Below are 60,948 nucleotides of genomic sequence, written 5' to 3'. Positions count from 1 at the left end.
AACAACACGGAAACCATTTGGAAAAGGAACAAGAGCTGAATTTCCTTTGCAATTAATCCATACTGACATCTGTGGTCCAATGAATGTAAAAGCAAGGCATGGGTCTGTTTATTTCATCACATTCATTGATGATTATACTCGATTCGGACATGTCGATTTGATTTCTCATAAGTCCGAAGCTTTAAATTGCTTTAAAAGATTTATGACCTCAGTGGAAAATCAATTAGACAAGAAAATAAAAGCATTAAGATCCGATCGAGGTCGAGAATATCTGTCTGATCAGTTCAGAAATTTATGTGATGAAAAGGGAATAGAAAGACAATTGACTATTCCATATACTCCTCAACAAAATGGTGTTGCGGAAAGGAGAAACAGAACCTTAATGGAAATGGTTAGATCAATGATGGCACAAGCTAACTTGCCCATCACCTTTTGGGGTGATGCTTTGTTGACTGCTGCCTACATACTTAACCGTGTGCCTCGATTTATGGACAGAGGCAAAGCTGATTTAAGCTTTCTAAAACCTTGGGGTTGTCTTGCCTATACTCGTGAGTCTTCTCACAAGTATGGAAAATTAGGCCCAAGAGGCAAAAAGAGTATTTTTATAAGATACTCAGAGCACTCAAAAGGATATGTATTCATAGGTGAGCAAGAAAGCGGAAGTATAATTGAATTTGAATCACGGGATGTCACATTCTTAGAGAATGAATTTCCTAAAAAGGGCGAAGTAGGTAGTGATTACTCACTATACGAATCTGTGGATCGTGATAGTGAAGTTAGTGGGAGCATTGTGACAAATGGAGAGTTGAATGCAACCCAGTCTCAATTGCAATCACTTAAAGAGACGATACTACCATTATCTCATTCGAGTGGAAGCGCAATGGAACGTGGTGAATCATCAGGCGTACAGCATTCCATACGACAGTCAAGTCGTAATAGGATTCCCCGTCGACGTTTTGATATTGAAGGAGAAGCTTTCATGATCGCCCCACAAGATGAAGATGAGCCGAAGAATGTGAACGATGCTCTAAAGTGCCCTGATAAGGAAGAATGGATACATGCAATGGAAGAGGAAATGGAGTCATTAAGATCAAATCAAGTTTGAGAATTGGTTGACCTTCCAAAAGGACGCAAAGCCATTGGGAACAAGTGGGTTCTCAAAATAAAGCGAAAGGCTGATGGCTCAATAGAGAGGTATAAGGCTCGCCTTGTGGCGAAAGGATATAATCAACAGGAAGGAGTTGACTTTGAAGAAACTTTTTCTCCTGTGGTTAGATTTACCTCTATTCGCCTTATTCTGGCAATAGTAGCTAGTATGGATCTGGAATTACATCAAATGGATGTAAAGACTGCATTCTTCAATGGAGAATTAGAGGAAGAAATTTATATGGAACAACCTGTTGGTTTCATTACAAAAGGCCAGGAGCACAAAGTGTGTCGACTATTGAGATCGATATATGGCCTTAAGCAGTCTTCGAGACAATGGTATATACGTTTTCACAATGCCATAATGGCATATGATTTTGTAATGATTAGTGAAGACAATTGTGTATATATCAAAAGATCCAAAGATCAATTTGTGATCTTGTCATTATATGTTGATATACTAATTGCCTAAGTAGTATGGAGTTAGTTAATACAAATCAAGAATTGGTTATCTTCCAATTTTGAGATGAAAGATATGGGTGAAGCTGCATGCATTCTTGGAGTTAAGATTTCAAGAGATCGCTCAAAGAAATCCCTATCCCTTTCACAAGAGACGTATGTGAATAAAATCCTTGAGCGATTTCGTATGCAAGACTGTAAACCAATAGATACTCCTATTGCAAAGGGCGAAGCATTAAGCGACAGAATGTGTCCTAAGACTTCACAAGAAAAAGAGCAAATGGAACAAGTTCCATATGCTAGTGCTATCGGAAGCTTGATGTACGCTATGATGTGTACAAGACCTGATATTTGTTATGCAGTTGGAATGGTAAGTAGATACCAATCTAATCCAGGTCAAGTACATTGGATTGCCGTCAAAAGAATCATGAGATATCTAAAGGGAAGTGCCGACTATGCGCTGACTTATCAAGGAAGTGATCTACACCTTGAAAGCTATACTGATGCTGACTGGGGAGGAGATTTAAAAGAAAGAAAATCTACTTCTGGATACGTGTTGTTACTGAATAATGGCGCCATATCTTGGAGCAGTAAGAAGCAACAGTGTGTAGCCTTATCTACAATGGAAGCAAAGTTCGTGGCTCTATCAGCAGCGGCACAAGAAGCTGTTTGGCTTAGAAGATTTTTGGATCACTTAGGTGTTACTAAGAATGCTGCAAACCCAGTATTGGTCTATTGTGATAGCCAAGCAGCAATAGTGTACACTAAGGATCCCAAGTACCATGGAAAGACCAAACATAGAGATATCAAGTATAACTATGTCAATGACATGGTTGCACGAAAGGAAGTGAACGTGAAGTACATATCTACACAAAGGATGATAGCAGATCCTATGACGAAGCCGATTCCTAGAGAAGTTTTTCATGGTCATGTGAGATATCTAGGACTGTGTAGAATATGATGTACTGAATATTGTAATTTTCCCAGAATGTTCACTATTAATGAAGTTTGTTATTATCAAAGCCTATAAGTTTGTATGACATTTGTGAATGTCGATGCTGAGTGAATTATATTGAAAAGGTATGTCGGACAGATGAGAGATTAGCCCACTCACACGGGTAATCGCCTCTACTCACTGTGTGATGAATAGAGATGAGACAGTTTTAAGCTTGTTATCTAGGTGATAATTGACTCCTGCAACTTGAAAAAGTCAAGATTGCTATCCTTCAATGCGAGCGAGAGAGTTTGCTCATGAGTTCTTTTCTGTTCTTTCCCTTGTATGTTAGAGAATGAATGTAGAATGAATGTCGTGCCAGTAAATTATAAGTCGATGTGATCGCTGTGTGATTGAGGGATCAATCTTCTACGAGTTTGATGCCGTCAATGTAGGTTGTTGTGTACATTTCATGCGGTATAAGTAGTCGTATTCTGTACTGAATTTGGTATATACACGAAGTTAGCCAGTTAAGAGCTGACTATTCTCTCGTACTTCTAACTTTTGCATTCATGGAATTGTACTCAAATCTCCCTTTTGCCTTTGTACTCGAGGGCCGATTTCCATCCGGTCCCGAGAAAATCTTTGCACGTTTCCGTCACATTTTGAGGGGCCTCCACTACATAGAAACTCTCTACCCAAGACGGTCCTTTGGCCGGGCAGTTTCATAGGCATGGATAGTCATTCGACATGCTCTCCACACAAAAAACACCTCTTTCACCGCGGTGTTATCACATGTTTTTCTTTCTTAATCGAAGAAACCATGTACAAAAATAAACTTTCTTTTATTAAAAAGCAAGTTACAAAAAGTAAAATAATATGAGTGCAGCCGTTTAAACTAGAGTTTATGGTAGTTATATTATATTAAAATTATATTAGAGTAACATACTTATTTTAAATTTATTATTCATTGTATTGTTCTTGTACTTATTTTTATTGGTGGAATTCATTTGTCTTTGCAATTCATTTCAAATAAAAGATAACAAGAAATGGACTTGAACTTTATCTTAGCCATTCAAGTAATCAAATGAAAATTCCATTAGATTTTATTTGAACTCGCACACCACCTTTGTAGGTCCATCATTACAAAAAATTACTTACTGTTATATTTTTTCACTAAACTAACAACAATCTCAAAAAACTGATAAAATTACAAATAAATGCTCGAATAGATAGAATTATGACCTATGCCTGTATAAAATGCGACCCACTTAACTAGTTAAAAGTAATTTTGAAGGTCACGTCCAGTCGTCCACCATCTTATTGATGGAGTCTTACCTGATGCATTTGGACTTTTCATACAATTTGTCATAATTTGCCAAGCGAAACTTAGAGCATTCCATATTATCCCTAAAAAAGAACAAAAGAAAAAGATGCTATGTTTAAGGAAACTTTGGCTACATGACAATGCCGCTATGATATGAATCGAGAGAGCATAAGAAAAGTCTTTTTTGCCATCTATGATCAACAAGCCCTTTATCCCATGCAAATGCACGGGTTGCTTGATATTTCTTGTCAACTAGAATCGAAATATTGGCCTTTTCATGAAAAGTAAATTAGACCGTACGTAATGCTAAAAAAAGGCATCGCCTTTTTAAAAGTCTTTCTATAGCATGTAATTCTGTTAAAAATAGCTTCAAATTTTCAAATTCCGAAAATGACCTTATCAAGGGGTTAGGAAAAAGGTAAAAGAATTGAATGTCACTCAAGCTAAATCGAAATGGAAAAAAAATGGAAAGATACAAACAAGCAGGTGCTTCATAGCTAACTACTCATTCATGCTCCCTTCACGTGTAAGCTAAGCAAAGATAATTAATTATTGATTTTTTAACCAACATAATATAATATGAAGCCTCGATAATTAAAAAAAAAAAGATATTGATACAAACAGTCTCTGAACTTTGTCTCGATTTGCAATGTAATATTTGAACTTGTAATTTATTCAATATAATCCTTGAACTTTAGCCTAATATTCAATACGGTCCTTGAACTTTTAATTTATTTAATATGGTTCTTAAATTTTTTTAATACATGTTTAATATAGTCCCTGAACTATATGAAAATGTTCAATATAATCCTTCCATTGGTTCAAGTTCAGGAACTATATCGAACATCTTCGTATAGTTCTGGACTAAATTGAATATGTACAAGAAATTCAAGGACGACATTGAACAAATTAAAAGTTTAGAGATTGCATTGCATATTGGGTTAAAGTTCATGGACGATATCGAACAAATTAAAAGTTTATGAGTATGCCAAAGTTCAGGGATTGTAGTTGTAATTTTCCCTTTAAAGAATTAAAAAAAAGAAGAAGGGGCAAATAGGAACGAGAAAATAGAGAAAAGAAGTAAAAAAGCAAAAGGAGAAAAGCAAAAGCGTGCTTTTACCAAAAGCCCCACGGAAAGGGGCGTTAATTACCATAACCCTTTGACCTTTGCTTCGTCTTCCCCCTCGTGGTTTTTACTTTGGCTGGCTGACCTGCTAAAAATTTTCCATCTCCTCCTCTTCCTCTTCCTTTCTCCCTCGCGCTCACGACGCATTGCTTTCGCAAATTCGCTCGCGCTCTTCGATCTCTCTCCCTCCCCGCAGCATTCTTCCCCGACTGGATTCGTCGATCGCGATCTCGTCCACCGGAGGGAGGCCTCGAATCGGATCGGCAGGGCCGCGCCGCGCCGCGCCAAATCTCTCGTTCGACTGAGGTAACATCGCTCGGCATTTTCGTATGTTTTCCGTCCAAGTGCCATGATTGTCGATCGCGTTCGCACGATCTTTTTCGGCGGGCGGTGTTGCTTGATCCGCGGGAATCTGCGGAGCTCGGAATCGGGCGTGCCGGGATCATTTCCTCGCTCGTCGAATCTCTCGATGCCCCGATGCTCTTAAAGTAGGCGTCTTGCTTGCGTGTTTTGCAATCGTTTGATTTCACATTTTTGTCGGTCGGCTGCGGCTGGTGCGCTGCCTGCCCCTCCAGTGAGGAACGAAGGCCTGCGTGTAATGGGGATCTGTCAAAATCCCTTTTTTTTTTTAAGCTCCTCGTTGTGGTTGGCCGCTTCTCTGTTCTCTCTCTCTCTCTCTCTCTCTCTCGCTGTGATGGCGTCGGAGAGTGTCGCGTACTGGCCCGTCTAGTTTGGCTGAGTTCTCCTTGTTTGGTTAGTGGTGGCGAGGAGAGTGAGCTTTGGAGTTTGGAGTTTTGGTTTCGGGAGCTGTTTTTACGGCAGAGGGAACTTCGATTCGAGAGTGCGCTGTGTCTTAAGTTCGCGAGTTGAATTAATCTAGGAGACACACAGTGCTTTACTTTCATAAACTGCTTACTGGGAGAGGGTTTACGAAGCCTTTATTTTCTCAGTTTTGCTTTAGTTGTGGGCGAAACGGCCATAGCAAAGGGATTTTCAGGTCTCTTCTCTTTGGTGGTTCTGCCAATTTTGTCTCCTAAGAAGACATGATAAGGAAGAAATTGAATGCTTAGGTCCTGTTTGGTATGTGGGAACGAGGATGAAAGAGGAACTGTTCCTTTTCCCTTGGACTTTCCTTATGTTTGGTATGGTTTATTAGATAAGATTCCTTCAGTAGAGAGTGCACATTTCATTTCCTATATGAAAGTTTTGAAAATAATATATCCAACGGGTACCCTTTCTTTTTTTTCTCACTTGTGCACATCCTTTCTATGTCACAACCTAAAATAGAAATTGAAGTCACCATTACTCTTTCTATTCCATCGTTTTGTTGTTCCACTTTCACCCTACGCCTTAGATAAGAGCTGATATAGAATGGATCATAATGTCATATAAGGATTTTTATAGCTGACCCAACATAGTGGGATAAGGCGTAGTTAATGTAGCTGCTGCTGCTGTTCTAGCTATCATAAGAGCACATTTTTGCTAAGAGGTGGACTATTATTCCATTGATTTTGATTTCGAGATTTCATGCTAGATGAGTTAGGTTTGAGGACTCACTTCGCTTGGATTCTCCTTTATCCTATTTGTTAGAGCATGTAACCATAAACCACTCCTTCGCCTTCCTTTAGCAACTTAAACATTGAAATCAGTCAACATTGGTTTAATGTATACATGATTGAAGCAGGATAATCCTTTGTCCACGCTTTAGTCTTTGGTAAATCCAAGTCTACATGTAAGGGCGAGTGTTAGAGCGTGCAAATATCGATCCATGTCTTTGTTTAAGCCTTTAGATTATGAACAGTGATATCTATTTCTACACAATTTGATGAATTGGCTTGGGTACACTAAGCTATTTGCTTATTTCATCTGTGCCAATTTTCTTAGAGATTCTTTATGAGAACTTAAACACCTAGGGAGTTTTGAAAACTGAGAAAATCTTTCAAAACTAGGAATTCTTTTTCCCGCCTTTGTTTATGTGGAATGTGGACTGATCTAGACAACCATATTTTGTTCATTGTGTTTTTTTTTTTTTGGGGGGGGGGGGGGTTTGAGAGATAGAATCTATTTGTATATGTTTATGTGGAGCATAATGAGGATGGAAATCATTAATTATATTTCTTTAAAACTACATTATCCCCAAGGGAGCCAAAAGTGATTAAGAGAAAGTACGGGAAAAGAACACTGATGGTGCCATAACTTTCATACAGCTCACTTTGGTGCTGTAACTTTCGTAAGATGCTCTACCTTTTAAGCAATCGTTCAAGTGTTGCAACTTTTAAGAATTGATCACTTACGTTACATTGGCGATTTTCTTGTCGGAAAATCCTACTTGAAGATGCTATGTGGGCTGGAAATTAATGTCAAGTAGGATTTTCCGGCAAGAAAATTGCCAAGGTGACATAAGTGATTTGTTTTTAAAAGTTATTGACACTTAAATGATCGCTTGCAAAACTATGGCACCAAAGTGAGCTCTGTACGAATGTTATGACACTTTTAGTGTCCTTATCCTGAGAAAGTATTGTGTCTTTGCATGTTTGGGCTGTGTTGTCAATGGGAAATCGTATAGCAAATATCTATTAAACTATACTGTCGTGACCATTTGATGTCATTCAACTATGAAGATTGCTTGCGTCTCCACTTCAAATCTGTTTCCGTTTCCAAGTCTGTTGAAAAAGAGAGTTAGTATGCAATACCGTTGCACAGTCATAGAGGCACAACATTCTGATTCATTGTTTTGTTAGTTCCTCTGCCCTTCACTCATTTTTTTTTTTTTGTGTCTTATTCTAAGTGGCATGATCGTCAGATGGAGTGAAAGTTGACTCAGTCTATGGACAACACAATGGAAGAAGAAGAATATACTAAAGAGCTAAATGAACCTTCCAAAGATTTGGGTGATATTGGACAGATAGAGGATATTGCAGGACCATTACACCAAGCTCATGATATAAAGAATGATGGTGCAACAGAGGTAGAAAATAACGTCATCGGGGAAGGAATTGATTCTATAGCTGCAATCACGGATGAAGACCATTTTGAGCAGGTTTCTTTGAAAGATCAAGAAAACTCTTTTGGCGAAAACCATGAAAGTTTAATAGATTCAAACAGGTCATCAACTTCAGACAATGTTAGACACACGTCTGTGTCATACTCAGCAGAGTTTGACTCTTCACCTGTTGCTGAAATACACCATCGCCAGTCCACATCAAGTCCTGAGCCTGAGAGGCAGATGGTCGATGCCATAAAGCAGTCATCCTCTGCAACCAGTCTTGATTCAGCTTTTCATGGAGATGTTGGATTCTCTGCTGTTGATTCCCCACAAAAGAATAAATTAAGAGCTGTTATGCCAAATGTATCTCCAGAGTTGTTGCATTTGGTGGATTCTGCAATCATGGGGAAGCCTGAGAGCTTAGAAAAGCTGAAGAATATCGTTAGTGGCGATGAGAATTTTGGATCTGGAGATGAAATGGATAGTATCGCCTTCTTGGTAGTTGATTCTCTTATTGCCACGATGGGTGGTGTAGAGAGTTTTGAAGAAGATGAAGACAACAATCCCCCAAGTGTGATGTTAAACTCGCGGGCGGCCATTGTGGCAGGTGAGCTTATTCCTTGGCTTCCTTGGGTGGGAGATAGTGATAAATTTATGTCCCCTAGGACAAGGATGGTCAGAGGACTACTTGCTATATTACGGGCATGTACTAGAAACAGAGCAATGTGCTCCATTGCTGGTTTGTTGGGTGTTCTGTTGATATCTGCCGAGAGGATTTTTCTCCGGGAAGATAATTCAACTGAGGCAACGACATGGGATGGAACTCCTTTATGCTACTGCATTCAATACTTGGCTGGGCATTCACTTAGTGTTGTCGATTTGCATAGATGGTTTCAAGTCATTAATAGGACGCTGAACACTGAATGGTCAAAAAGATTAATGCTTGGATTGGAGAAGGCTATGGGTGGGAAGGAGTCAAGGGGGCCTGCATGTACATTCGAGTTTGATGGCGAAAGCTCTGGCCTGCTTGGTCCTGGAGAGAGCCGTTGGCCATTTATGAATGGATACGGTTTTGCAACGTGGATATATATTGAATCTTTTGCAGATACATTAAATGCTGCAACTGCTGCAGCAGCAATTGCTGCTGCAGCTGCAGCTAAGTCTGGCAAATCATCAGCCATGTCTGCAGCTGCTGCTGCCAGTGCACTGGCTGGTGAAGGCACTGCACACATGCCAAGGTTGTTCAGTTTCCTGTCGGCTGATAATCAGGGGGTGGAGGCCTACTTTCATGCCCAGTTTCTAGTTGTTGAATGTGGTAGTGGAAAGGGCAAGAAGGCCTCTTTGCATTTTACTCATGCATTTAAGCCGCAATGCTGGTATTTCATTGGTCTCGAACATACAAGCAAGCAGGGGATTCTTGGGAAAGCAGACAGTGAGCTCAGGTTGTATATTGATGGATCTTTGTATGAAAGTCGCCCTTTTGAATTCCCTCGAATTTCTAAGCCCCTTTCTTTTTGCTGTATTGGAACAAATCCACCCCCTACTATGGCTGGTTTACAAAGACGTCGCCGCCAATGCCCTTTGTTTGCTGAGATGGGGCCTGTTTATATTTTCAAGGAACCAATTGGCCCTGAGAGGATGGCGCGCTTAGCTTCTAGAGGGGGGGATGTGCTGCCTGCATTTGGCTCAGGAGCTGGGTTGCCTTGGCTGGCGACAAATGACCATGTGCGAAATATGGCTGAAGCAAGTGCTGTTCTTGATACTGAAATTGGAGGATGCATCCACCTTCTCTATCATCCCAGTCTACTCACCGGCCGATTTTGTCCAGATGCTTCTCCCAGTGGCGCTGCTGGTATGTCATTCATTTCTCTGTTAACTATCAAGAGTAGGTGCTCTACTTGGTATCGTGCTTCAATGTTATTGCAGTGATACTTTTATAGAGTGTTTGTGCCTTGCTATCTGAATTTGTGAAATCCTGATGACTGAGGTATAGGCTTGTCGGAGTTACCTTTCGCAATACTTTAATACAAATGGAAGAATTGCTTGTGTAAGAAAATATGGCCTCTCACCATTACCTTGTTTTGAATATGCTCCTATAAATTCTGTATTGTGTTTGGTTTTATCATTACCACTAATCAAGCAAGCCTTGTCTCTTTTGGTTTTTCTCCATGGTTATGCCCTTGCAAGCTGGTATCCATATAATGAGGACAGCTAGAAATTCTTGAAGTATTTCTTGCGGAGATATCAGCATTATATACAGGCCATGCCTCTTTAGGAAGCAGATGAGTTAGCAAAATCCTGTTAGTTTGAAAATTGAATGAAGAGTGATGATATTTAGGAGTGGATGGAGAAAATTTTATGTGTGGTTCTTAAGGGGCAAGGGACATAGAAAAGGTAGGAGGAGAGAGAAGCTGTAGCATATTCAATTTGAATAACCATAAATGTTGACTAATTTGGCTAACATTGAACTTGGTAAAATGAAATGGTTGAATAATTGAAAAATGAGATTCAAAGTCTGCTAAGGCATGTCTGTCTTGATCTCATGATTATCACTAGGTTGTGTGTTTAATGTAGGGTACCTTTTGGGATCTATCCTAACTCATGAATAATTTTTTCTTAAGCTTGGCTTAGTTTGTTGCAACAATTCTTCGATTATGGAAAGCTTTGCGTTGCATCCTGTCATCCATCTTGATGGAGCGTGATTCATGAAGTTTCTTTTGGGTGCTTCAGGTACACTCAGACGACCAGTGGAGGTTCTTGGGCAAGTTCATGTTGCGACTAGAATGCGGCCAGTGGACGCGTTGTGGGCCTTGGCTTATGGTGGTCCCATGTCTTTACTTCCTTTTGTGGTTCCAAGTGTTGATAAAGACAGCCTTGAACCGCAACTAGGGGATCTTCCGCTTTCTTTGGCCACAACTAATCTGGCCGCTCCAATATTCCGTATCATATCCAGAGCTATCCAACATCCTGGGAACAACGAAGAGTTGTGTCGTGTTAGGGGACCTGAAGTTCTCTCCAGACTTCTAGACCACCTTTTGCAAACCTTGTCAGCAATCAATGTTGGCCATAGTGATGGTGTAGCAGACGAGGAACTTGTTGCAGCGATTGTCTCCTTATGTCAGTCTCAAAAGATTAACCATACTCTCAAAGTACAGCTTTTTAGTAGGCTGCTGTTGGATCTAAAAATTTGGAGCTTGTGCAACTATGGTTTGCAGAAGAAGCTTCTTTCTTCACTAGCAGACATGGTTTTTACAGAGTCATCGGTGATGCGAGATGCCAATGCTATTCAAGTGCTTCTTGATGGCTGCAGAAAATGCTATTGGACAATCTGCGAAAAGGACTCTGTCAATAACTTTTCTATAAATGATACAACCCGGCCAGTAGGTGAAGTCAATGCTTTAGTAGATGAACTCTTGGTGATCATTGAGCTTTTAATTGGTTCAGCACCTCCATCAATAGCTGCAGATGACATTCGGTGCCTGCTTGGTTTCTTGGTTGATTGTCCCCAGCCCAATCAGGTAAAGTGTTGTCCTGGAAGATTGAGTTTGTATGAAAAAAGAGCAAATAATTGAGTGAACATGTAGTCTCTTTGTTGAGTACTGATTTGTACGTTAATTTATTGAGTATACCAAATTAAGTTTTGAGTCGACTGGGTAAAAACTGTCAACGAGCAACAGTTTCTGCCTATTGATAGTCCTCAATTCAAGTTAACATTGTGGTCAAGTTCTTCTTTTCTATGCTACCTTCACTGTTAAGCCCTCTCTTTTTGTTTGCTTAGATAAATAGTCAGATAAAGTTTCTGGACATGCCATTCTTTTTATTGGTTGACACTGTAACATGGAGATAATTGCTCGTAATGAGTACTCTAGTGTTAGAGCAGGAAAAATGGTGATTTGATGTTCATCTGTAGTTGGGTTTGAAATCTGATTATCTCCAATCTTTCTGGTCTTTGTCGAATAAAGTAGCATGTTATCCCTGCTAGCATGAAATAATCTGTATTTTGACACTTTTGTGGTAAGTCTTGCTTGATAGTGGCAGTGTTAGTTTGGGCGTTACTCATCCACTGGATTATGTCCTGCGTAGTTGACTTTACGATTCACTACAAAGGCAATCCTTCTCATTTGTAATATGTCCTAGAAATAAATGTTTCATTTGTACAATGACTTGTTGTAATACCTGTTCAGGTTGCCAGGGTGTTGCATCTGGTCTACAGATTGGTGATACAGCCTAATACATCTAGAGCTCACATGTTTGCTGAGGCATTCATAGCATGTGGTGGCATAGAAACCCTTCTTGTTTTGTTGCAACGGGAAACAAAAGCTGGCGATGAGAGTATTCCAGAGTTGTCGTCTGAAAATAATGGAAGTCTTTCACCTCCTGGACTGCAACTGGCGAGCAGTAGTGGGTTTTCTGAAGTTAGTCAAGACAATGAAGTAGGTGCTCTGGAAGTGAATGAAGCAATTTCAAACGAGAAGCATCATAATCATTCCCCCACTGGTAGTGGTGGCACTCCGGTTTCTTCAGGCTTGAAGATTGAAAGGATGATATCCGTGTCTGAAAATCCTTTCTTGAAGAATTTGGGGGGTATAACCTTATCAATTAGCGCTGATAATGCGAGGAATAATGTCTACAATGTTGATAAGAGGGATGGAATAGTTGTTGCAATTATTGGGTTATTAGGTGCTTTGGTATCTCTGGGACTACTGAGTTTTGGTTCTCCTGCTCCCTCGGATATGACGACTAATCTTATGGGTAGTGGATTACATGAAGGAGGCAGTACCATGTTTGATGATAGAGTTTCTCTTTTGCTTTTTGCGCTACAAAAAGCAATTCAGGCAGCACCCAACAGGCTACTGACTAACAATGTGTACACGGCTCTGCTGGCAGCCTCGGTATTGCATAGAAAACCTCTTTTATATTATTCTTATTAATGAAAATGGTGGTCCATCAATAATGAGTACTCCAAAAACTCGCCAGAAAGCACCCAGATATGCGAATACAAAAGTTATCTAGCCAAAAAAATATCTTTAAATCCTTGTAAAGTAGGCAATATACCCTTGGCTTGACAACCAGGAAACAAAAGGCTTTTGCTCCTGATTAGCATGAGCAATCATAATTGACAGGCTGTCCTTTTTGTGTGATATGGTGCAACTGGAGTAGTGTGCAATTGAAAATTTATTTTGTTTGTTGCATCTGGTAGTCAAATATCTGTTTTCCTTTTTGCTTTGAGTGGATTCTTACCTTTCTCTTCTCAAGTCTTCATATGCTTGTCCTTGTGTTCCCTTTGCTTTATTATCATGGTGTCACCCCATGTTCAGTACTTAAGAAATTGTCATCCTTGTGATTATGATGGAAGCCATCTGTTATATTCTAGGTCGGAGAGAATAAGATCTGTATTATCTATTCTGACATATCAAGTACAACCGTCCTGGTTTCTATCATTTCCGGATGTCCCCAATTAGAGATATAAACCAGATGAAAGTTGCACTGAAAACATTGTCGAGTCCAAGTAAAAGCCTTGCTGCTAGTGTAGATTTCGTGCAGATGTGTAATTGGTCTACAAGCTCAAGAGCACTTTCTGTATCATAAGCATCGATTGTTGGTATGATACTGAAGAGAGCTCTGCCTGAAATACTACTTGATGAGTTCGGGTTGTGAAATGAACTTTCAGCTGCACAATTTTTTTTTCCTGCCACCATGTCCACATTTTGAGTCAAAATATATGTTACACCCTGTACAGGCAGGGTCGGATTATCTTAACTGTGTATATCAGGTTATTTAACATAAGCAATAGGTATGGCATATGAATTTGAGTTGCTTACTTGAACATCTTTTTTCATTTCAGATAAATGCTTCTTCAACAGATGATGGGCTTAATTTTTATGACTCTGGTCATCGCTTTGAGCACTCCCAGCTGCTATTGGTCCTTTTACGGTCACTTCCCTACACTTCCAGGTCCTTGCAGAGCAGGGCCATGCAGGTAACGTTCGTGTATACTTTATTCACCTCAATGGCCTAGTCATTTTGGCTTCTTTTCCCTTTGATGGTATTTAAGCTTGTGTGAGTTGTCCGTGCAACCGTAAGTTTTTTACTTGAACCTACATCATGGAAGTTTTAATATTCAGAATTCCAGTGAGCTTGTTGAGGAACATACATAATTGTTTTGTGTGCTTCCTGACGATAATCGTTGGACTAGTTCTTCTGAGGAGGAATTTTTATTAAAGGTTGGGCAAGTGGGTAGTATTTTATCATTCTTTACTCTTTAGGAAGCCAACACTCACTTTCTAGTGTCATACTCCCTATATTGGTGCAAATTATGGTAAGATAAAATGATCTATTTGCTGAATGAGGTGGGATTAAAGATTCATCTCTTATTTTTGTTGCTTAATTAGGTAGAAAACTTTTTTTTATATCAAAAACTAGGATAATACTTGCTGGATATGAGCTAGAAGCTTGGGTTTTGCAAATGATAAATGCAATTTTATCGAGATTATGCAAGTCTAATGTTAGTCTATGATTCCTTGAGCTGTTCAACAGCGGTGGGTCTTCTTCTGTTTGATTTACACTATGCAAAGGCTTGTTCAAAGTTTGATAGTTCTTCTCACTGGATATATCGCTGGATACAAGAAGCGTACGACTAGATTTTAGGTTTTCTTCCTTTACATCTTGAACCTGTGCCCATTTTTGGTTGTTAACAGCTCAAGATGTTCCAGCAAGTTGCTTCTATCCCTTACTTGCTGGCTAGATGCAACATATTGGGTGTTCTCACAGTGTTTCTTAAATCTTTTTCCCCCATTGTTTTCCTAGAAGAGTCGATGATATCCTCTAGAAAAAGTAGTGTTTCTGATTCTCTTGCCTGAGCAATTTTCTTTTTCTATACGATTTCAGGATCTTCTGTTTTTGGCTTGCAGTCATCCAGAAAATAGAAATAGTCTGATTACAATGGAGGAATGGCCCGAGTGGATCCTTGAAATCCTTATCTCCAATTATGAGGTACTATTGGCTATTTCAGTCAAGTTGCTTGCTAGACAAGCAGTCTTAACTTATCATGCTTGCACCAGATAACTAGCATGCTGACAAGAAATTCTGTTATATTTTCTATTTTATTTTTGAAGAAGCAAGATGTAGGTATTTGCAGAATGTAAGAATTTTCAGTATTCAGAAAGACATATTTTCAACTTCTAGTTCACTATTTCTTGTTTCAAGAGATGCCTTCTCTTTGGGAGGTGATGCCTATCATAATTACTTGATTTTTCAGATGGGTGCCGTTAACCACTCTACTTCACCAAGCTTAGGAGATATAGAGGATCTTATACACAACTTCTTGATAATCATCTTAGAGTATTCAATGCGCCAGAAGGATGGTTGGAAGGTTTGTCTTATTATATAACCGGATGATACCTCTTTTTTCCAACTTAATATAAGGTTCTTGATGTTGATGTTGTATGGCATTTCATATTTTTCAGTGTTGGGGCCAGTGGTCCTTGATAGTTGCATCCTTGCTGTTGTTTCTTGGCATACTTTGGCACATTGTGCTTACAGAATACTGGATCTTTATTGTTCCAGGTGGCGGTTCTTTACTTAATTTGACCCAGCCAAAGACTGGCATTTCATTATAGCTTCAATATATGAAATTTGCTTCCATTTTCGGAACCCTTTTCTAAGATTGACTTGAATGTATGCCAAAGTAATTGACTAGAATGATCACCACAGCTAGGCCTTTTATGCTGTAGAGTATGTACAGATTCTTTGGTTAAACTGTAATTCTGATAATTCTTTAATTTACTTGACTCCCTCCAAGATGTTTAATTCAATAAATGTCGTGTACTGTATTTAAAATGTAGCAAGGGGCTACCATCAAGGTAGTCAAACTTGCTTTGTTAACAAGGATGGTGAGGTCCTATCTAAAATTTCACCATACTGAATGTATGAGAAAACTCCAAACTGAAAATTGATCAAGAGACAAATTTAATTTCACAATTCTCATAGAATCAGTTCCCCTAACCATGCCATAACACATGCAAAAAAGAACCATAACATCATATACCCTTATTCCTTCAGGTTCAAATCAGACAAATAGCATCATGTAGCTAAAAAAGTTAAATTCCATTCAAATCATAAGTGTAAATTAAGATGTCAAGCATTATTTTATTTAGGGTGTGATTTACTTTCGAATTTTCATTTACTGCAGAAACAACGTTTACCCTTTCAAAGTGAAAAAGAAACAATAAGCAAGGAACCAAGGCGGTACTACAACTGTAACAAAAACTAAGAAGAAACTTCAAAGTCTAACCTATTATCCAAATTGGAAAGTGGTTTTATGGGAACTCAATAACTCAAAACATGTTGCCATCTATTCTGTACATCAAAGAAATTTGATTCTAAACTCTCAAAACCTCTCACATTTCTCTCCCTCCAAGTAAGGCAGAGCATTACTGGAGGGATTGCAGAAAATATTGTTCTTCGCTCTTTGTTATTTACATAACAAACCCATTCCAAGCCCAAAGTTCTTCCCTAACCATAGAATCCTCAACCCAATAAATTGCTGATAGTCCACATGGTTTACCCTAGTTTTCTCACTCTGGGGCAGTGAATTAGGATGTGGACATCTGACCTAGATGCACGCTTACATGAGTTTATTATAAAAGTAATCTTTTCCTAAGAATATTTGATTGTTCTGGGATTGTGACTTATTTTATTGTAAAGCTTCATCAATGATATTTTCATACTTGTGTTGCAAGGCAACCTATTTTATGACTTGCTTGGTTGGTTGTGCTTTAGAAATGGCCTGCCATGAACTATAGTAACGTAGATGGCATGCCGAGGTGATTTGTTTGTGTTGCTACCAAGAGACGAGTGTTTCTCTTTGTTGACTGGTGGATTTGTGTATTTTACATGTTTATGACTTAAAGCAGTTTCAGTTGTGCAGTTTGCTTAGTAGTTCTTTCTCTTGCAGGATATTGAAGCTACAATTCACTGTGCTGAATGGCTCTCTATAGTTGGTGGTTCTAGTACAGGAGATCAACGAATTAGGTATCAGTATTTTTCTGGTTGTTGCTTTCGTACTTATTTTGTTTTTTAAGTATCTAAAATGGAGGATTTACGGTTGATTATCCTTGAAATGACAAATTAGTGTCGTTGCTAATGGCAGCAATAACTTTACTTTCACACCTTATGCATAAAGTCACAATGCTCTGTTTATGCAGCTGCGTTTTCACCTTTTGGTTTGACTTCATTGGTAGGGAGTGGTCTTGACACATTTTAATCGATCAATTAACTATTCAGTAATTTTCTGCTTCTCAAACGTTTATCTAGTTATTGGTGATTCTAGACTCGTTTGCAATTCAAGATTTATGAAATGTGTATTATTCTTTAAAAAACAAATTGTTTCTCAGTCTTGTGATGTAGCTTACAAGAGTAGGAAAATCATCAATGAGTTAGTGTAAAGTGCACTAAATATTCATTTTTAATTGTACAGGACCGAGATTATATGTTTTCATTATCTGACAGAAATTAGTCACTGTAGATCAAAGAAAAATCTTACTGGTTTAACTTAAGCTATGATTGAACACATCTCATGCTAATATAGGGTAATCTAATTTGCTTGTATGATTTAACTTAAATGGAAAATGGCCTGAATATGTTTAATAACAAAACACTTAGTTATCTTTTTTGTCAAATCATACTTATTGGTTCCCTTGCATGCAATGTGTAACTTTCATGGTTCTCTGAAGACGTGAGGAATCCTTGCCTATTTTCAAGAGAAGGCTTCTGGGTGGTTTGCTGGACTTTGCTGCTAGAGAATTACAAGTTCAGGTAAAGCCTAGAAGTTTGTTTCATCATTGCATTTAAGTTTTCTTGATAAGCTGAAGTCAGTCATTATCTGTTGACTAGAAAGACCTCCTTAATTAACGTGACGTGATATGCCATATCCTCAGTCTCTTGTCTCAAGCATTCTGTTTTGGTTTTTCATGCCACTTGTGGAATTCACTGATAATGTTTTTGTGCTGCTGTTCCTTTAGCATAGTTATATATGCTTTAGACCTTTTGATGAAAAATAGGGTGAAAAGTTTAACATCTTTCCTAAATGTGTCACTTGTGCAACAGACTCAAGTTATTGCCGCAGCAGCTGCTGGTGTTGCAGCCGAGGGGTTATCCCCAAAAGAGGCAAAAGTGGAAGCAGAGAATGCTGCACAGCTCTCTGTGGCTCTTGTAGAGAATGCAATAGTGATGTTGATGCTCGTTGAAGATCATTTACGATTGCAAAGCAAATTATCTAATGCATCAAGGGCCACTGATATTTCCCCTTCTCCCCTTTCGCTTGTATCTCCATTGGGTAATCGCTCAAATTCATCAACAAATATTGGAGAGTCATCAGAACCTATGGATGACCGTCGATCATTGTTCAGTGATTCTGCTGGACTCCCTCTTGATGTATGTATTATGTCAAGATTTGCTAGAACAAACGGTCTATTTTCACTTGTATATGTTTTCTGTTTATGTACTTATTTTCTTTTGCGCCGTTCTCTTTCATTTATTTGTGAAATTGAATAGTTTTTATTAAAAGCTGCGTATCCAATCGTTTTCCATAAATCAAGTGAATTGTTGGAAAGTCTGGGAAAACGAGCTATTCTTCTAACCATTTGCCTGTTAGTTTTATGTTTTACTAAAATGTAAGAAGTCATGCTGCAAGAATCCTTCCTAATTCTTTTCTTCAAATGTAGGAGGAACCTTTACTGAGTGTATCAGCTTTCCTGTTACTTTTGTGAATAGTAGTTCTCTACCTCGGTGTACGCTGAAAAGGAGTACTGTCGTTAATTAGTTTTCTGTATCTTTCCTGTTATTTTGTGGACACATTCCTTTATCTTATTGTGGAATCGGCAATTATCTTCTTTCAGGTGCTTGCTTCTATGGCTGATGCAAATGGTCAAATATCTACTGCAGTTATGGAGCGTCTGACTGCTGCAGCTGCAGCTGAGCCTTATGAATCTGTTTCCTGTGCTTTTGTGTCTTATGGCAGCTGTGCAGTTGATTTAGCGGAGGGTTGGAAATTTAGGAGCCGGCTATGGTATGGTGTCGGCCTTCCGTCAAAAGCCTCTGTCCTTGGCGGTGGAGGTAGTGGCTGGGAATGCTGGAAGTCTGCTTTGGAAAAAGATGCAAATGGAAACTGGATTGAACTTCCATTGGTAAAGAAGTCAGTTGCCATGCTTCAAGCTCTATTACTGGATGAGTCTGGACTTGGGGGTGGTCTTGGTATTGGCGGAGGATCAGGCACTGGTATGGGAGGAATGGCAGCGCTCTACCACTTACTAGACAGTGATCAGCCATTCTTATGCATGCTCAGAATGGTCCTTCTTTCAATGAGGGAAGAGGATGATGGTGAAGATAGTATGCTACTGAGGAATATTAGCATAGAAGATGGTGTATCAGATGCATCAAATCGCATGGTGGGCAACCTCATGACTCTAGATAGCAATTCTCGAATGTCAACACGGAAACCACGCTCAGCTTTGCTCTGGAGGTACACAGAAAATACAATTTTTCATGTTTCCTAAGCACTGCAGGATTGTTCCTGACTTTTACTTGTGTTCTCTTAAGAAAAAGAAGGAAAGAAAAGGGTTCTCCTAAGTCCTAATGCTCTTGCCTTCACATGTTACTTCATAAAAATTGAAGCATTGTTCTTGAACTCTATGGAAATTTATAATGATGATGTGGCAACACCAATTATCTGAAAGCTTCATTGTGTTAACTGTGTGTCCTAAACATTAGATGGTGCAAATCTTGGGTTTGGGTTGCAGGTTTTGTTACAATATGGGAATTTCATCAGCTTGAATATTATCTAGTAGTTCTGTACCTATACCATTTCAAATATTATCAACCATAATTTATATAATACTTGTCCAATAGATTAAGAAAATGACAACACCTATATTGGCAAGACTCGAAACCCTTCTCTTTCTCTGTGGAGCTTGTGACGTCCCATGTAGAAGTTGCGAGCCCGGATGAGCGAGGACAATAGATGGTCGGGTGAGGCTGTTGACCTACGGAATGGTGAGGGGCAGGGTGGTGGTGAGTGATGCAGGGGGTAGGACTGGGCAAATCAATGTGGGTGGCTCAGCGATGCTTAGCGGCATGGTGGGGTTGTCTAGATGGTGGCCTAGGGTTGTCTCCGCAGTTGCTGGCTGCAACTAGTGACGGGAGTGGTGCTGGGCTGAGAGAGGGAGGGAGGTTAGGTTTATTTTTCATAAAATATAAGGACAATTTCGGTAAAGCTTGGGTGCTTTGGATGGTGTGGGTTGTTCTAGTCTTGGGGTTAGGTTTATTTTTCATAAAATATAAGGACAATTTCGGTAAAGCTTGGGTGCTTTGGATGGTGTGGGTTGTTCTAGTCTTTCAACTTTGAAAGGTTGAATTTAAAATGTAAACATAGATTTATATATGTGATGAGTTTCAAAATTAGAACTACTTGTTAAATATGTTTAATATTTAAAATTTCAAAATTCAAAATACCCGTTGCTTGATTAAATTTGACATTTTTTTGACAAACCTTAGTGAATTGGAATGCATGTTTGTAGATTCACAATATTTTTTTGCTTGTGTTTACTTGATGTGGAGCTTATTTGGTGCCACATCAACACCATAGGTCCATGTTGTGCCACGTCAGTGTGACGCCATGTTAGCAATTTTGATGGTGTTACTAACGATCATTGACGGAAGGACTTGATTGCACAAATTGAGATAGCTAGAGATTCGATTGCACAATAATAAACTTAGGACCAAAATGTACGAAATAATAAACTTGAAAGATTAGAATTGTACTTAAACCTAAATTTTATAACGATCAATAATATACTAGGAAATTTGAAAATAGTAAAATCATTGTGTGGTAAATACCATACATTGCCGGTAACTTATAGTTGTAAAAGTGGCCTAAAGTTCGTAAGTTTGCCAGGATGTTTGAATGCATGTTAGTAATTGACTACGAATTGGTAAATTCTTTTCTAACTTACTAATTGGTCTTGTAAGGTTTTGTTTCAAATGTTTAAAATAAAAAAAGTTGGTAATTTCTACTAAATTAAATTAGTTACATGATTAAGTTGCCAGTAACTTATGGCTGGAAAAGCAGCCTAAAATTGGTTAATTGGCCCACCTTAAGAAATTCGAATATTGCTTGGTAATTAATACGAATTGCTAAATTCCTTTGAAACTTACTAATTACATGGTTAAGATTGTGTTTCTGATGGTACATCAAAAAATAAGTTGATAACTTACTACTGAATTTAAGTGGTCACCTTAATGAATTGTTCGCAAGTTACAACCATAAAAGCGTCCACAAGTTGGTAAATTCAAATGCATGTTGGTAAATTGGAAGCGAATCAAATAAATCTAAGTTGGAAGAGTTACAAATTACTAATTTGGCTGGTAAGATTTTGTTTTCGATGGCAAATTTGAAAACAAGTCAATAACTTACAACTGAATTAGTGTTGGTAAATCTGACCCAAAAAAAAAAGTTAGTGTTGGTAAATACTTTAACATCATTGGTAACTTATCAAGGAGTTGCCAGGTAAACAAGTTGCGGGTTACATTATTTTTACCAACCACATTTGCTAGTTACCAATATTTATATAAATTTACCAACCACGGATAATTTGCCCTTTTTATCCAAATGGAACACGATAAGGTTTGCTGTTTTGGATGTATGTTTTATGATTTCTAAGGAAGTTCATGGGCTTTTGTGTACAGTGTTCTTTCACCAGTTCTGAACATGCCAATTTCGGAATCCAAAAGGCAACGGGTGCTGGTTGCTTCTTGTGTTCTATACTCTGAGGTCAGTTTCTAGTTCGGCCTGCTTTGATGGGTAACTTTCCCTCAAATTTTTAATGTGGTACCCTTTCGGCGTTGTCATTGACTCTTTTTTTTGGCATTGAACCTTGTAGGTATGGCATGCAGTGGGCAGGGAGAGACAACCTCTTCGAAAACAGTATCTTGAGGCTATTGTACCTCCATTTGTTGCAGTATTGCGGAGGTGGCGACCACTCTTGGCTGGAATACATGAGCTTGCAACTGCTGATGGTCTGAACCCTCTAATTGTTGATGATCGTGCCTTGGCAGCCGATGCACTTCCTGTAGAGGTAATCGTGAACCATTCACCAGTGAGGTGGCAGCCCTTTTCTTCCCTATTTTCTGGGGACCATAATGATGATTATATGGGGCCATAGTACAGTCGCCTAACTATTGATTGCAACTTGCATAGCATCTTTGCCTGAGCAAAGATACTTGCAAGGACTATTCGGGATAATTCAGGAATTAGAATGTCCCATAAAACTAAGAGCTTGTTTGATAGCTTCATTATCTGCTTAAAATTAGAAACACAGCAGTTAGCGTATTCAATTTGTATGATGACTTTGAATAATGTACTACTTAAATGCAAATTTTTTTAAAAGAAATACTTATTAGGAAAATTTTATAAAAGAAATACTTAATAGCTAAGCAGGAGCATGCCTACTTAATAATTTATTCTGAACACACTAAGTTGGCTTGAGTCAATACTAGTTATCACATTAACCATTTATCCCTATATTTTTGAAGCAATGCCAAAACTGTAAAATGTGTATGCCCTCGATGCATTTTCGGACACCACTTCTTTTGCCAAACGGTCAACGCTTTCAATGACGGTTATGGTTCAAATGTGATCGGGTGGACAATTAGATGAATAAGACAAGGGTTAATGTTGTTAGTGGGATGAGAAGTGGTGGATGATGCATGACAGCGGCAACTGCAATGGCTGACATGGTAGTGTGAATCTGTAAAATTTTCTTTATTTCTTCATTTGTGTGCTGACAATGTTATTATTGAAGCTCATGACTGAAAAAACGGAGGCCATGGAGATGGTGGCTCTTGCATTTATATAAAAAGAAACTCCGTGCTCTTCTTATACTAGTTGTCATTTGTACATGCTTTATAGATCAAACTTTACTGAAGTTCTTTTAGGAGGTGTAATCAGTTGTTTAAACGAACAATCAGCTTACAATAAAATATTTGGATTTTTCAAATTGTTAATAATCAGTTGCTAAATTTACACAACATCAAACTGATTCAACTTTTGCATTTCAGCACTCCACACTTAAAATTCAGTGCTCAAAGTTTGATCGCATATTTACTTGAACCGTAAACAATGTATGTGCTTGATTAGCATAATTTCTGCTTCATCTGAGTGGAAGCAAATATAAAGTATGGTGCAGGAGATTGTTGAAATCATCCATAGTATCAATCACTCGTGCAAGTGCATGTTCCTTTTTCTCTTTGGCTGTGTGAGGTGAAGGCATGCATTTGCATGCAAGTTAAGTTTCCCCTAAAACTGAAGCCAGTGCAAAATTTCCACATGCTAGACTGTCCTTTGGCAGCTTAGCTGCTGCACCATCTTCATGCTTTAATATTGCATTAGCAAACACGATGAGAAAGGTTTTCCCTAGGTAATGAAATAAATGCCATTACTCTATGCGACATCCAGGAGCCTCTGAGAAACGATGTTGATGGGAAAATGAAGAGATATGATGATGGGCCAATGGGGATATTGGGCGTTGATGCTACACTTTTTCTGAAGTCTCTTTCTTATTGTTTCCTATCGTTATTTTTGCATTTCTGCAAACAATCATAATTACGGCAGACAATTGCTGAAGTTTCCCTTACTCCAATTGGGATTTCCAAAAAGTTTGCCATTGATTTTTGTTGATTATGCTGAGGAGTATGTGCTATTGCTACTTTTGTTTGTTCATAATTAGTTTTCATATGATTCTTCAACTTGATGGCTTTTGCTTTGTCGAAGGGCGCAAGAAGAAAATGCCTTCCTCTTCATTTAGTTGTATCAGCTTTATCTTATCCCTTTGCTTTCTATAGCACGATTTATTGAGTATTTGCCTAAATTTACATGCACCAAGCCAGCTATTAATGTCTGTTTGTAATTTTTTAGGCTGCTCTTTCCATGATTTCTCCTTCTTGGGCAGCTGCTTTTGCTTCACCCCCTGCTGCAATGGCATTGGCAATGATTGCTGCAGGAGCAGCTGGAGGTGATGCTCCGGCTCCGATAACAAGTACTCAGCTCAAGCGTGACTCGTCATTGCTTGAGCGCAAAACAGCTAGGCTCCAAACATTTTCCAGCTTCCAACATACTGGGGAGGTACCTAGCAAATCACCAGCTGTTCTGAAGGACAGGGCTACTGCAAAAGCCGCCGCCTTGGCAGCAGCACGTGATCTTGAGCGTAATGCAAAAATCGGTTCAGGGAGGGGTCTCAGTGCTGTAGCAATGGCCACATCTGCTCAGCGTAGGAATGTGAGTGATATGGAGCGGGTCAGGAGATGGAATCTTTCTGAAGCAATGGGAATTGCCTGGATGGAATGTCTTCAATCAGTTGACAGAAAATCAGTCTATGGGAAGGACTTTAATGCTCTAACCTACAAATTCGTTGCTGTTCTTGTTGCAAGTTTTGCTCTAGCAAGAAATATACAACGGTCAGAGGTATGATCACCGCTTGTTCTGCTGATTTTCCCACGTCTTGTGGCAGTGCATGCCAGTCTTACCTTGGCTATCTTTGCTGTTCTAGGTTGACCGACGTGCACAAGTTGATCAATTCGCTAGGCATCACCTGTATGCTGGAATTCATGGATGGCGCAAACTCATCCATTGTTTGATAGAGATGAACAGTCTTTTTGCACCATTTGGAGACCGCTTGTGCAACTCTGCTAGGGTATAAACAGTATCAGGCTCATTATCTATTGTTGACAACTATTATAGCTTCTGCCTTCTTTTAGAATCTCATTTGTTGATGGTCTCTCTATTTTTTTTTATGTCAAATTCATTGTTGAAGTCCAGGATTGACCTGATATAAATTTGGGTAGGTTTTTTGGAAGTTGGATTCCATGGAAACCTCCTCCAGGATGAGACAGTGTTTGAGAAGGAACTACAAAGGATGTGACCATTATGGTGCTGCTGCTGATCATGATGAAGTTGTAAAGAAACTAGATCAAAAGAATGTTATGGATCCATCTGGTGCTCCAGCTCTCACAGCTGATGCAATTTCAATGGAGCTTGAGAATGAGGATGACGAACAGGCAGAAATAGACAATATCGAGGGTAAAACCAGTAATGTGGATCCAAGTGACGAAAACCAATCGAGTTTGTCTGGAAAAGCACAGCAAAACCTGCAGGTGGTGGCAGAATCCAGTGATATTCAATTTGGTAGTGAGCAAGACTTGGTTCAAAGTTCGTCTGCTGTTGCTCCTGGCTACGTGCCTAGTCAAGTGGATGAAAGAATTGTGCTTGAGCTTCCTTCATCCATGGTCCGACTTCTGAGGGTTGTACGAGGAACCTTCCAAGTGCGTTCTAGATCTTACTCGAAGCATTCTGTCTGCATATCAGGATATCGTGTGTTTTCTGTTTAATTATATGGGAATGAGTGTGGTGTGTATGTGTGTCTGCATGGAAAAATGATTTGAGTCAGAAAAGTTAAATTATACTTTGTGTTGATTTGATTATTGCAAGCATTGGTATTCTCTTTGCTTTGACTTCGAGTCGCAGAGGCAAAGAACCAAAGTAACCAGAATTATCGGTTTTTGGGGGAACTCCAAAGGTAGGCAATGGTCTAGAGAGGATTCGTGGTTTGGTTATTTTTCTTTTGTTACATGAAGTGGGGAGGGGACAGTGAGACTCAAACTTGAGTCTATTGCCTAAGAAGGGGTGACCTCTACCAATTTGGCTGGGTGTTGAACTCATTTTGCTTTTGCATTTGGGGTGGTGTACCTTCTATGAGCAAATGGCCTTCTGTGCTACATAATGCTTGAGCCCGAAAATCTATCCTAGCAAAAGTAGCAGTTCTTGCTGCTTTGTTACAGTCGTAGATGTTCAGTGTTTCATATGGAAATCTTGTTATTATTTGTGGCGCATTTAGGATGAAATTTAATCTAATGATGTGTAGTTTTTCCTTCTTGTTTTTCATTGGTATTTAATGAAGAAATTTATGCATTTCAGATAACAACCAGGAGAATAAACTTCATTGTCGAGCATGTTGTGGACAATAATTACACAGATGATATGGAAGACAAATCTGAATCAACGGAGGACGAAAAGGATTACAGCTGGCCGATATCTACACTTCATCAGATCTACAGCCGAAGGTCAAATAACATCTACATTGTTAATGCCTTATTGGCTCTCTTTTAGCAAACATTGTGCAGCTCTTTCATTTTTGTCATGAAACGTGTGTGCTAAGCAAATTAGGCTGAATTGCATATCATTTTGAGTTGGCTCAAGCCAGATTAAAATGCATCCCTTCATGTGGTGCTGTGCATTTGTTTGACATTTAGGTTAGATTACATTGATCGACTATTCAAATCATAGATTGCTCTTCAAACTAGCCTGTTGAAGCTGTTCAGCTGGTTGAACTGTGAAGCGGAGTCCTAAACCGTTATGGTTCTAAACACTGGTCTAGTCTAGAAGAATCTCATCACTTTGACTTAGGGTCTATTTTGCATCCATCTTCTCATGCTAACATTCCGCTATCTTCGCTCAAGAGAAAAAAGGGTTAAAATTGATATATTACGGTAATTATCTTTACTAAATGCAGCGATTATGTCCAGTACACATGTCACCCATCCAATGGTGAATGTGTACAGAGTTCTTTACACTGACAGTGAGCCTAATAAAATTCCTATTTTAATGCAAATTAAAATGGGGGGCCTCAAGTTCTTGTTCCTTTCGGTCTTGGGACTTTGGCTTCTCAGCTGATTTTATGCTTATTGATATGTTTCTGTTACAGATACTTGTTAAGACGAAGTGCTCTGGAGTTATTTATGGTTGATCGTTCGAATTTCTTCTTTGATTTCGGGGTATCTCTCATCTCTTTCCTTTAATTTATGTTGTGAAAAATACAATGTTATTCCAAAATTTTAGGGCTAGCTTGTGATGTTTGTGCTTATTGTGAATTTGTGTTTCCCGTTTCCACAGAGTATAGAAGGTAGAAGAAATGCTTACCGAGCCATAGTTCAAGCACATCCTCCTCATTTGAGCAACATTTATCTTGCAACCCAGGTTTGCACTTTATATGGTGTTGTTTCCTTTCTCTTCCTTTTCTCTCTTTCTATTTTACCCCTCTTCTGATTGGGGCGACATGGTAGGTACTCTAGGTGTGACGAATTTCACTTGAACATTCATTTTTGTGGAGTGAAATAAGGGTGGGGTTTCTCGATATGCTAGGGGCCTGTCTGGCAATGTGCCAAATAGTAAAAATTTCTGTTTTTTTGTTCCCAGAATCAGTTTGGGAACAGAAATCCGTTTGTTAAATTTTTTGTGCTCAAGCACAATTTTGCAAAAAAATTGTTCCCAAAATCAGTTTTGGAACATAATCAAGAAGCAAAAAAAAGTAGCTTCTTGATTCTGGAACAATTTTTTCATTTCTGATTCTTCTTGATTTTCTTCTTTTTTTTGGTTTGTTGTTGTTCTTCGGCTTGCCGCCCGCCACCCGCCGGCCACTGCCGCCGTCGACCGGCCACAGGCCAGGGCCGGCGACGCCCTCGCCGGCCCTCGCCAAGGGTGTCGCGGCCCTCACCTGTGGCTGGCGAGGGTCGCCCTCGCCGGTGGCCGGCGAGGGTTCCCCTCACCCAGCCAAGGTGAGGCTGACCTCGCCGCCGCCACCCAAGTCCGTCACCTGGGTGATGGTGGCGAGGCCGGCCTCGCCACGGCTGGGTGAGGTTTGACCTCGCTCAGATCTAGTGAGGCCAACCTCGCCGTCGCTTGGGTCCTCGCCATCGCCTTGGCTGGGCGAGGCTGACCTCGTTGTCGCCTTGGTTGGCGATGGCGAGGTCGGCCTCGCCCAGGCAAGGCCAGGCCAACCTCGCCGTCGTGACCGGCGAGGCTGGCGGCGAGGGCTGCGACGCCCTCGCCGGCCATGGCCAAGGAAGGGAAGGAAAGAAAAAAAAGGAAAAAAAAAGGAAAAAAAGGAAAAAAAAGAAAGAAATATTAAAAAAATCAAAATATTATTAAAATATTATTAATAAAATGAAATTTTGTGTAGTTACCAAACACATTTCTGTTCTTTTTCTATTCTAAGAATAGAAATTTTGGGCAGTTACCAAACGCCTTTAAATGCTTAGAAATTGTTTTCGAGAACAGAATAAAAAAGAATCATTTCTGAGCATAATCTGTTCCCGGACACAGAATGGTTGCCATGCGCAGCCTAGGGCACTTTACTAATGCTTGTTATTGTAACTTGTGTTGCAACATCTGATTGGAATTTACCATGCCCATGTCATTTACAATCTATAATTTTTTATTAATATTTATCACAGAGACCAGAACAACTTCTCAAGAGAACTCAGCTGATGGAGCGTTGGGCTAGGCGAGAGGTGAGAAAGCGTGGAAAGGTTTTATTGGCCTTTTCTTATAGAAAAGCTTGATTTTGTTTGATGCTTGCACTTTTGTTAGCAGTGGGGTGTATAATACATAGTATAGGAAGACAATGCTAACAGAAAAGTGTTAACCTGCAGATTAGCAACTTGGGTGTATAATACATAGTATAGGAAGACAATGCTAACAGAAAAGTGTTAACCTGCAGATTAGCAACTTTGAATATTTAATGCATCTGAATACCCTGGCAGGACGCAGTTACAATGACATCACTCAGGTGACCTTTTTCGTTTCTTACATTTTACAATGAACTTCTACTGCCATTTGTTGAACTTCTGTGCTTCTTAACTTCCTTTCTTTTGTTTGTAGTATCCAGTTTTTCCTTGGATTCTTGCGGATTACAGTTCGAAGAATTTGGATCTTTCTGATCCTTCTTCCTATCGAGATCTATCAAAGGTGACTGAGAAAACTTGAAGTTTTGCTTCTCCTAACTATATAAACTTAGTTTGAGCCATTAAAGGGAATTATCTTTTTGCAGCCTGTTGGTGCCTTGAACCCTGATCGGCTCGAAAAATTCCAAGAGAGATATTCTAGTTTTGATGATCCCATTATCCCCAAATTTCATTATGGTTCACATTATTCCAGCGCTGGAACAGTAAGTCTACTTATCCTTGTTATTATTAATGTAGTACTTACCTCTTAATATTCATATCTGCCATAATTTGTTCTTATGCCTATCCTTTTTATTTATTTATTGATTCTTGATGCCAATGGATCTTTATTCCTTAACCCTAGCTGTTATCTCACTTAAAAAATTACCAAGGTTGCTATTATGTTAGAACGTTAATATCTCCTGCCTTTAAAGATGGCCCCATTCAATGGGGCTTGAAATCCATGGTACAGAAGCATATGCGAAGATCAAGTCTTCTGGCAATAAAAGATGCACTATACTGACCTAACCCACGCAAAATATTATATCCAGTCTATTTCCCCACTTAACATCTATTTTAGGATATCTAGTGTCTTTCATCCTACTTACACAAATGATTACCCATCTCTGGTGATTATATGCCCCAATATGAGATTGTTGGGACAAGAAATTAAGTTGAGGAATTTTCATTTCACTATCCTTCTAGTCATTTTTATTCAAAATTTCTTTGGCTTCATATGAGAAGCTTCATCTCACGTCTGTCTATTGGCATTAGGATTTTAAACTCTTCAGATTGCTCTCGTCTCCTTGCTTTTATCCTCAAAATTCATGGCCCATTAATGAAACTATCCTATGAGGCGTTTGACCTCATCTAAGATTCGTTCAGCACATTATTTGTTGATTGTTCTATGACCAGGTGAAGTTGTAAATGGCAGATCTATGTACCGCATATAATTCATAGGATGCACTTGCTGATCCTTGAGATTGATGTCATTACAAATTTTAAGCATACTGTTTCTTGTTGGATTTCCGGATTTTACATGGTCCAGTAATCAAGGTCTGCGGTTTCACTTTCTTATCGTGCATAAATTGAACCAAGTTTTACTGTTCATGACCTTCCCTTCCAATTGACTTGTCAGGTATCTAGAAAGGTATATTTGCTGGCCCTTTTGGTGAATGAGTTTGAATGTCCTTGTTTTCTTACACTTCTATATATCTCATTGCCATCTGTGCATATCTTCTGCTTCCAGTCTAATGTGTACGCAGTGTGAAATAATGCTTAATGATTGCTTATGTTTCTTTTACAGGTGCTATATTATCTTGTAAGGGTTGAACCTTTCACAACTTTGTCCATTCAACTGCAAGGTGGTAAGTTTGACCATGCAGACAGAATGTTTTTTGACGTAGCTGCTACTTGGAATGGAGTTCTTGAGGACATGAGCGATGTGAAGGAATTGGTATGTTTTTCTATAGATGTTTTTTTCCCTATATCATGATTTACATGAAAATCTGTTCATTTAACTTTGCTTTATGAGTAAGTAACGGCTGATGTCCTTCTCGTCAGGTTCCTGAGCTATTTTACCTTCCGGAGATTTTAACCAATGAGAATTGCATTGATTTTGGTACGACGCAGATGGGGGACAAGCTTGGTATGTACCCGAATTATGTGTTGATGGCACAAATTTAAATTTTCTAAAGTATAACTCTTGATTTCTGTTTTGTTGTTGGTACCAGATAGAGTGAAACTTCCGCCTTGGGCTGAAAGCCCAATTGACTTCATCCATAAGCATCGGATGGCTCTTGAAAGTGAGCATGTATCGGCACATTTGCATGAGTGGATCGATCTTATATTTGGGTATACTCTGGACCTCTCTGTTCTTGGTTTTGCTTTTTCTCTATTCGATCATATAACCTGTGGATGGAACACATGAAATTTTTTAAAATTTTGAGGTGAACTCCAGGTTTTCATAAAATTATGAATCTTTACAGGTATAAACAACGTGGGAAGGAAGCTATATCAGCAAACAATGTCTTCTTCTATGTCACCTATGAAGGAGCAGTCGATATTGACAAGATCTCGGACCCAGTAAAATAATCTTGTTCTTCTACTTTTTATATTTTTTTCCATGGTGGTTTCTATTTCTTATATACTACCATTTGTGAAAAAATAGGTGCATCAGCGCGCTACACAAGATCAAATAGCTTATTTTGGACAAACGCCATCCCAGCTCCTAACACTACCACATATGAAGAGGCTGCCATTAGCTGACGTTCTTCATTTACAGGTAATTTATAGGGATGCGTTTATGGCATAGTGCTGATGTTTTTGCATGAATGGGGTTCAGGATACCCTAACTGGATATGTCCTACTTTCCATGTCGTTTCATGTGTTGTTGAAGATCATTTGACACTTAGTCGTTTTTATGTACTAAATAATTAATTGCAATAATTGACTGTTAAGGAATATGATTGACTCAACGACGTATCTCTGGGAAAGTTCAAATTAACTTGAGTAATATCTGTAACTTTTTGTTGCATCTAGTTTCTAACAAGGTCGTAGTAATGCAATATGCAAGTTTAGTTCATTGGAAATTCAAAATCAAAAAGTGTAATTTTAGTAATTTTGAAAATTAATCAGTTATTGAAGTTCATAAACATGTTGCTAAATAGTAAGTAAATTTAGGTTATGGAGGCTGCTTAATCATTAATGTTCTGTAAGATACTGATGCTTTTTCCAATCTGCTCGTATGGCCACATTGTTCTAGGATGAAATGATTCTTATAATAAGCAGCTTAAATTCCCTTTAGTTTGTCTTGCTCTTTTTTCTGTCACTAAGAGGAATGCAAATTACTGTGGCTCGTAGTGTATATGTTGTCCAGTTGGAAGGCTCTGTGGGTGCTCATGTAACAACTATTTTATTATTGTCAAATAGACATTCTTTCCTTCATGTAGACATGAAAAGCCTGCAAATGGAGTTTGTACGTGATACTAGTTCACTGAGAAATTTATCCTGGATTTTAGTTTTTATGAATTCTCTCTCTTGTAAATGATTTAGTATGGGGGTAAGTACCTTCTTGCTACTTATCCAATGGATCTTTTTTTTAAAGATATAGATGACCTCTTTCTGTGCCAAAATCTGCACCTTTTTCTCTTTGATATAAGGGTCTGCAACATTTTGAGATTCACATGCTGGTATGAATGTACTGTATGAATCCAGTTGCTAACAGTTTCAAGCATACATTCATCAAGCTCTACTTTTGCTTGCTGTTGGATGGATTATAAATCATTATTCTGAGTCATTATCCATGTGGAGAAATAGAGACTTCTGCCTTAATGCATGTTTTGGTTGTGCTCGCAGAAAAGTAGAATGTCGAAATAGAATTTTTTGTGAAGCATAATGTCAATGGCATCATTTGGTAACTGTGAAATGATTAGTCATGTACCAGCTCTTTCTTCAAAATTATTTTTTTAAAGCATGTCAGGAGTGCTTACACAAGTGAATATTCCTTATTGCGATTTTGTCATGCATTGGCTGATAACATGGCTGCACTAGCCATTAGGTAACCAGAAAACCTTTCAATCTCAGTATTGATGGCTTAAAAGACCATTCCAAATCATTAACAGAATAATACAAAACTGGCATTATGACATCCTGATGTCCCACACCGGATGAGAGTGGCCTTTTTAAGTGATTCTAAGTAAGAACCACACCCAAATGGTCACCACCTTGTGTGGTTCCGCTTGACTTTAACGTTTGGGGTTTGGCCCCTTACATGTGGAAGGGGCTGGGTTGTTACAACAATGATATATAAGGTGCCTTCCTTGTGAGAGAAGGTGAGTTAAACAGAGGAGGAAGGATAGTCAGGTGGTGTTAAGTTTTTTTTTGGTAAGGCCAGGTGGTGTTAAGTTAGTTCTCTTGATTGTCAAGAAACATGTCGTAATAGGCTTCCATCAGTAGAGATATAATGAGGAGATGCCACCTAGCATAATGAATCCAATGGACATAATTCCAGGATGTGGAAATAAAACCTGCACTCATACCGATCTGTTTTAGGGAATTGGTAGGCTGGGCAGTAAATTATCTTCAGGCTGAGCTGAAATTTAGAAGAAAAGAACCTTGTTCGTTTGCTGAAGATAGAGAAATCTGGTCGAAGTGAATTCTTTTACATCTTGCATAAGTGATATGGCCTTAAGTGGCACTCATAAACCTTTTTTTTTTCAGACAATATTTCGGAACCCTAAAGAAGTCAGACCTTATACTGTCCCAACACCTGAGAGATGCAATCTACCTGCGGCTGCAATGCATGCATCTTCAGATTCAGTTGTCATTGTTGATGTAAATGCTCCAGCGGCACATGTTGCACAGCATAAATGGCAGCCAAACACACCTGATGGTCAAGGAACTCCATTCCTCTTCCAGCACGCAAGGGCTGCTACAAACTCCACCGGTGGAACATTCATGCGCATGTTCAAAGGGACAGCCGGACCTGGTGCAGATGAATGGAAATTTCCCCAAGCACTAGCATATGCAACATCAGGAATTAGAAGCTCAGCAATAGTTTCCATCACATCTGACAAAGAAATCATCACGGGTAACCAATCTGTGCAAATGTCATTTTTTCATATGGATAATCACGTTATGCGAAAATCTGGAGGGTTTCATCATCTCTTTGCTTCGAATACATGAAGGAAAGGAGGAACGGAGCAAAAGAAAGTAAAAATAATTCAAGAACTTCTTAAGATAGTTGTGTGCTTCTCATTATCAAGGGTAATTACAGGGGATTGGGCTTAATTACGAGTGAAGAGAGATTATGCGAACTTGATGTTTGAACATCGTATACCATAGAATTTGTTGTGAAGAAAGCACTACTTGGCAATGACATCAATATGTCTTCTTTTTCTGAAAATGTTTGTGTACGAAGCATTTCGCCTGTTGATTTGAGACTTCCATGTCATCACACAGAAAATTATGACTTCCATTATCAGAAAGATATAGTGTTGAATCGATAATAAGTTCACTGGTGTGGGCAAGAATGAGTTAGTTGTCTGACCAATGTGCGCAAGATGAGGATGCTTCTATAAAAAATGCTAATACATTACAATATTTTTTTTAAAATGCCCCCCTTAAGAATATCCAGCATAAAGCTGGTGTTGCGCTGAGACATATAGAGTGATTTATCCAAACTGGTTTGGGCATGCAAAGTGGCATTCTCACTTTGCCAAAGTTAGAACTCGAAAAACCATGCGGTGGTCCATGCGCCTGAATGGAAAGTATTATTCAAGAAAGAGAAAGTACATATGAATGGAAAGTCTACAGAAGGACCTTTACTGTGTTATTCTTTCTAGGATGAGATTTTGGATAGCTGACAAGCTTGCAATATTGTTGATGTGCTGGGTAATGGTCTCCATTCTCAAATAGCAGTATGGTTTAATGGTGCCAGGGTCTGGAGTCTTAGGGAGCTGTATGCTTTTTTATACAGTGAAATATTCCAAAAAAGTTGATTTTTTCGTTTCTTCCGACCGGAATGTTTAGCCTCCCAAAACTGGTTTTGAAATTGAGAGAGGCGGACCCAGAGAGAGAGGGTGGGGGGTGGAGTTATCTTTCTCTGAGTTCCTTATATTGGATTTCTCTTAAATGGTAATTTGTTGACAAGTGTCTTTCTCAGCTTTTTCATAGACGTGAGTTCCTTATGTTTGGCTTACTCTAATAAATGGTAATTTGTTGACATATTATCTTAAGGTGTCTAACCTTGGTCATCCTAAATTTTTTGGTTTTTGAAAAGGTGGACATGCGGACAATAGTATCAAGGTAATATCTTCTGACGGAGCAAAAACGCTAGAAACGGCAATTGCACACTGTGCTCCAGTGACTTGCCTTGCTCTTTCACCAGATAGCTACTACCTTGTAAGCGGCTCGCGAGATGCGACAGTTTTACTTTGGAAGATTCATCGGGGCTTTGGTACTGGTTCAAGTAGCATATCGGATCTTCCTACCAGTGCAGGCACACCAACTTCAAGCACCAACAGTACTCAAAACATCTTGGCTGACAAAAGCAGAAGACGTCGTATTGAAGGTCCAATACATGTTCTTCGAGGCCACCTCAGGGAAATAAGTTGCTGCTGTGTTAGCTCAGATCTAGGGATTGTTGTGTCATGTTCCTATTCATCTGATGTTTTATTGCATTCAATAAGGAGGGGCCGGTTGATCAGAAGATTGGCTGATGTTGAGGCACATGCTATTTCCCTTTCAACCAAGGGAGTTATTATGACTTGGAACGAATTAAGACATACACTCAGCACCTTTACTCTCAATGGTGTACCAATTGCTACAGCACAACTCCCTCTTTCTTGCAACATCAGCTGCATGGAGATTTCTATGGATGGGGAAAATGCTCTGCTGGGAATAAATTCATCTTCAGAAAACTCTGGATCCTCTAGTAGTAACAAGGATTTGAACTTCAAAACCTCTGTCCTTGAAGAGAACGATAAAGAGTTGGATGAAACTGGTCAAATTTTAGACATTCAGTCATCGTCACTTTGTTTCCTAGATCTCCATACTCTTAAGGTAACAAATAAGTTTCCATTTTGAGATTAGCATGATCATCCGCATTAATTGTCATGCCATAGATGCTGGCTTCAACAATGTGAGGGATGAGGTTTAGTGTTGACCTAAGTTTAGGAAGTAGGTAAACAGTTATCACCGTCCCCTCCACGTAATCACATAAATAGCATGAATGCAATTGCCATAGCCATTTCAATGCGGAGATATGGTCTGTAAGGACGAACTATGACTCGGGTTTCTAAGAGCTAGAATTTCTCTATTATGCAATGCCATCAAATGCAGTTCAGCATATAATTAGTTATCATGCCCTAGCTGGTCTTGGATATCAGTTTATTTTTAACCTTGTAGCTGTTGCTCATTTTTGTTTATCCTATCAGAATTGTTCTGTGCTTTCTTGGATGTCGGTTCTTTAAACTTTCAGTAGCTCACGGTTTCTCCTTATCTTTTGGAATTTAATCTACAATTTGATCTTGCAGGTGTATCACACGCTAAAGCTGGTGGATGGACAAGATATCACAGCTGTGGCGCTGAACAAGGACAACACAAATCTTTTGGTGTCTACCGCGGACAAGCAGTTGATAATATTCACTGATCCAGCAGTAAGCAAAACTCATCTTTGATACTTGTTCTTTCTTTATTGATCTGTGTAGGTTGTTTGGATCATCCGAGCCTTGTCTGGGAGTCAGTTGATGCGAGAGTCAGTTGATGCGAAAGAAATTGATCTAATATATAATTCGATTAGCACTTTTAGTATCTAAAGTTGATACAAATGTTAAAGAGTCATTGGACTTCTTGGTTGCCATGGTTAGGACCTTTGCCTTGCAGATATTTACTTATGTCTTCATCTTAATCTCTCTCTCTCTCTTGCAGTTGAGCGTGAGAGTCGTGGATCAAATGCTCAAGCTGGGTTGGGAGGGTGATGGGCTTAGCCCTCTTATAAAACCATAGTCGAAGGAGATTGAACTGTGTCCAATTGATGACTCAAAGGGCAAAACTGCACAGCTAGACAGAAGAGCAAGGGTTGCAAGCACAGATTGAGTGGCATTCGTGAATTTTTCGTCAATGCTGGACTCGCGGCTTCCCTATTTTCTGCAGTTTGCAATGTTGTATCAGGCAAGCGGATCAACCTGCAACCCTTTGAGTACGCGACAGTTTCTTTTGGGACGGTTTAGATATTGTCATTAATATAAGTTGAAGCTGAGATAGAGGGAGAGGGAGAGAGAGGCTCTGTGGATTGAGCTATTCATTTTTGTCGACCATTTTTTTTTATTAGAGTAGAATACGAGAGTATAGCATTTTTTAATTCGTGTAATCCTTTTCTTTTGATTGGCTGTAAAATGGTGAGACTACTTGGTGCTTTTGAAAAGGTCTTGTAAATTAAATCTTCATATTAATCAAAACTCATCTGTACACGTAAATATGCGGAAGCGATTTGGGATTTTCAGCTTCTATGGTCTTGATCTTTTTTCCTTTTCTTCTTCCTCTTTTGAATGAAATCTAACAGAAATTTCCACTGTCCATCTCCGAAGCCTTCACGTCTCATGAAACTATGATGGAGCAATTATGCTGAGATAATGCAATAAGAGAGATATATTTCTGGAGGCAATTCCTCCTCTTAAGCATCTTAATACTTGCCCAATGCCTCCGGTCTCCAGTAATTACATCCGGTCGACCAACGAGACAGGCTTTAGCGATTTGGTGCCTTACTCGTGTTCTTGTCTCCCTCCTCCACAAGGTTGACAAAAAATGTGGGAGAACACAGCCAGCATTCAGAGACGTCAAAGAGATTGGTACTTTGTCTCAAATAAGGGCCTAGCTCACCGACCAGCTAAATTTTTGTTGGCCGTTGAGCACATGCATTTTGCATGCTAATTCTGGCGACATAGTGAGGGGCATTTTTGTCCAAAAGCATTTCTTTCCTTTTCTTATCATTTTACTGTTCATCATCGTCTTTGTTCTTCCTTAAGTGGGTTCTTTCCTTGACTGGTGCTTCTTCTTTTCAAAGTGGTTGGTAAATACTAGATTATTGAGCGAAATTGCCTGGGCTTGGGCTGGTATAGCGTAGGCCGCGTGTGGATAGAATAAGCTCAGCGGGCTTGGTGTCTTCATTAAATTTTTCTCTTTTTACTTGTTTATTCTGTAATTTTTTTTGTTATTTAATTTCTGTTTAAGCACACGGTGATCCAGGGCTATTTAACATCCAAGACGTACCGCTTTGAAGGTGCGTATAGTAGCAAGATAGCCGAAGCAGCACACATACAGCAGTTGCTAGTAGCTTACATGTCTCTACACCCAATTCCATCAGCAGCGCGAGAGCTAGTGCAGAAGCCAAGTGCACAGAAACATGAAGTACCCCACTCATTACACAAACGTGATCACTGCAATTAGTAATAGCAAAGCACCTGCTAGGGACACGTTAGAGTATTCCAGCATGTCCTTGAAAGCAGCCTATACAATGACTAGAAAACAGTTCATCTTTGAAAAATGTGATTGGGTTCACACAGCAGAGAAAATGAAAGATATAGCGAACAATAACTCAAAAGTAATCCAGGAGAAGTATATCGTGTATATATATAAATATATGCACAAATCACTATTCGTATATATGTTCATTTTTACATCCCACAGTAGCAACTATAGAGAAAAATAACCCAAAAATATGCAACGTTCGACATGCTAATTCAATATAACATATTTATTCTATAGGAGTCAAAAAAATTGTCGTCAACTATATTAATCCCCTTGTGTAAGGGACGCTTGTCTGAGGCAACCAAGTGTGTTCCCATCCAAGAAGGTTGAAGTGGTGAATTTCACCGCATGCTTGGGCCCAATAACGTGGTACCCGGGCCACTCGACCCAATTCTTCTTATTCGATTCAGGCCCTCTATTTTCAAACTCTGTATAGTAAGTCTAGTGGAGTATCACCCCATTTGTCCCACCTGGCAGGGTTTATGAGGCTATCCATGAAGCTTTGCACATACACTACGCTTGAAAACGGCCTCCATGGTCTCCCCAAATATGTCTAGACAGAGGTGTTGCTTGAGGTCACGTCGTCGACTGCCATGATGGTGTAGTTCTGAAAGGACATGCCTATCTTCAATTCCTCTTTCTCACGCCTGGTGATCATGTTAGCCCCCTGATAATAGGAGGCGGGGTAGATGTTGCAGTTCTAGACGATAACAATTGCATCGCCAAAGATGAAGTCAACCGTGCTGTAGATATTGTACTCGCGATAAACTGCTTGTTATATTGCGTCAGGAGGGTGTCTTGGTAGGCCTTGAAGCTTCAACAGTAGAACACTGACATGTTACCTCCAGTTTGGACGGCCACGGCCTGGTCCTTAAGTGGCTCGGCCATTATTCGGAAGGTGATGTCCACGGCCACAAAGTTTAGTGTCATCACGGTTGTGATAGGGTAAATGAATTGGTGAGATAAATTATACAATAAAAATGCTACTTATGATTGACATTTGACTTAGAACATCCACTAAATGGGTATACTAACTAAATCATAATATAACTCTTTATCAAAATGAGGAAGTATTGAATGTTGCGCGAGTGACCGTAGTCCACCGATCGACCATGCTCCGATATCCATCATCGTCTGGTTAATGCCGTCTTTGGTCATCATTATATATTTTTTTGTTATTCGGAATCGTCACGTGCTTCTTGTATATACCGGCGGCCATGTGTATTAAGAAGTACCCCTTCATGACTTGCAAGTAACCTGCATGTGGCTTGCACGCAACTTGTACATGACTTGCACGTGACCTGCACATGACTTGTATATGAGACGAGTGTTGAAGTATTGTCCAAATCGCTTGACATACAGTCAAAACATAAGCCGTCATACAGTCAACACATAGGCTGTCATATATTTCTTAAGGTTAGCGCGTTTTATTAATGAAATTGGATGAACATATCACAGAAGTAGAAAATCATCGTGAGATTCAGAGACTTTGATATCTGGTTACACTATTTTTCTATGTACTTATTCCTCACCTCTAGTGTGTTTGTCAAATCAGATTCAAGCCTATCTTGCTTAAAGAAGGATCTCTCTTGTTTTTTTGTCAAATCATTAATGATGATAACTGCCATTATGTCAACCAATGGCTATCGAGTTAACCTCATTATCATCCTAGGATGTGATGATTAATCATCTCTCACTTTGCATATATGAGCATCTATCTATTAGGAAAATTTAAGTACTCAATAAGTTGGAATACCCAAAATCCTAACTATATATTCTAACTACTCCTAATGATTATTTGTTTTGGTATCTAAAGAAGCATTACTAAAACAGAGAATGTTAATTTTTTTTGGCCAAACAAAGAACGCTATCGACTGATAGTTGTGTAACGGAAAAAGCCCTAACTGGATATCGAAATAGACTCATCATTCCATCCTCTCTCATCAATTACTCCTTATTTGTATAAAACAGACATTATCACAATTTAAACATGAAAAATTAACCTTTCACACATTCTCCTCCTGCGTTCATATGTGTAAGGGAGCCGATCCCTTCTTCTGGCGAAACTTTTCTCCCTCTTCTCCCTTGACTACTTGAACCCAAAGGCTCCACTAGACCCACATAATCAAATTTCAGGTGCTTGACGACATTTAACAATCCCCTCAAATGTTCAATTTCCAATTCCAACATATGCTTTGCAACAAGCTGCTTTTGCATTTGAATTATCCTGCGATAGAGTTCCTCCTTTTGCCTCTGAAACATGAGAAGTGTCAAAAAAGAATAATATGACAAGATATGTATTCTCTTCACATGAGAAGAAATATGAAGTGAACACCTTATGTTCTTCAGCTAGTTTCAAGACTCTTTCAACTTGTTGTAATTTCAAAACAATCAATTTGGGTGGACGATTGTCCAGAGCATTGATGTAAAAAAGAAGTTAGCCTCACCAAATAATTATACTCTACAAAGCATGCATATATAATCTCACAACACCTAAGTTTAGTCATACAGTCAACATTCCATCATTCATGAAGATCATAGAAGTAGAAACTTGTGACGTTTAGACCTCTATTATGTTAATCAAATCAAGCACTTCCTCCGTGATCTCCTTATTCGGTATAGTTTTTTCAGATTGGTAATCTCGTTCTCTTTTTTTTGGGCAGTAGGGGTGTGTTCCTCTCTTCCGCTCTTCATGGTGATCTCGTTTCATTATTTTGGTACCAGAAAACCATAATTGCTAAACCCAACTTGTCAATATGGGTATCAAAATGAGGAAGCCTTATTAAATGTTGCATAGGTGACCGTGGTCCACCCATCAACCACGCTCTGATATCCAATGATCACCGTTGGCTTAATGCCATCTCCGGTCATCATAATATATTTTTTGTTATAGGGAATCGTCACCTATTCGTCGTATATACCTGCGACTATGTGTATTAAGAAGTACGTGCACGTGGCTTGCACGTAACCTGCATGTGAGACAGGTGTCCCAAATCGCTTGACATGCAATTAACACATAGATCATCATTACTCAGAAGAGGTTCGACTGTAGGCTGCTTTTGCTCGACTGGAACCGCCTCGTTGGACCGCTTCTTCTTCCTCGTGAAAACCTGAAGCGCAGGCAGAGAAGGTCCACCTGAAGCTTCATCTGCGACCCATTCGAGAGAGAAAAACAGAGAAGGCGAGCAACAACAGCGGAGATCAGCCTACTCCATTTCAACTTCGAACTACATAGAAGGAGGAAGCAAAGGGGACATGGGAGAGGGGCCTCGTATATACCTGCGACTATGTGTATTAAGAAGTACGTGCACGTGGCTTGCACGTAACCTGCATGTGAGACAGGTGTTCCAAATCGCTTGATATGCAGTTAACACATAGATCATCATTACTCAAAAGAGGTTCGACTGTAGGCTGCTTTTGCTTGACTAGAACCGCCTCGTTGGACCACTTCTTCTTCCTCGTGAAAACCTGAAGCGCAGGCAGAGACAAACGCTTTCTTCTCGGCTTTGGCCCCACCACCTTGGCTCGGCTCGATAATTTTTTCCAAAGAAAGTATTTAGAAATCTTTCAATCGTAAGATGGGTTTGGGCAAGAATTTTTAGGCTCGAAACCTTACCACCCGGCCCCTTTTCTTCTTTACAGGTCAGACCCGTAATCCGTTTAGAACCGCTCCCCGATCAAGTCTAGCACAGCACACCGGCGAAAATATACATGGCCTAACACAAAAATTTCCCGCGAAGCACACACCATCGGGGCTTGCTAAAACTTCACACGCAAGGTTACAAATAGCAATGACTCGGATCAAAAAGCAAAGAAGAGAGAGGGGGCTGATGATTCTTTTCCCCCCGTGTGCGTTCCATCCCATCACCAACGCTCCTTCAATTTGCTCTGCTTTTGGCAAAAGCTGTGCCCTCGACGAAGACCCAATTTACTCGATCAGCCAATCCACGTCAAGAGCAGTGTGGTGGTGGACGAGGGTCTTGCCATTTTGGGAATGCTTTGATGGCCCAGGAGGGGCCTTTTTCAATGTTCATATTCCTGTTCTTGGCCATGCCCCTCCTTCGCCCATCAATCCTCAACACCGACGAGCTCACTGGCTTTTGTTGCCTTGTGATGAAGAGGGGGAGCAAATGGCAGAGTCAAATGAGACTTGCTCGGATCAATCCTTGGTCTCTGACAAATATGCGCTAGGGCCGAAACACTGTTAAGGAGGGAACAACTTGTTGAATTAGCAGAGTTAGAAGCAGTAATTAATTTTTGCATGTCACAATCTGAGGTAATTGAAATCCCGCGCAAAGCACGGGTCAAACGCTAGTGTAGGTATATATACTCGCATTCAATGTAATCTTTTCACTATAAATGCACTATTCCTCTTTTAGATTACCGTAAGATCCACACAACCATTGATTGTAAAATATCCGAATGATTAGCTTTTTCGTATATATGCAATGTCAAAAAATATAGGAATGTGAAGGAACTACATGGCAAATACTACAATATTCTTCGTATAATCCAAGGTTTGGATTTCCCAAAAATTCTCACGTATATTCGATCCATCGATCTATAAATACCAACACAATTGTCTCCGTAAGAAAACCGCATGAAAAGTTACGAACACGAATCGTGCATTCTCTGTGCTTGTCTCTACCTCACCCTTTTTCCTCATCTTCCACCATGTTCATTTCGCGACGAACATAATCGTCGCAGCTGGAGACCCGATAGTGAGCGTCGAAGCGGCGAACTTCACCGGAATTAAACCATGATCTTCATTATGAATTAACAATAGCATAACGACTTTCATCAAACTACATAATTGTCTTAAGTATGGGCTTGTAAAATTTATTGGCCGGCATTCTAAAATATGGACCTTTTGGCCCACCAAGTACCAACCCATCATTTTTTTTTTCTCAGATAGTTGAGTTACGACTTGCCCAGCTCATCAATAATTTGTTATTAGATCGAATCCCATGAACTCTATACATATACATATTTGTGGATATTATCCATTTTTTAATCAGGGTTTAAATGGCAACAATGTAAAAATTATTTTTATTGTTATGGCTCGGGATCGAACTTAGGATCTTGCGCACTCCCTCCAAATCCCAAATATTGGTCAGTTTTATTTAGCATCGAAAAGCAACACCATTCGCAAGAATTAGAGCCTATAGGAAAAAAAACAAGAAAAGGAGAACCCTGAAGATTCATAGACCATGCATTAATTTATTGGCTAACACACACTTCATTGCAACACTTATGCTCTCCCTCACAAAATACTCACAATACCAAGTACTATGCTGGCCAATTGATAAATATCCACATTACGCTTTGTCAATGGTGAACCATGCCTTTCTTCATTGATACTTGAGTGTCACAGTTATCTTCCTGAGTTATCACTCCGGACACCCAAATATTCATATCAAAGTAACGCTTTGCCTTGTAAACTAGGGTCACGTCTTCGCCTTCAACCGAGGAGTAAAGAACCAAGCAATCCGTGTGAGCCTTGTATAGGCGCAATTCTAATTTTATTCTAATTTTTGCTTCAGTAGCTGCTTAGTGTACTCGGTTATGCCTGTCAAGTTGGCTTGTAATAGCTTGAGCCCGATCAGCCCTAGTCCCTCGAGATCCACCTCATGGCTCTCTGGGTCTAACCCAAGAGACTTCACGCAAAAGTCGAAGTTCAATTGTTTGTCATTGGCTGCAATCTTCTTGCAAGTGTCCTGAACGACATCGTTTGCGGATCGGACAGAGTACAAGATCATGAGGAAAAAGATTAGGAATATGAAGAGATTGAGAATGCACGATTCATCTTTCTAATCACGAAGATGGAGATTTTCATCTAATTTCTTATGAAGACAGCGTATATATACTTAAAGGACTGGTCATGTGATATATTGACACAATTTCATATATGGTATTATACCAAACCGAATTTATTATTAGACAGCGTATAAGGATAAATATCATCGAAGAGGCAGTTTGATTAGACAATCTTATCAGAATTTAGTAATATTGCCTAATCGACCTGCATGTGGCCATAATTTCTAGAAATTTAAATATGTCCTAAGTAATACCCGATTATCCAATAAGATTGCGAAATCGTCCTGCCTGTAGCCATAATTACTAGAAATCCAAATCATGTCCCAATTAAAGTCGGATTCCCTAATAAGATTGCCAAACCAACCTGCTCTTCGAGAATATTCATCCTTATACACTATTGAAAATTAAATTATATATAGATACATATTGTCTTGGATTATTCGTTGAACTCGCACTTAAAATTCAAAGTGTAACATAGAAGAAAATCGTCTTGCTAATTGGCTGCTAATCTTGAAGCGATGAGCCGTTTTATACTGATTCTTTTCGTTGCCTCTTAGAGAGTTATTTCATGTTTTATTAGATCATAAAATAGGGATGATAGATTTACACGTTAAATTTTTGTATTCAATTTTGGCCATTTTTTATACAAAAGAAAATATGGATTCTTTGATAAGGTTTCCTAATCGAGAATGTTTATACTTATTATATACATTAAAGTAAAGAAAATTTTGATAATTAATATCTAAATATTCACACTGTGGACTTGTTGAGGATTACGTTTTGAGATGATTAGTCAAGGCCATATTTATTCTTACTTTTTATTTATTTATTCTTTGCTCTTTTTTCTATCGCCAGCGGTGTATTATTGCTGCACAAGTAGATCTCGTATTTGGTAACGATTGTAAAGTATATTTAACCATGTTACTCATATGATGTCAAATTTCAAATTAGGAAAGTTTCAAAACTTGAAGGATCAATTATAAAGTATTAAAATTGAAGATCTAATCTCAATTTTTAATTTATGTTGTTGTGACAATATCTTAGAGAATTCCATTTCATTAATATTTGTTATCACAAAAAATTGTGAACTAACATCCAATTTGTACAGAGTCAAAAGCATCTTAATCGAATGCATGTACGTTGAGTCTCTTTTATGGAGCAGTTCAACTCCGTGCTTCGACACAAGGCGGGCCACTTGAGCAAAGTCGCTGATGCACTTAGTCGTCGTGCTGCAACACTCATTACCATGCGCACCGACGTTGTGGGATTTGACTACCTCTGTGTCCTTTATGCCGAGGATGATGACTTTCAAGACATTTGGGAGAAGTGTTCTACGACAGGCTCTCATGGCGATATGATCATTCAAGATAAATTCTTGTTCTTTGGCAATAGGTTGTGCTTCCCCCACAGCTCTTTGCGGGAACAACTTATTTGAGAGCTCCGTGGTGGCACCCTTGGAGGACATTTAGGATGAGACAAAATTGTTGCATTGGTTGATGAGCGGTACTATTGGCCTCAACTGAAGTAGGTCGTTGGGCGATTTGTGAAAAAGTGCTACGTCTGTCAGACTGCCAAAGGCCATTCGCAAAACACTAGTCTTTACACCCCTTTACCTATTCCTTCTAGGCCTTGAGTAGACATTTCAATGGATTTCGTGTTTGGACTTCCTCGAACTCAACGAGGTATGGATTCTGTTTTTGTGGTGGTGGATAGGTTCACAAAGATGGTACACTTTATTCCTTACAAAAAGACTTCTTATGCATCCCATGTAGCGAGCCAATTCTTTCGGGAAGTAGTCCGCCTGAATGGTGTGCCCAAAACAATCACATCCGACCGTGACACCAAGTTCCTCGATCATTTTTGGAGGACCCTATGGCGCTTATTTGGGATGGATTTACAGTATAGCAGCTCTTTCCATCCCTAAATTGATGGGCAAACTGAATTCGTCAACCGTACTATGGCGGATATCATCCGTTGGCTCTATAGTGACATGCCAAAGCAATGGGATCGATGTCTTGCTCCTGCTAAGTTTGCCTTCAACAACACCGTCAACTGCTCCACAGGCAAATCTCCGTTTGAGGTCATTTACGGGCAAACTCCACAACATACATTGGACCTCGTGCCTTTGCCCAAAGTCCCAGGATATAGCATTGCGGCTGAGAACTTAACAACAAAAATGCAGGAAATACAAGAGGGTGTGAAGCAACAGCTGGAAGCTTCCACTGCTGTCTATAAAGCTGCTGCAGATAAACACCATCGCCTCAAAGTATTTGCTAAGGGTGATGAAGTGATGGTATATCTCCACAAGGAGTGTTTCCTTGTCAGTACATATAAGGGTGCGAATGGTAACCATTCTGCTCCAGAAATCAAATTCTTGCCAGAAATTGATTTCTGGAATTCTTGCCAGAAATTAATTTCTGGAGGAGAAATCTGTTTGGTAAAACATGATTAATTCTGCTCCAGAAATTGATTTCTGGAACAGAAATCTGTTTTGATTTGTTGATTTTTTTTGCACCTAAAAAAATTTAAATTTTACTCAAAGTGGGTGGCCACATGTATTATAAGCCATTCTGTAAAGTTTTGAAATTTTTGATTTTTTTAAATTTTTTTTGGGCACCTAAAAAAATTTAAATTTCACTCAAAGTGGGTGGCCACAGGTATTCTAAGCCATTTTGTGAAGTTTTGAATTTTTTTATTTTTTTATTTTTTTGGGCACCTCAAAAAATTTAAATTTTACTCAAAGTGGGTGTCTACAGATATTATAAGCCATTCTGTGAAGTTTTGACCATTTTGTGAAGTTTTGAATTTTTTTATTTTTTTATTTTTTTGGGCACCTCAAAAATTTATTTTAAAGGTTTTATTTTTTTTATTTTTTTGGGCACCTCAAAAAATTTAAATTTCACTCAAAGTGGGTGGCCACGAGTATTTTAAGCCATTTTGTGAAGTTTTGAAATTTTTTATTTTATTATTATTTTTCTTTTTTTTTGGGCACCTCAAAAAATTTAAATTTCACTCAAAGTAGGTGGCCACAGGTATTCTAAGCCATTCTGTGAAATTTTGAAATTTTTGATTTTTTGATTTTTTTTGGCACCTCAAAAAATTTAAATTTCACTCAAAGTGGATGGCCACAGGTATTCTAAGCCATTTTGTGAAATTTTGAAATTTTTGATTTTTTGATTTTTTGAAATTTTTTATTTCTTGTAAAAAAGGAAATTTGGGCTAGAATGCATTCTGGAAGAGAGAAGCTACAAAAAGTAGCTTCTCTTTTTTGGGCCAAAACTCATTTTGGAAGCAAAAATTCATTCTAGAGCAAAAAAAAAGAATGAAGTTTTACCAAACGCGTTTTTATTCCAGAATGCAAAAATTGCTCCAGAATGCATTCCAAAATTATTTTAACAAACGCATTTCTGTTCCGGAATGCATTCTGGAGCAGAATTTCTGCTCCAGAATGGATTCCATGCGCGCCCTAACAAGCTGAAGCACAAGAAAGTTGGTCCCTGCTGAATCGTAAAGAAGATCAATGACAATGCCTATATTGTTGATCTTTCGGGTGACCTCAACATCTCTCCGACATTCAATGTGGCGGACCTGTTTGAATATCATTCCCCAAATACTCCCCCTTATCCTGATAATAACTCGGGGTCGAGTTCTTCTAAAGTGGATGATGTAGAACAAATAGCGAATGCTTATCTGGAAACCTTTGAATGTCATAAGAGCGAGCGGTCCTGCCTTCGCTTTAAATGATAGGTCAATTTCAAATGATCATAACTTTTGATCCAGAGGAGTTATGATGCGTACAGTATATCAAATCAAAATCCTTGATTTCCAATCCTGCAAAGATATTCCTTGATTTCCAGGCCTCCAAAGATTTCAAACGTGATTTATAGATTTTGGAACGGGTTTTGAAGACTTTCCCCTTTATCAATATTTTTTTCTTTCATTATGTTATTTGATTTTGAATATTTGATTGTTTTTCAAAGGGCGACCTCCCTATAAATAGGCACCAAAGATATTGTAATTGGTACTTCAATATTCAGAATAAATGTTATTTTTTGGAATTCTTATCCAAATCCATCTTCCTCTGCATCAAGTATGTATCCCATCTTATATTGAGCTTATATGTTCTTTATGTAGATTGACGTCCTACTTAAAAAAAACGAACTTTAGAGAAGTCTAGTTTGGAAAATAGCTTCGGAAGAGATTTATTTTGGGAGTTACTTTTTAGATGGATCTATTTTGAAAAAGAAGAAGAAGAAGAAGAAATCGATTATTTCTCCAAAAAGCAGAATTTTAACTTGAGAATATAACTACTGTTGAGCACATAATATCATGATGTGCTTACGAGAAACATCACAGTTGATCCCATTTTATCGCAATCGTATCACAATTCTCCTATTTATCCATGCCTTAAGTTTTTGGCTCATGACACAAGGATGTTAATCTATTCTGTGATGGTGCATTATCTGAGAGCACGTTATCTTCTCCTTCTTTCTCGATGATTGTGAGGTTCATAACGAGATGAGGGATATATCGTGAGGCTCTTCGGGCGAGAATTGAATCAATCATGCCGGAAAACATTAACAAAATTTTTCAAAATTGTTTGTCAAAATCCTTTTATTTTGTTTTGCTTTGATCACACGTTTCTTCTTATAAGATTCAAAGATTTTCTGAGGATATTAGATGGCCATGTCTAGTTTGGGAGCTATCTGAAATACATCCTACACTCGATCAATTAGACTTTTCTCTCGCGCAATCCCGTACGGGGCAAAGGAACTTTGATATAAAAGGGGCAACGGAATCCATTTTCATTGTATTCTCGGCCCTTAAACTATTGTCACTTAACGGTCACGATAGCAATTTAGATCGTGATTTTGACAAAAAAGGACCGTGATATAAAATGGATGTTTTATTCGAAAGCATTTTGTCCATCAAACAAAGGAGCACTCACATGAAGTGCGACGCGCGAAAACCTTTTCTTTTGTAGAAAAAAACATACGAAAACTTTGAAGGTGTTATGTATTAATTAGCCAATACGCTGGTTCGTATTTAAAAAGTACTTAACCTTCAAAGAATAAATTTCGTTCAACCAAAATTCACGTCAACCACAATGGAGCGCGCTCAAGTGACAAGCATGCCTGTCCTTCTCACTCAATATCCGGGGTCGAGGTACTATATTCTCTCGAGTCACCCCCAGAAGCATAAATATATGTGTTTATGATAATCATTCGGTAAATATGAGATAGGAGGGCTGCCACCCCGTCGAGGATTAGCCTAACATTCCATAAGAGTGCTCTTTTTTCCCATTCATTTCATCTCAAATAAGTACATCCCGAGCACTCGTGAGATATTGTATTTATCTTATGGATGACATCAGACGCGAATAGGATAAGAAGTGATATCTCTTTCCTTACCTTCGTATCCTGAGTAGGTCGCTTCTCTTCGTTCGCTTCTTTCCCAGTTTCCGGATCTCAAATGCCAAGCTCCTCTCCTTAGGGACTCTTCGCTCTATACGTAACCTCTGCATCTAGTCAAATACTAGCAAGACATCAACATAGGAGAAAGCAACCTAAGTAATAGGGAAAGTAAACTGGAAAGGAGATAGATGTAAGTTTAAGATGTTCATCTTTTCAATTTTTTCTTCTTTTCTTTTTCTTTCTTTCTTTTTTTTTTTCCATTTTTTAGTTACTAAAGCATCTTCAACCAAAAAAAAAGTTACTAAAGCATCTTACGTAAAGTCCACAACCATTGCAGTGAAATAGATTATGGGACTCAACTACGTGATAAAGACACGTAATCCGATGTGAAAGCACACAAAAGTTTGTCGTATCGAAGGATCTATTCTTAATATATAACCCTCGGAAAAAAAATGTCAGAAAAGTCTTAAATCTATTGTATTGATGCCAATTTAGTTTTAAACTTTTTGACCTAGTGCCAATTCAGTCATTCCGACTAATTTTGTCCGGATTTTGCTGACGTGGACGTCGGCTGGCCTATGTGACACTGCCAGCGCTGACGCGGATAAATTTTAATAATATTTTAATATTCTTCAAATTTTTTTATCTTTTATCTTATCTTTTATTTTATTTTATTTTCTTTTTTCCTTTCCTTTCTTCTTTCTCCAGCCGGTTGCCAGACCTCGGCGACCAGCCAAAGGCCAAGGCTGGCAAGGACGACCTTGCCAGCCTCTGGCGAACCTCGTCCTTACCGGATGGCCGCGAGGCAACCTCGCACTGGGATGGTGAGGGTGGCAAGGCTCAACCCTTGCCAGATTCGGTGAGGTCGAAGGCCACAACCTCGCGGCCTTTGGCGAGGTTAGGCCTCGCCCTCGCCCTTGCCGAATTTGACGAGGTCGGGCCTTGCCCATGGCTGGCGAGGGCAAGCCCCAAAGCCCAGCGCAAGGTTGCCTCGCGACCATCCGGTGAGGGCGATCCTCACCAATGGCCGGCGAGCCTCTAGTTGGACCTCCGGCGACCAGCTGAAGGAAGAAGAAGGGAAAGGAAAAAAAAGGCTAAAGGACACTAGACGTGCCAAAAGTTATGTATGGCGCTCACTTTAGTGCCAAAAGTTTTCGTCCGCTCACTTAAGTGCCAAATCGGGGAAAAAACGATCACTTAAGTGCCAAAAGTTTTTTTGGATCACTTCAGTGCTAAAATTTTTGAAAAACGATCACTTAAATGTCAACTCCGGCGAGCCACGTCAGCTTCAGAAATTAATAAAAAAATGCTACGTCGAATTTCTGGCGAAAATTTGTGTACGGCACATGAGTTGGCACTTAAGTGATCGTTTTTCAAAAAATTTAGCACTTAAGTGATCGTTTTTCAAAAATTTTAGCACTGAAGTGATCCAAAAAAAACTTTTGGCACCAAAGTGAGCGCTGTACACAACTTTTGGCACTTGTAGTGTTCTTTCCCTGAAAAAAAAGAAAAGAAAAGGAAAAAAAAAGGAAAAATAAAAGAAAAAAGAAAAAATTCAAAATTCAAAAAATATTAAAATATTATTTAAAGATGTCCACGTTAGCCTATGCCCGGCGTCCATGTGAGCAAAATCCGACTAAAATTAGTTGGAATGACTGAATTGGCACTAGGTCAAAAGGTTTAGGACTAAATTGACATCAATACAATAGATTTAAGATTTTTCTGATATTTTTTCCATTAACCCTTAGTCCTCATTCCGTTCAACAAACAAATTGGAAATAGCTCAAAGATTGTTCTAGTGAAGAAACTATAGAATTAGCGTTTGGGTTTGTGGCAAAATGATGCAGGAATTTGCGATAGATTTGGCATTTCTCTGCTCGTATTTTTGTGTTAGTTGTTGGCAGTAATGCCGGAGGCATTGCTATGTGCTGGGGCCAAAATGGAAATGAAGGTACCTTGGCAGAGACTTGTGCCATGGTCAACTAACTACGAAATCCTCAACATAGCTTTTCTCCCGTCTTTCGGCAATGGCCAACCATCCATGATCACGCCGGTCATTGCGATCTGACTATCAACGGTTTTGCCTAGGTTTGAGCTCCGATTTCGAGTCTCGCCAAGACAGAGGGATAAAGATGACGCTTTCTCTCCTCCAATTACCAAAGTACGTAATTCCATTTCGAATTAAAGAAGTGGGCAACTTAATATTAATGATTATACCAACAAACATATGAAAAGACTCAAATTTGTTTATTACAGCTCAAGAGCGGGATGTTTGAAAGTCAAACATAGCATGACTATATCCCATTTGGTCATTGGAGTACCTTGACCAAAGCATCACGCCTCCATATTTAGATATTGTTGAATACTTGGAAGAACTTTCGACGAAGGATCCCTCACTGTCACGAAGCCGCTACCAGCCGCATTACGGGACGCAGGCAATCCCTTGAATATTTGCTCTGCAGGAATGCTGATCCACTGCTTCCAAGCACCTTCAAGAATTTGTATGGCAGACGAATTGTATTGGCACGAAGGTTTGTTGTAAAATTGGACCCAGATATAATCAAACAACCCTGTCCCAAGAGCGCCTCCTAGCCAAGCATCGGTAGATTGCAAGATCGCCAAAGTGCTGATCGGACTCTCCTTCGATATCAAAGTCTATGCCGTCGAGGACTGCATCGCATAGAGGGTGAGATTGTTCCAGAGATAACCTGCAACTTGCGCGGTGTCTTGTTTGGAGGCTACTTGACTAATCATCTCAAAACGTAATCCTCATCAAGTCCACAGTGCAAATATTTAGATTGTAATTATCAAAAGTTTCTTTACGTGTGTGTATATATTAAGTATAAAACATGAAATAACTCTCTAGGAGGCCATGAAAAGAATCAGTGTCCAAGGGCTAATGATTCAAGATTAGCAAGCCAATTAGCAAGACGATTTCCTTCCAGAAAATTATGTTGCACTTTGAATTTTAAGTGAGAGCTCAACGGTCTTCTGATATCTTTAAACAATTATTATTGCATATCATACGACAATTCAGAAGAATATATACCTATATATATGATTTATTTTTAGACAGTGTATAAGGATAAATATTCTCGAAGAGGCAGGTTGATTTGGTAATCTGATTGGGGATTCCAGTTTTAATTAGGACATGATATGCATTTTTGGTAATTATGGCTGCAGGCAGGACGGTTTAGCAATCTTATTAGAGAATCGAGTATTAATTGGCATAATTGCAAAAGGTTTAGGACTTTTTTGGTAATTTTTCCCCTTATGGTTCATAACCTTTTCTACAGTATAGTTACATCTGTTGGCCGAACTATTCTAGTCAATGCTCCAACAACGCTCGCGATCGGACCAGGACATATCTGTCAATGGCATCGCCACATTAGCACATATATAGGCGACCTACGTATATTACCATAATGTTCTCAAAGGCCAAAAGCACAAACTGGACTGAACTACCTCAACAGTAGAACAAAGAAGAAATACGCACTTGCTGAACAAGTACTCTGAGACACGCTAGCAATGACAAGATTGTCATAGAAAATCCCATGAAAAATGATCAAGCAAGTAAGATCGATATCTCGCTATTTAAAGTCAAGAGTGCAAATATTAATTTTGATAAATTAGAAGCATAAGCAAGGGCATAAGTTCAATAAATTTCCTCCTAGAGTGATTAAAAATGATTTGGTGCCTACTGCAAACTTAAAAGAAAAAATTGGACATGTATTCATTAAATGAATATGCTTTTCTGCCTCGGCCAAATTTAAGAGGCAAATGAATTTGTTGTCTCTTGCCAACAAAAGAAGGATACCCTGCTGCTTCAACATTGGTTCAACCATCTGCACAGAAACATAGCACAATGAAGATATCCAATTAAATAGAGAGGAAAGTGAGAAATTGGTAAAAAGTGAATTGGCCAACCTCGCCCACAGCCATGGCGAGGTCATTGCCCTCTCCAGTGCCGGCAAGGACGAGCTGGCCCTAGCCTTTGGCCGGTCCAGCGACTGGCTAGTGGTAGAATGAAAGAAAAAAAAAAGAAAGGAAAAAAAAATAAAAAAATAAAAAAATATTTAAAAATTGTCACGTCAGTACTGGCTGGCCAAAATTGGCTGGATGAACTAAATTGACATAAATACAAAAGGTTTAGGACTGAATTGACACAAAAAAAAAGGTTTAGGACTGAATCGGCACAATTGAAATATGTTTAGGACTATTTTGGTAATTTTCCCATTCTAGAATTGTACAATACATAACAACAATGGCGATGTTGGATGGAGAAGAATAAGATAGCCATGATACTTTGACTTGTAACCCAAACTTGTCTTTCCCTGGTCATGTTTTGTAATGGCCACCAGTGGGTCTGCTATTACCTACATGAGGCCCTCAATCTAAACCTAATACACAGGAGATTGTGCCCCTTTATTTCTTACGGTGCCTAATCCCACTAAAATGAGTGATTTTAGGCCTATTTTTTGCCGCAACATAACATGCAAGTTCGTTTTGCTTCCATTTTAGCTAGAAGATTGAGAGCAGGTTTTCTTGATTTTGTTTGCCTTGATCAAACTGCTTTCATTAGTGTAAGGAGGATAGTATGCTCGAAGACTGAGAGCACTTCTTCTTTTTTAACACTTTGAATAGCTACTCAAATGTTTTTAAGTACAAAACTCAATAATTTTACAGTATACTCGCAAAAAAAAAATTCAACTATTTATATGTAATGAGAGTCAAATCAGTAACCCGCGCATGTAATTTATACTTAACTTTGAAGAATCATCGAACAAGTGAAGATTAATTTACACCGTAATAAGTCTCTTTTTTAGCATTTATTAGATTTAGAGAAACACATTCTATAAACAGAAGGTTATGGGCTGTTCAGTTACTGTACTTAGGATAAGATAAAATATTTAAAGTTGGAAGAAAACACTGGTTTAAGTCAAAAAAATATTTAAGGAAATGCTTGCATGACCGTCCACTGCCAAATGAAAGTGTAATGGTTAGAGGGCAGCCAAAAATTCATTTTGAGGAAACCAGCAGACTTCTTAAACCGGTTTTAATTTTGACTCAGTTTCCTTTTTCTTTTATTTTACTTCTATATTTTCCTTATTGCAAGCTTAAATTTAAGACAAAAATCAGAAGAGTGCCCACAGAATCAATGTTCTTGAATATTATTACTTTGATTTATTTATTTTTTAAATAAGACAAGAATATCGTTCTTGTTTTATGTATAATGGATATCATTGGTCTTAATTTTAGGTCATCGGAAAGTTCTTCTAGAGCAATTTGATTCGAGCAAAAGAAATGAGGAGACATTTCATTGCACAATGATTTTGTTATTAGTTGCAAAGCTAACGTGTCAAGTGTTCTTTCATTTTTTTAAATTTAATAGATCTTTATAATGACATTAACGATTTATTTTTAGTTAGTCATAATATTTTTCTATTTGTGATTATTTATATTTCCGTATTTACATTATTCTTTTTTTTTATTTAAGAAAATTCACTTTAACTGAATTTGGTTAGAGGATTTAATTAGTTAGGTTTAATTTAGGATTAGAAGATTTAATTGTGTCTTGTCTGCAATAGTGGAAAGAATAATGGGCCTATTCTGATTTTGCCTTTAAATTTGAGCTTGCAAAAGAAAATATCAAAGCAAAAAATAAAACAATAAAAAAAGGAAACATAGAAGTCAAGAGTTGAAACCTGTCCAAGAAGTCTTCCAGTTTCCTCGAAACAAATTTGTGGACCGTCATTTCTAACTCCACCGTTATGGAAGCCACTCCTTTTATTTAATTGCATGGATCGTTGAAAGCTTTCGTTCCTATCATATGGTATATCATTGTTCTGGAAGCTTTCACGTGAAAAGTATTTAATTGGCCTCCTTTAAATAATTGTTATCGACACGCAACCTCAGCGGTTGACTTGAATTCAAGACTTTTTCACTTTATTATTTAGAGAACTTATGCTGACATTGGAAAATCTCAGCCATCAAACTTTTCTCGTAAGTTTTGACTTGGAGGGATTTAAATATACTTATTAAAATATATTTGAATCTTGTGAATTTTACGTGAATCTCACTTAATTCAATAGTTATGGTTCACTTTAAAATGCATAAGATGTTGACCCCATATTTTCAATGAAGGGTGCTTTCGCCATGTTTAAAAAAGCAAGAAAAGGGCATTCGCTCAATTTGGCTATAACGTGTTATTCTGTGACTGGATATAATAATGGAGTATGGTGAAACTTTTTAAATGCTATGACATGAAGAAAATTTCAATATATATTCTTCCCAACTTTTATCTGAATTTCCCTTCCCCGAAATTTCAAAGCGAAAATTTTGATGTTTGAATCGGCGGAGTGGGGAAGAGAATTTGTCGTATGTAGATGAATTTTTAGCTAAGAACTTGCATACTTTGGTTCGGCTGCTGCTAAAGTCACCAAGGAGATTGGCTTGGCTGGCGATGTCACATAGGGGTGTGCAAAACGGACCGCCCGGACTGGACCGATTGTTTTGATCCGGTTTCCGGTTCCTAAAAGTGGAACCGGTGTCCGGGCGGTCCAGTTTTCGCTTCCAAGAGGGAGCCGGACTGGACCGGACTAACCCGACAAGATCAACTACATATACTTTTTTTATCTTTCATTTTTAAAAAAAAATAGTAAAATGTAAACTAAACCCACATATAAAACTTTTTTCCTTATCGTCGTCGCACTACAATGAATCTTTACTCATTGTCGTTTCCGTCAATATGTTGAAATTTGTTACCCTCTCTCGTTGTGGTGGGAAAAAATTAAAAAAATGATCGGTTTCCGGTCCAGTCCCCGGTCACCTTTTTAAGTAAAGTAAATCAATGGAATGTGCATCTTCTCTCAACTAGACAAAGTGCGTAACTTCTTAACCCACCGCTCAGATTGATCAAACATAAAGCCTGATGAAATGTGAGAAACCCGTGAATCAAACACGATAATTAACACAATAAGCCGTCTCGAGAGAAGAGAGAGTTAGCATCTTATACATCAGGGCAGAACTTGCATGAGATTTGCCGAACTTTTCCAGTGAGACATTTGAAATTCGCAAATTATTCTGAAATTCACAATTTCATAAATTGCGCTAATGTGCAGTGTCACAAATGACGAATTTCGTTGTAGTGGATTGGTTTGAGAAAATGTTCTTATAATAGACAGTAGAAGTGTCAGAATCCAAACCCAACTGAAACACGTTACCTTACACTTTAACTCTGAGGTCAAAGTTTCAAATGCTATTTTGTCTTACGAATTGTCTCCTTCTTGTCGTCTTCTAGACTCAACCTCGATTCTGTTCATTTCAGTGCGTGTGAAGAGTGAGGCCGTGAGGAATTTTTTTTTTTTCGATCGAAAGGTCACGAGGGTTGATGAGCTGCATTTTCTGCATTCTCTCTCTGTTTGCTTGGTGGACGTGAGTGAGGTTGAAAAGTCCGGGCAGGTTTGAATAAGACGTATAACAAGATCAAAAGGAAGTTAGAGAAACCATAGCTGGGCATCTTGCTTCAGTTCCACTGGGAGTCAAAACTCAACTACATTAGTAACTACAAATTTTTCACGTGCTTAGTTGATTGGACTTTGATTTTTTTTATTGAAAAATAGAATAATAAACCCAAGAGGAAGAAAATAAAAAAAAACACTTTTTTATAAAATAGTGAAAAATAAGTTAAAAAAGAAAAGGAGAGTTGTTTGCCCAAAGAAAAATGGGTTAATTCCAAAAAAAAGCACAAACTTTAGGTCGAGAGACAATTCTGGCCCGAACTTTTTTTTGTTCCATAAAAAAGCATCAACTTTAGGTCGAGGGACAATTCTAGCCCGAACTTTTTTTTGTCCCATAAAAAAGCACCAACTTTAGGTCGATGGACAATTCTGGCCCAAACTTTTTTTTGTCTTGTAAAAAAGCATTAACTTTCATTTAAATCCCAAAATTGGCCCCCCATTGATTTTCTTTCTGAAGTTACCATTGTTTGAGAAAAAAAGTTATGGTGGTGAGCCTGGCGAATCTCTTTCATGGCGTCTGTCGACAGGCGGTGATCTACAGCTTCAGATTACAACAAAACGACGAAGTTTGGCCAGAAAGATTGAATCTGAAGATATTTTTTACTTGCCGGTGAAGTGAAGGAGACAAACAGTTTCACCGTTATTCTTCAAGCTGTGGTTTAGAGAATAAGATAATGAATAATGCTTTAAATCCAGTCAGCAAGTCACGTGGATTTATTGCTAAGGTGGAATAGTCAAGTTGGAAAATCAATGGTTTTAAGTCAATAAGGGCCAGATTTGGGATTTAAGTGAAAGTTGGTGCTTTTTTACGAGACAAAAAAAAGTTCGGGCCAGAATTGTCCCTCGACCTAAAGTTGATGCTTTTTTATGGGACAAAAAAAAGTTCGGGCCATAATTGTCCCTCGACCTAAAGTTGATACTTTTTTATGGGACAAAAAAAAGTTCGGGCCAGAATTGTCCCTCGACCTAAAGTTGGTGCTTTTTTATGGGACAAAATTTTGACTGACCTCCCTCGAGCCTTTCCCTCACCTTTTTTCATTTTTCTTTGGATTAATTCAAAAAAGAAGCACCAATTTTAGGTCAAGGGACAATTCTGGCCCAAACTTTTTTTTGTTCCATAAAAAAGCATCAACTTTAGGTCGAGGGACAATTATGGCCCGAACTTTTTTTTGTCTCGTAAAAAAGCACCAACTTTCACTTAAATCCCAAATCTAGCCCTTATTGACTTAAAACCATTGATTTTCCAACTTGACTATTCCACCTTAGCAATAAATCCACGTGACTTGCTGACTGGATTTAAAGCATTATTCATTGTCTTATTCTCTAAACCACAGCTTGAAGAATAACGGTGAAACTGTTCGTCTCCTTCACTTCACCGGCAAGTAAAAAATATCTTCAGATTCAATCTTTCTAGCCAAACTTTGTCGTTTTGTTGTAATCTGAAGCTGTAGATCACCGCCTGTCGACAGACGCCATGAAAGAGATTCGCCAGGCTCACCACCATAACTTTTTTTCTCAAACAAGGGTAACTTCAGACAGAAAATCAATGGGGGGCCAATTTTGGGATTTAAATGAAAGTTAATGCTTTTTTACAAGACAAAAAAAAGTTTGGGCCAGAATTGTCCCTCGACCTAAAGTTGGTGCTTTTTTATGGGACAAAAAGAAGTTCGGGCCAATTGGTATGGATACGTATAGGGTTGATAGGTGAAGAATTTGCCTAGTTATTTTTTTTTCGGAAAGCAGCCGGAAAGTCGCCGGAATGGCAGCCAAACTGGCGGTCTCGAAATGGGAAAACAAGAATTAGTGTCCATAAGGTGTTTGCCAAAATGCCTAAATGAGAATAGTCCAAAACGGTGCCGTTTTGGCACTGTGCTCGCCGGAAAAGCTGATCGGTGCCGGCCAAGCCGGTTCGACCAAGTCGGAAATGAACAGAATCGAGGTTGAGTTTAGAAGTGAACCCTCATGACCTTTCGACGAAAAAAAAAAAAAATCCTCACAGCCTTACTCTTCCCACGCACTGAAATGAACAGAATCGAGGTTGAGTCTAGAAGACGACAAGAAGGAGACAATTCGTAAGACAAAATAGCATTTGAAACTTTGACCTCAGAGTTAAAGTGTAAGGTAACGTGTTTCGGTTGGGTTTGGATTCTGACACTTCTACTATCTATTATAAGAACTTTTTCTCAAACCAATCCACTACAACGAAATTCGTCATTTGTGACACTGTACGTTAGCGCAATTTATGAAATTGTGAGTTTCAGAATAGTTTGCGAATTTCAAATGTCTCACTGGAAAAGTTCGGCAAATCTCATGCAACTTCTGCCCTGATGTCTAAGATGCTAACACTCTCTTCTCTCGAGACGGCTTATTGTGTTAATTATCGTGTTTGATTCATGGGTTTCTCACATTTCATCAGGCTTTATGTTTGATCAATCTGAGCGGTGGGTTCAGAAGTTATGCACTTTGCTAAGTTTGCTTCGTTGTTTTCTGACTCACAATTAATGAATCCGATCTCTCATTCTTGGTTTTCAACTTTCCATTTCCCACGAAGAGCGCAAGAATCTTCGCAGAAGTTTACTTCCGGATGGAACCCTAAGATTAATAACCCAAGATCTTCCCCAATAGCCTGGACAACGGGCCATGTGCACATTATGTTCTCAAGACAAATGAAGGAGTCCGGGGACCGGCGTTCTATTTTAGTTTCTTCACATATTTTGGTGGAATTTTTTTTTATAGATTATCATTAATCAGATATAGATTTGATAACTTGTAAAGTTAGTTGCTTTTTTATGGAACAAAAAAAAGTTCGGACCAGAATTGTCCCTTGACCTAAAATTGGTGCTTCTTTTTTGGATTAATCCAAAGAAAAATGAAAAAGGTGAGGGAAAGGCTCGAGGGAGGTCAGTCAAAATTTACTGATCTGACTTCAATATCTTTCCCTTACTGACATCAGTACTGACCTCAATATCTTTCCTTGATATTCTGTTTGCTTGGTGGACGCGAGTGAGGTTGAAAAGTCCGGGCAGGTTTGAATAAGACTTATAACAAGATCAAAGGGAAGTTAGAGAAACCATAGCTGGACATCTTGCTTCAGTTCCATTGGGAGTAAAAAACTCAACTACATTAGTAACTACAAATTTTTCACGTGCTTAGTTGATTTTTTGTTTAGGAAGATTAACTTTCGATCTATTATTAAAATGAAAGAATAATCTTCCACGTGGTTTTTTCATAGGAAGAAGTAAATAATTCTAATTGGCAATTTCTAGTTCTTTTTATATTTATGTACGAATCTGTATTTGACCAACGATATTGTAAAAGAAAGGGCAAATTTGCGAGAAGAAAAGTGACTCAAATATAAAATAGGACACACGACTCTTTCTTTTATGTAGAGAACATAATGTGCACATGGCCTGTCGTCCAGGCTTAGCGAAGATCTTTGGTAATTAGTCTTACAAATGTGTGCAGATTTGATAAAAGATCATTTGCAAGTTATCAAATCTATATCTGATTAATGATAATCTATAAAAAAAAATTCCACCAAAATATGTGAAGAAACTAAAATAGAACGCCGGTCCCCGGACTCCTTCATTTGTCTTGAGAACATAATGTGCACATGGCCCGTTGTCCAGGCTATTGGGGAAGATCTTGGGTTATTAATCTTAGGGTTCCATCCGGAAGTAAACTTCTGCGAAGATTCTTGCGCTCTTCGTGGGAAATGGAAAGTTGAAAACCAAGAATGAGAGATCGGATTCATTAATTGTGAGTCAGAAAACAACGAAGCAAACTTAGCAAAGTGCGTAACTTCTGAACCCACCGCTCAGATTGATCAAACATAAAGCCTGATGAAATGTGAGAAACCCATGAATCAAACACGATAATTAACACAATAAGCCGTCTCGAGAGAAGAGAGAGTTAGCATCTTAGACATCAGGGTAGAAGTTGCATGAGATTTGCCGAACTTTTCCAGTGAGACATTTGAAATTCGCAAACTATTCTGAAACTCACAATTTCATAAATTGCGCTAATGTGCAGTGTCACAAATGACGAATTTCGTTGTAGTGGATTGGTTTGAGAAAAAGTTCTTATAATAGATAGTAGAAGTGTCAGAATCCAAACCCAACTGAAACACGTTACCCTACACTTTAACTCTGAGGTCAAAGTTTCAAATGCTATTTTGTCTTACGAATCGTCTCCTTCTTGTCGTCTTCTAGACTCAACCTCGATTCTGTTCATTTCAGTGCGTGGGAAGAGTGAGGCCGTGAGGATTTTTTTTTTTTTTTGTCGAAAGGTCACGAGGGTTCACTTCTAAACTCAACCTCGATTCTGTTCATTTCCGACTTGGTCGAACCGGCTTGGCCGG

General features: G+C 38.8%; 1 protein-coding gene across 2 annotated transcripts; it reads left to right on the top strand.

Annotated features, from left to right (window-relative positions):
• The first annotated feature begins 5,061 nt into the window (after nt 1–5,061).
• On the top strand, nt 5,062–36,786 carry LOC115691799 (BEACH domain-containing protein C2). Of its 2 annotated transcripts, none has more exons than XM_030618534.2 (32): nt 5,062–5,298; nt 7,781–9,830; nt 10,709–11,496; nt 12,163–12,870; nt 13,824–13,958; nt 14,867–14,971; nt 15,237–15,350; nt 16,935–17,011; nt 17,713–17,794; nt 18,086–18,412; nt 18,877–19,499; nt 21,722–21,806; nt 21,916–22,110; nt 23,949–24,494; nt 24,580–24,723; nt 24,875–25,351; nt 26,004–26,149; nt 26,791–26,860; nt 26,979–27,062; nt 28,319–28,375; nt 28,585–28,653; nt 28,746–28,832; nt 28,915–29,031; nt 30,114–30,263; nt 30,371–30,455; nt 30,541–30,661; nt 30,796–30,892; nt 30,978–31,091; nt 33,029–33,398; nt 34,590–35,371; nt 35,845–35,967; nt 36,239–36,786. In XM_030618534.2, exons 2-32 carry the CDS (start codon nt 7,820–7,822, stop codon nt 36,314–36,316), a joined length of 8,967 nt encoding a protein of 2,988 aa, XP_030474394.2. In that variant the 5' UTR covers nt 5,062–5,298; nt 7,781–7,819; the 3' UTR covers nt 36,317–36,786. The 2 variants fall into 2 exon arrangements, with proteins under 2 accessions (XP_030474394.2, XP_056174064.1); XM_056318089.1 differs by having other exon boundaries at nt 7,781–9,863.
• The last annotated feature ends 24,162 nt before the right edge of the window (nt 36,787–60,948 follow it).

This window comes from Syzygium oleosum, unplaced genomic scaffold, assembly GCF_021117445.2.
Source record: "Syzygium oleosum isolate NSW1041296 unplaced genomic scaffold, Sole_v2.1 Sole_v2.14, whole genome shotgun sequence".
NCBI lineage: Eukaryota > Viridiplantae > Streptophyta > Magnoliopsida > Myrtales > Myrtaceae > Syzygium > Syzygium oleosum.
This window is presented reverse-complemented; position numbering and strand designations above follow the sequence as displayed.

Excerpts from the sequence above, each read along its gene's own strand:
- LOC115691799 (XM_056318089.1), top strand. The coding sequence starts at position 7,820 with ATGGACAACACAATGGAAGAAGAAGAATATACTAAAGAGCTAAATGAA. Across the intron at positions 29,032-30,113 it reads ATTATTCCAGCGCTGGAACA|GTGCTATATTATCTTGTAAG; the intron begins GTAAGTCTACTT and ends TTTCTTTTACAG. Across the intron at positions 30,893-30,977 it reads TTGACAAGATCTCGGACCCA|GTGCATCAGCGCGCTACACA; the intron begins GTAAAATAATCT and ends GTGAAAAAATAG.